This window comes from Protopterus annectens, chromosome 11.part0 (genome assembly GCF_019279795.1).
Source record: "Protopterus annectens isolate FY-2018-M chromosome 11.part0, PAN1.0, whole genome shotgun sequence".
Lineage (NCBI taxonomy): Eukaryota > Metazoa > Chordata > Ceratodontiformes > Protopteridae > Protopterus > Protopterus annectens.
In genome coordinates this window covers 583,015,354-583,087,442 of record NC_056745.1, presented here as the reverse complement: position 1 = coordinate 583,087,442, position 72,089 = coordinate 583,015,354, and positions in this window count along the sequence as shown.

The following is a 72,089-nucleotide window of genomic DNA, read 5'->3' as shown; positions in this document are numbered from 1 at the left end:
TATGAACCTATGAACATATATATATATATATATATATATATATATATATATATATATATATATATATATATATATATATATATACATATATATATGTATATATATATATATATATATATATATATATATATATATATAAATATATAATTGTGTATATATATATATATATATATATATATATATATATATATATATATAAATATATATATATTTATATGTATGTATATATATATATATATATATATATATATATATAGATATAGATATAGATATATTATATAGATATAGATATATATATATATATATATGTGTGTGTGTGTGTGTGTGTGTGTGTGTGTGTGTACATATATATATATATATATATATATATATATATATATAAACATGAATATATATATATATGAACATGAATATATATATATATATATATATATATATATATATATATATATATACATGAACTACAGAATGAACTGCACCCCACCTAAGCACCATGTTCAGTCATCATAGCCTCACCTCAGACTTTGTGCCCACTGAATGGCACACAGCGATGGTTATCCCACTCCACAATGGGGGAGCCACCACGGACACCGGGAACTACTGCCCCATTAGCCTAGTGAGCCTGGTCTGCAAGCCCATGGAACGTATCATCATGGAATTTATAAACAAAGACATTGGTAATCTCTGAACTCTGGACCCCACCCAGTTTGGATTTGTAAAAGGCAGATCATGTCTCCTAAACCTGATATACTTCTTTGAAGCAGTCACCAAAGCCGTAGACAAGGGTTAAGTGGTTTACACAGCCTATCTAGATCTCACCAAGGCTTTTGACATCATCCCCCACTCTGGAATTATAGATAAACTCACTAAACTAGATACAAATCCCTATGTCACAAGTTGGGTTGCCAACTGGCTCACTGACAGAACCCACACTGTAAAAGTTGCGGACTCCAAATCTGACCTCAAAGCAGTGACAAGTGGAGTACCACAGGGTTCAGTCCTGGGTCCTCTCCTGTTTGGTATCTACTTTTCTAAAGTACAGGCTAATACAGAAGGTCTTTGGCTAGCAAAGATCGCATATGATTGCAAACTAGGAGCCATAATTGAAACTCCTAATGATGTGGACATCCTACAAAAGGCCCTCACTGAGACAGATGACTGGTGTCAAAGCCAAGCCTTCAAGCTCAATGCCAAAAAGTGCATTGTCATCCCCTTTAGTAAAAACTCTGTACACATGAGCTACCACATAGGTGGTAGTCCACTTAACACCGAAAGTGTGATAAGAGACCTTGAGACACAGGTGGACAGTAGTCTCTCCTTTGATAATCACATCACCACAGTAGTCAGGAAATCCTTCTACATGGCACACCTCATCACAAAAGGTTTCTCATCCAGAAAAAAAGATGTCATTGTTCCCCTCTACTCATCACTCATTAGACCCATTATAGAGTACAATGCCCCTTTTGGTATCTACCTCACAAGACATCTACAACAACTGGAAAGGCCTCAGAAATACCTCACAAGGAAGATTACCAGCCTCAAACAGATGCCCTACGCAGACCATCTCAAAAAACTCCAGCTTTACTCTATCACATATCGCCTACTCAGAGGCGATCTCTGCCTAGCATACAAAGCTATGTCAAACCCAGAGCTGCCACTTAAAGAAATCCAAATCCCTCTGAGGTACAAGTTCTAGGGACTTAAACTTGTCATCAGAATAAACAGAACATGCTGGAGGGATAGATTCTTGTCCCTAAGACTTCCCATACGCTGGAACAATCTACCTATCTATATCAAACAAAGCTCCTCATTAGCACTCTTCCAGAAATATTTTGATGATTGGATGGGAAATAGGAAATTCACCCCTGGGATCACCTCTGTGCCTCTTCTTGACAGGGGCACAGGAAAATAATTTTCTTGGGTGGCAAAAGCCAGGGTACCTTTTTGGCTAGGCTTGTATAGGCCCTAGGGCCGATAGCCTAGTACCTACCTATGAATCTATGAACCTATACGACTAAGCCATGCCAGATATACATAAATCTGCTGTTTTCAGAATCTTATCATCCAGCCCCTTCATGCAACAGTACAGAGAATGTATACCAACATCTAGATGTATGTGTGTGTGCAAATATATTAACATCTAAACAGATACAACATATCTATATATGTTGATATATATATATATATATTTAGAAATATATACATAGATATATATATATATATATATATATATATAAATATATGAACAAATATACATGCAAATGCCTACATCGACACATATATATGTCTACACCTATACGTGCACATATACACAGCTAGGTACATATATGTACGCAGTTATATATCTATGTAAGTATATATAGACATAGTCATATATATATATAGATATATATATATATATATATATATATATATATATATATATATATATATGTATATATAAGCAGATATATATATATATATATATATATATATATATATATATATAATATATATGTGGCCATACATCTGTAGATAGCAATGGTAGATTAACAAAAACAAATATTTCCACATGGACCATTAATGGGTTTGAGAGGCCCCAAACAATATATGTCTTGTACGAAGAGGCATACCCCCCAAAGCCAAACATGTCCACCCTGCTATACACTACAAAGTGTTGCAGATCCCATAACCAGGACCTGACATGACATGGGCGCAAGATATTAACAGTACTACATCCCGCCTGCATGATGTCAGGCTGGTATTGGTAACATATCATGCAGTACAGTCTGGCTCCCATAGGAAATGTAAAATGTGGAAGCTATCAGCAACATCCCCAGGATACATATACACAAACACATATATGCAGATACAGATATACACACATATATATATATATATATATATATATATATATATATATATATATATACATGTGACTACATATACACACGCATATATATGTATAGTAAGATATATATGTAGAAGGTGCACAACATATGGAACAGCCACTATGCCTACAGTTCACACCTGGACACTGTATGGGCCACCCATACAAATGACAATCATTGCCTGCAACATATACCCACGGAGAGGTCATAGGACAAAAAAACACACACAGGTTTGCAGAAATGGTAAACCTTTATTTGTGTACTATTACAGTTCTATATACTATTGCTACTGTAATTGGGATTGTCTTCACAGACATGGTGTATGTGGGAGGTCACATCTGTTTTCCACGTGTGCCATTAGCTACTGACAGACATCCTAAGGACATCATAGTAAAGTACCGCTACTAGCACGTACTGCCTCTGTCGACTGCAGCAGAGATATTGGCCAATATGTGAGGACATTCTGACACACTCTGTACAGTCCAGAGGTATACACAGAACCCCTTAGTGCAAAACATGTGTACCATGCCTGACAGTATGGATGTTAACAGCCATGTAGATGGGTAAAACACATAACGACTGGTATGCATATGCCACCATAGTTTATGCATTCACACACCCCTGTCTGGCCTGACACATAATAACCACTGGTACAGAGATGCCATGGCCACATACTACCCACTAGATATTGACATATATCTGTACAGCATCCCACTGCTCTGTCTGACATACATGACTGTTAAGGGAAGCCCAGCAGCAGTACATCTGGCAAGTATCTTCACATGACATCTCACTGGGTAAGTACACTAAGCTGCTAGGCATGAAACAATGCACTGTGCAGGCTACAGGCAGACTGGCTCAACACTGGGCTACATCTCCTATGATGAAATGCACATGTACCTACATATATAGCAGGCTGTACAGGCATGTCACAGCATGGGGTAAGATACACCTGTGTGAAAGTGCATAACCACAACCAATGAGAACACAGCCACAGTCACATATGGCAAGCTAGCATGATATTATAGTATATGAATGGGTCTATATTAGAACATCGAAGTTTCAGAACTTCGAATGTTCTAATATCGACCCCTAGTAACTGAAAACTGATAACATCGAAAATTCAGAACAGCTAATTTTTTCCTAGGGAAAAAATTTGCTGTTCCAAAACACATACACACAACACAAACACACCAAACAAACATCAATCCACACACATACACCTAAAATCTTACATCTAACCCTACACTAAACTGTACGTGCAACACTATCCACCCACTTACCTTAACCCAAACCCTAACCCTAAAGTCCGCCACTATCGCACACACACCTCACCCGTGCCCTAACCCTAACTCACCTACCCCGCCCTAACCCTCACATCCAGACATTCGTACACTTACCTGACCAGCGCCCTAACCCTAACTCACCTAACCCGCCCTAACCCTCACATCCACACAATCGCACACTTATCTGAACCCGACCCATAACTTTCCACCACAGTGCTGAAAATAGTGAAGCGACAGGAACAGACAACCAAATTCTTTTCCTAGGAAAGAATTTGGTTTTCTAAAACTTCGTTATTTTCAGCTTTCGCTTATTAGGGGTCGATATTAGAGCATTCAAAGTTCTGAAACCTGGATGTTCTAATATAGACCCTATATGGACTATCTGTTCAGCACCATCCTCATATGTGCCACTCATATACTAACACTACATATACTGGCCCGCTACACAGTTTGGTCTGATGGCTGACTGTGGTATGGGACATATGTGTGCATGGCCCTACAAACATGTAAGCCAATACAGTAACATACAGTGGAGCAGCATGTAACATCAGATAGGACATGACCTAGGATGATAACAACTACCACAGTCTGTATACAGGCCAAGGTACATATTAACAATACACACACTGTTGACATTCACCATAAGTACACAGACATCAGTACTGTACAAACAACCACAGTATGTCCAGATTATGTCATCAAATATAATTCCTACTGTACATAACATGGGTAGCAGTCTTATATCTCACTGGCTTGTTATCAGATATGATGACACTATTTATGGTGTACAGCACATATGCACCTCTTAATGCATGACATATGTACAAAGGTTGACTGAGTTGTGGCTGGAAGCATATACACAGGGCCAATATTGACACATTGCTGTGATAACATCATACATTTACTGTTGTAACAGGGTTTGTTGCAACATATGTTCTATGAGGGATATGAAGTCAGTAACTGTCATGGCTTTCACCATCTACAGACTGCAATCCTCACACTACCTTATGCAGTTCACAGATACATGTTCTGTGGGTAACACATGACACCAAAGGCACCACACACTGCCCAGTCTGCAGATGACCCTACAGATGGGGAGTCCTCATAAACATACAACTGACAAGGCAGGTATTCATACATGTAGGACAGCCATATCCGCACACACCCTGTTAAACCAACATTACTCCGAATGCAGTATAGCAGCACTTACAGTCTGTAGTCAGGTCAGGCACATCCCCCTCCTGTGTGTTGGCCTGTTTCCACAGTGTATGTTGTCAGAGGTAAATCCCCACTCCATCTGAGATGCTGTTTGCCAAACAACAGAACGAGTTCCTGCTCACAGTGAATGAAAAGGACCAACACAAACATGATGTTCCTAGATATTGGAGTGTGTTTCCATGCAATTGATTATGGGAATGTTACCACAGCTGTTCCACATGCATTCAGCTAGGGGAGGGCTGCAATTTGTGCAGAGGCCATCAGCTGATCATGAGCATTACCTAAAATACACATGCTGCTGCTGCCCAAGAAAAGCAGGTATAGGTCTCCACATCCACCAATGAAGGAGTGAGAGAGGCAGACAGAGGCATTGACAAGTCAGGGAGGGATGGGAGAGTAAAACTTACACATGTTTGTGTCACACACCTACCAGCACAGGGTATCAAACCCCTGATATCTATGTAGTGCTATCACAGTCCTATGCACTTGTTGGATGCACCACATAGGTTACCTGTTGTGGAGTCTGCAGAACATATATGTGATGGTGAGTGACATCTGCAACAGGGATATGGTAGCTATATGGTAGGTGATGTACAGGTGCCTGTCCGCATGAATAGGTGCAAGCGTCAACACAGTCACACTCTCACAGGGATGCACACACATTGACACACTTGGCAGGGCCAGGGATACAGCTCATCCCTAGTGTGATTGCCACAGCACATTACTGTGCAGGTATCATATGCCTCATATGGAGGTTATATGGGCAAAGGGTATGAGGAGGTGTCTGACATCAGACAGCATGCTTCAGTATGCCACTGGGGGTTGTGGTGAGTGTGGATGTGATCATACACATCACACAACAACACACACAAACACACAGGGTGCCAGTACTAACATGCATGGGTGCATTTTTGCATGGGTATGTGATGGTCGACTGTGCCAGATGGCTATACAAGGCTAGGTGATGGGTATATCTTGGCATCAGGCCACATGACAGTGGTCTGCATTGGTTTGGCTATACAAGGCTAGGTGATGGGTATACCTTGGCATCAGGCCACATGACAGTGGTCTGCATTGTTTTGTGCATTTGCCCACACAGGTGGATACTGTATCCACCATCCAGTCACCTGGGTGGCTATTGCATGTGGCCAATGCTGTGCATTGCTTGCCATGTATGTGTTCCCTAGTCCATGGCATGGACGGTGTCTGGGATGTGCACACCTCCCACATGCATGTACAGTGATGTGTGGAACTGTACCTGGGGTGTTGGGCCCATGTTGTGTACACAGATTATCATCAGATGTGCCAGTCTTGGCCACTTGTGGCAGGAACTGGTAATGGAAAGCAGGTTAACCCTGCACTTACATTGATAGCATGCTAACAGCATTCTCTGGTGTCAGTGGCATCTGTCCATACAGGACATGTTTTCAGGCATGGTATGTCCTTTGTGGGTCACATGTGATGGCACCACAGGTGTTGCAGGTGTCCAGTGGGGAACATGCACTGTCTGCATTTATGTGCCTATTGGGCAGATGGACAGGGTCCATAATTACTATCAATCACCAATATGGGTTGAGAGTGTGCTCTGGGTAGTACTGGGGTTGCTAACTGTGAACCCACACACACACACACACACACACACACACACACACACACACGTCATGTCTGGGAGTTGAACCCCTACTTACTTAGTTTATTACAATACATGGGTATAGTATGCACCACAGAGATTACTGGAGTACTCCTTCCCCAGAGGTGTATTTCACATTGGATGACATCAGCAGGACTGCCAAAGTACGCCATTGGACATGCACTGAGTGTAACTAGCCACACAGACATTGGAACACATACAAAACATCCACAACTGACATGTGTGGGTATAGAACCCCTAACAGAAGTCTATATCACACAACAGCATGGAGCTGTTATAGTATGCACCACAGGGACTACTGAAGACCTCTTTCCCCAAAGGTGTATTTCACATTGGATAACATCAGCAGGGCTGCCAAAGTAGGCCATTGGACATGTACTGAGTGTGACTTGCCTAAAATGCATTGCTCCTTACACAGACATTGAAACACTCACAAAACATCCGCAACCCACTTGCATGGGTACAGAACCCCTAACAGAGGTCTATATCACACTACAGCAGCATGCAGTTATGGCACTGGCTATGGAGATTTCTGGGCTATGTTCTTCCCAGAGTTGTATTTCTAGGTGGATGACATCAGCAGCCTTGCCAGTGTAGAGCATACAAATTGCATGGAGTGTGACTACCCTAAAAAGCATTGCTCTATACACAGATACAACACAAACTTGCTATGTCTGGGAGTAGAACAGCTACCTATCTAATTGATCACAAAACAGCAGTGCGCAGTTACAGGACACACTATGGAAATTACTGGGTGATAATTTCCCAGAGTTGTATTTCTAGGTAGATGACATCAGCAGCCATGCCAAAGATGAGCATTTGAATTGTAGGGAGTGTGACTACCCTAAAAAGCATTGCTCTCTACACAGACAGACACACACACAAACACTTGCCATGTCTGTGAGTAGAACAGCAACCTATGTAATTTGTTACAATACAGCAGTACACTATTACAGGACACACTATGGAGATTACTGGGGAACAGTTTCCCAGAGGAATATGTCTAGGTGGATGACATCAGCAGCCTTGCCAAAGATGAGCATTTGAATTGTAGGGAGTGTGACTACCCTAAAAAGCATTGCTCTCTACATAGACAGACACCTGCCATATCTGGGATGAGAACAGCTACCTAACTAACTTATCACACTACAGCAGGTCACAGTTACAAGACATGCTACGGAGATTATTGGGCTACAGCTACCCAGAGGTGTATTTCTAGGTAGATGACATCAACAGCCTTGCCAAAGCTGAGCATCTGAATTGTAGGGAGTGTGACTACCCTAAAAACATTGCTCTCTACACAGGCAGACACACACCTGCCATGGCTGGGATTAGAATAGCTACCTACCTAACTTATCAAACTACAGCAGTACACAGTTACAGAACACACTATGGAGATTACTGGGCTACAGCTTCCCAGAGGTGTTTTTCTAGGTGGATGACATCAGCAGCCTTGCCAAAGATGAGCATTTGAATTGTAAGGAGTGTGACTACTCTAAAACCATTGCTCTCTACATAAACAGACAGACACACACACCTGCTATATCTGGGATTAGAACAGCTATCTACTTAATTGATCACACTACAGCAGTACACAGTTACAGAACTCGCTATGGAGATTACTGGGTTGTAGTTTCCCAGAGGTGTATTTCTAGATGGATGACATCAGCAGCCTTGCCAAAGATGAGCATTTGAATTGTAGGGAGTGTGACTACCCAAAAACGCATTGCTCTCTACACAGACAGACAGACACACAATTGCCATGTCTGGGAATTGAACTCCTACATAACTATTTTATCATATTACAGCAGTACACAGTTAAGGGAGATTACTGGTATACACCTCTCCCAAAGGTGTATTTCACAGTAGTTAACCTCAGCAGGCTTGTCATACTGGGGCTATGGGGAGGGCAGTGTGTGTGCATGGGCCATAACCCATTTATCTAGGGGTTGACATGCCACATGTGGGCACAACCTGGGTCATATTCCACAGGTATGTGTATACAGCTGCTAGATGACTACTTCCTTGAACAGTCATGTTGCACAGCTGGCACATGCACCACATACTCTGTAATGCTGACAGATACCGGTGGCTAGTATCTGCAGTGTGTGACATCAGACTCTTGTGTGGTTGTGGCCCTTTGGCTGTGTGCTGGGTGGGAGAGCCCTGGATGGCTCCTTGTCACAGTCACCCTCTTCCACACATCTATGTATGTCGACCTTTGGCTTATTATAGTGTGTTGTCCTTACATATATGCCTGTATTCCTATCAACTGTGTGTGCAAAGCATGTGTGGTGCATACTAAGGAGTGTCAGCACTAACATCTGTGGCTGACAGATATGTCTGGTCCACTGGTGTTTGCAGACATGGCCTTCATGTTTTTAAGTGTGTGAGCATGCCCAGTATGACCTTTCAGTATGTTGTTGGCTGACATTGCCTTCGTTACTCTAAGTGTGTGGGCATGCCCAGTATGGCTGTCTGTATTGAATGTGTGGATCGAGTCCAGGTAGTTTGTACTGCAGTGCTGACCTTTGTGTTGTACACCTACAGGTATCATGCTGTCTCTGCAGGGTATCCGTTGATCATTTGGCATGGACTGTTACTACATTTCTGCATAGGATGGGGGGTACACCTGACTATTTCTACATTTCTACACAGGATTGTGTGGAGGGCACACCTGACTGTTACTATATTCTACGTAGGATGGGGGGCACACCTGACTATTTATACATTTCTACACAGGATTGGGGCGGGTATACCTGACTGTTACTATATTTCTACGTGGGATGGGGGGCACACCTGACTATTTCTACATTTCTACACAGGATTGGGGGGCACACTTGACTGTTACTATATTTCTATGTAGGGTGGGGTGCACACCTGACTATTTCTACATTTCTACAAAGGATTGGGGGGCACACCTGACTGTTACTATCTTTCTATGTAGGGTTGGGGGGCACATCTGACTATTTCTACATTTCTACACAGGATTGGGGGGCACACCTGACTGTGACTACATTTCTGCGTCGGGTGGGGGGGCACACCTGACACTTGTACACATTTGCTAGGACTGTACTAATATGTCAGATACTCCATTTCAGTCTGTAGTCTTACCTACCATGCTGGCTAGATTTATACCAGTGTACTACAGGTCTTAGCTTTTAATTACCTACATATTAGGTTTCTGACTTCCTACCCTTCAGAACTGACATCCCACTGCCTGACCTGCTGTAGTCTGTCTGTGTAGGTCTGGGGAGGAGGCTACCCATAGGCCTCATTCAGAGGCCATGGCACAGCCTTTGTTTGTGTTTGTCTACACCTGTCCTGCTGGCTGTGATGTTTGTTGGGTATGTGACCCCCCCGACTGGAATGTGCGAGTCACTTACCTTGTGGGCATCCCAGTATTGAGGGTGGTGCTGCAGGGCTGCCTATGTCGGCTGCACATACTACACTCCCTACACATGGTTAGGCATTGGTAGTGTACTGTTTGGCATCCGTTTTACTATATGTGAGAGTCGGAGGGAGGTGTTATTCCCTGGGTCCCTCCTGTGTCAGTGTATATGCTATGAGTTGCCTTTTTGCCTAGGCCAGGGCATACTGGGCATGCCTTCTTCTGCCTATTGGGGCAGGCTCAGGTTGTTCCTCCACCAAGTCAGTCTGTGCAGGCCTTGGCAATGATGGGGGGCTGTGTGTCCCTGCCCCGTGCTGTTCCTACTGCAGCTGTTTCTGCAGGATCATATTGTGTAGCATGGCACATTCAAGGACAATTTGGGTACATGTAGCTGGTGAGTATGGCAAGGCTTCACCAGATGTGTCCAGGCACTGGAACCGTGATTTAAGCATCCCAAACACATGCTCTACTATAATTCTGGTCTGTGTGTGTGCCTCATCATGGAGTTCTTGTTCAGGTGTGTGTACATTTCTGATGGGTGTCAATAGCCACGGTTCCAGTGTGTATCCAATATCCCCCACTAGGTGACTGTGAGGGATGTCCCCATTGGCAAATTTCTGGTACAGCTGTGTCAGATGCCAGATGTGGAAATCGTGATAGCTTCCAGGGGAGAGAGCACACGCATACATTATTATGCCCTGGGCATCACACATGACCTGGCAGTTGATGGAGGGGAAGCCCTTGTGGTTGATGTAGACCCTACCCTGCTCAATGGGTGGTGCTTTGATGTGTATGTGCATGCAGTCTATAGCACCCACTATTTCAGGGTATTCTGCTATTTGGTGGAACAGTTGCATATTGCTGGACAGCGCCTCACGGATGTTGGGGAAATATACCTGCTCACCGACATGTGCTGACATGGCATCCAGGAACTGGTGGAGTACCCTGGATGCTGATGCCTGTGAAATCCCCATCATATCCCCAGATGGCCTTTGGAAGGTACCTGTAGCTAGTATTGTTTGGCCTACACATACCTTGGCATCCACTGGGATGGATTCCCCTCTATTAGGTCTGTGTGTCTGGCATGGCTGGCACAGCTCAACAATTTGTTGTAGGAGGTCCCTGTCCACCCTATAGCACTCCACTGTCTCCAGATCATGTTGCACCTGGTAGGTTACTCTGGGTCTGTACACTCTTCTCCGTCTCCTCATTGTGGGTTAGTTGACAGCATTCACATCCTCACCACCCTCAGCCTCTTCCACAAGTTGTATGATAGCTATTGCAGCCCCTATCATTTTGCCATTGTGAGTGTTAAAAGCTCCCCGCTTGTTTACAGCGGTGGTGTAGAGTGTGAGAAAAACCAGAGGGGAAGGTGTTTGCTTAGTTTATAGTAATGTTCTGGGCTGGACTGATCTGCTGCCTGTATAATTGGCTTATTTTGGTACATTTCACCTGCCAGCTAAGCTAGTCCTACTTGCTTACATTCATACTGCTGTTTACCCTTCCCATTGCCTTCCTGTTTATGCCCATGTATACACCGTGCAGAGTGCTTAAATGTGCACACTGCTGCTATTTCCTCTTTTAACCTCTGTTTTCTTCCTGTAAAACCTGGTGCGTGGCGCGCACACCTGCTTAGGCTTTGTAAAGAGTGCTAAGCAAGTTTAGACACACCCCCTACCTTAGCTGTGCTAAGCTAGGAGCAAACCCGAGCCACAGGGCTCCAATCTGCTTACAGTATGCCTGACACACACCCCCATGATGTCACCTAACTCCTAGGCTTGCAGCAAGCTATTCCTACTCTTACACTGTTGGGACCTGACTCACATGCTGGGGAAAACTGGGATTCACTATCCTTCCCCTCATTTGCATAGGATTGCCTGCTAATGCATAGTTACATGTCTCACACTGAGCCTACCCTTAGCAGCCACTACTCACTGGCCAGGTTGTCTTCTGCCTGCCATTGACTTGCATGGCAGAACAGTGATTTTTAGTTAGACTGCTTATTTTGGGTTTATTTTATTATTTTCCCCCAATCCCATTTGTGTGCTGCTGCCCTACATTTAAACAGCCAAGATTGGCTAAAAAAAAGTAGATTTTTGTATTTTTTTTATGTTTGCAATGCCAGTGGTCTTATACTTGGTCATTGGCATGCTTACTACATGATACACAGCCTTTATTTGGAGCTGTCATAGCTCTGTTTTGGATTTTGCAGAAATGTACTCAGTTACTAACTGACTACATTTCTGCAGATAGCACTAGTCTTACACGGACTGGTGCAAGCTTCCTTGATTGCAATATCACCTCATTTGCATGGATTTTACCAGCAAATGGGGTGATTTGCATACCAGGGCTTAGTCCGTGCAGGAGTAGTGCAGGAACGCTTGTGTATGCCTCTGCAGGCTGTAGCTGGTATTCTTATACATATTGCCTGCTTGAGCTCCTGCACCGATCTTGCACTCCGTGCAAGCTTTTGAAAATCCAGGAGCCTGTTTTATTGATTATCTGCAACTTTTCTGAGAAAGTAATTTGGATTTGTGAACAGTAGCTATTAGCTGCTAGTGACTGACTGGTATAATGTAGTGCTGGGTCTGTTTTACTTTTCTCTAGTAAGTCCAGGATTACTGTCCATAATGAAGAGCACTGTAATGGACTTCTACATTATATTTCTCAAGCTTCTGAAATAAATATAATTTTATTAGTTTTCTGCTTTGCAATTCTGGTTTCAAGCTGACCACTTCATTTTTGCCCTCGCACTAACTGTGCTCCTTATCTAACTTTTAGTTATGTACTTACCATAACTTTAGATGTATGGGATCCATCTCGCCTACATTCTGTACAGATGGGTTCGGAGCCGATCCTCAGCTCCGACTCGGCATGCTATACTATAGAATGAAGTCTCTTATTGGCTGAGCCTCCTCATATCCCAGGATGCCCCACTACTGCTTCCCCAGATCTTGTTTGTCCACACACATGCACACACACATAGACTGTTGTTATAAGATTGCCAGGTGTTTCAAGAGAGGATAAAACAGTTGTATTCGGACCGTTCAGTCTCTTCTGGCCTCCAAGGCAGGGGGAAGGAGGGTGGGTTATTAGGATAGTAGGCGAGATGGATCCCATACATCTAAAGTTATGGTAAGTACATAACTAAAAGATGTAATGTGATCCTATCTTGCCTACATTCTGTACAGATGGGACAGCGTCCCTAGCACCTAATTCCTGGGTGGCTCGTTGGAAAACAGTCCGGAGAACTGTGGAACCAAAGGAAGCTCGGCCCCTGGATGCCACATCCAATTTGTAGTGAGAAATAAAGGTGTGAAGAGAAGACCACGTAGCAGCTGCACAGATGTCTCTAATAGAGAGCTTGGAATGAAAAGCCGCCGAAGTGGACATAGCCCTGGTAGAATGAGCTTTCACAGGAATAGTAAGCTCTTCATTTGAAATGTGATAAATATGACTGATACAGTCTCTGATCCACTTGGCAATAGTGACTTTCGTGACGGCTTTGCCCAATTTATTGTCCGAAAAAGACACAAAAAGTTGATCTGATTTTCGTGCTTGTTGTGTCCTATCCAAATAGAAACGTAATTGTCTGTGCACATCTAAGGTGTGAAATGTATACTCAGCTCTGTCTGTATACTTAGGGAAAAAGACTGGTAATTCCAGAGATTGTTGCAAGCAAAATTTAGAACAAACCTTTGGTATAAAGGATGGGTTTGGTCTTAGAGAAACTCTATCCTTGTGAAATATCAGGTATGGTGGATTGATGCATAAGGCTTGAAGTTCTGAAACTCTCCTGGCTGATGTGATAGCAACTAGAAGGGCAGTCTTCCAAGAAAGAAATTTCAAGTCACAGGTTGCTGCCGGCTCAAAGGGGGGTGCGGTTAATGCGCCTAACACCACGTTAAGGTCCCACGGTGGTGCAGGATGCGATATAGGTGGCCTAAGAAGCCAAGCTCCTTTAATAAAGGCTTTGCACAACTTATTGTTCATTAAAGGTGGTTCGACGTTCTCATGAAAATTGGAAATAGCCGCCAACTGAACTTTGATGGTGGACACCGAACAACCCTGGTTGAACAGGGAGGTTAAGAATTTCAGAACCTCTGACACAGAAGCTGTCATAGGGTCTAATCCTCGGAGTTGAGCCCAAATAGCAAACCTCTTCCACTTACTGCTATACATCTTTTTTGTAGAAGACTTTTGGGCCGAGGACAAAATATGCATAACCTCAGGGTCAAAAGAATGGCTCCTAACTATGGTCGGAAGAGGAGTAGCCAAGCTGCTAGCTTCAATGAATGGAGGGACTGATGGAGCTGTCCTGACTGATGTATCAGAAGGTCCGGAACTTGGTCCAGGAACCAGGGACTGTCCAATGCATACTTGCGAAGAAAGGGGAGCCATACTTGATGAGGCCAGTATGGGGCGATTAGAATCATTTTGCTTCCCAAGCAAATCGCCTTCTAAACCACCTTGGGGATAAGGGGAACCGGAGGAAAGGCATATAGCAGACCCGGGGGCCAAACTTGGACTAGAGCATCCTTGGGGGTCTCCCCCAGAACTGGAATGAGAGAGAAGAACTGCTGGAATTTTGCATTGAGGGGAGTTGCAAAAAGATCGCAACATGGAATTCCCCATCTCGTGAAAATCTGTGTTACCACTTTGTGATTCAAGGACCATTCGTGTGGGGAGAGAATAGTCCTGCTCAGTCTGTCGGCTATCACATTGGATGTCCCCGGAATGTGTGTTGCCACTAGAAAGCGTTTGGTAGCAATCGCCCAATCCCATACCTTCATGGCCTCTCTGCAAAGGGGGTAAGATCTGGTCCCTCCTTGCTTGTTCAAGTACCGGACTACCGACATGTTGTCGGACTGAATGGCAATCGTCCCCTGGGGAAGGTGGTCATGTAGTGCTTGCAACGTTAGAAGCACCGCCCTCATTTCCAGGATATTGATGTGGAGAAGATTCTCGTCGGAGTGCCACGTGCCTTGGACCAACCTGTCCAGATAATGTCCCCCCCACCCTGTCTGGGAGGCGTCTATAGTCAACGTGGCTGAGGGGGATGGGGGACAAAGGGTCACCCCTGATCCAGGTTGGAGGAATGAAGCCACCAACAAAGATCCTGTTTGCACGTCTCTGTTACCAATATGTGGTGACTGAGGGGGAGGTCTTGATAAGACCACTGGGCTAAGAGGAGCCACTGGAGTATCCTCATATGTAACCTTGCAAAGGGAACGAGAAGAATGGTGGCTGACATGGAACCCAACAGCTGCAGAACCATTCTCGCTGGAGCTCGACATCTGAGGAGTAACGCCCGCACCTGAGACTGCAATGTTGCTATCCTTTCCGCAGGAAGATAGACTCGCATCTGCCTTGAGTCTATTTCTGCACCAATAAACAGAATACGCTGTGATGGCAGCAATACAGATTTTGTCCAGTTGAAGGTGATTCCTAAGGAGCTGCCTAGGGAGATAGTGGCTGCTAGAGTTCTTAAGAGTAGATGCCTTGAGGTGGCAGTTAGGAGCCAGTCATCTAGGTATGGAAACACCTGGATCCTAGACTTCTCAGGTGAGCAGTCACCACTGCCAAACATTTGGTGAACACCCTGGGGGCTGTTGTGAGACCGAACGGCAGTGCACGGAACTGGAAATGACTGTCCCCTAGGCTGAAGAGCAAGTGTCTCCTCGACGCCCGATTTACCAGAATGTGATAATAGGCATCCTTGAGATCTATGGAGCACATCCAAACACCCTTCTCCAGAAGCGGGAGAATGGTTTGCAAGGTGACCATCCGGAATTTGGACTTTTTCACTGATCGGTTTAATTTGCTGAGATCCAAAATGGGCCTCAAGTCCCCGGTCTTTTTTGGTAGCAAAAAGAATCTTGAGTAAGTCCCTGATCCGGTCTGATCTGCGGGGTCAGGTTGGATGACTCCTTTTTGAAGCAGCTTTGAAACTTCGATGGCTGCCATATCCCGTTGACTGGGTGGTGGGTCTGGGATTCTTTGGGACGGTGGGGGGGATTGAGAGAAGGGAATGGTGCAACCTCCGGCGATGATTCGGAGCACCCATTGGTCCTGGGTGATACTTTCCCAGGCCTTTAGGTGCCTCGAAAAATGACCCCCGACTTGCTCTGGAGCTGCACAGTCGGGCACTCCTTCAGGGATGCTGGAAGGAGGAGGAGCCATGAAAGGACTCATGGTCTCCAGTGTTGTGGGGGCCTCCGCGGCCTCTGGGACGGCGTCTCCCTGAAAAATTTCCCCTTCCTCTGCCTCTAGAAGGGGAATCGCTCTGCTGCGATGAGTAAGACTTTTGAGACTTATGGAACCACATTTTCCCCCCTCTTCGAGCCTTGGGATAAGGTCTGAAGGGAGTGGAAAACCGGTCCCCTACGGCAGTTAAAGTCTTGCCCTCCTGCTCGCAGCGAGTCAAAGTGTCCTTTACCTTGGGTCCAAAAAGGGAGGACCCATCGAAGGGGGCATCGGCAAAGGAAGACTTAAAGGCCTCCGCAAAATGACACAGGCGTAGCCAGGCTTGTCTCCGTTGAGCAACACCTGTGCCCACCGCTCTGCTCACTCCCTCGGCTGCATACGAAATGAGCCTCATGGACGAGTTGGATAGGGAGGACAGGGTAGCCAACTGGGAGTTAACCGTCTGGGCCAACTGCTCAGTTAAGTTACCAGAGAGGGTATCTGAAAGCTCCTTGACCAGATCCCTCTGCAGTCTCGTAAAATGCGTCAGGTAATTCAGAGACCTTAATGTAAATTTTGCTGAAGCAGGTGCGCTTCTGCGATCCATGCTCCTAGACACCTTATTAGGAGGATGGACGTTGAAGCCTCTGCCACATCTTGTTGGGTAGCAGATGCCACCACCAAGGCATCTACAGCCACACCTTTGGTAAGAAAGTCCTTATCCGGGGGTGCCAAAAGGAATTTATTGGGGCGAGCTGGCACCGGTTCAACAGAATCCGGATGTTCCCACGCCCTCCGAGAGATCAAATCTAGGAGCTCATCGAAGGACAGAGACACCCAGGAGGCGGAGGGTTGAGCCCCGAAGGGCTTGAGGAACACCGACTCCTCAGCAGAAGGGGGTTTGGACTGCTAGTCGCCTCGTTGTTTAAGGATTTCCAAGATGTCCGCAAAGGATACATCATCCGAGGACGACTTGGGGGAACCCTCCGCATCATCGAGGTCAGTGTCCGAGGTGAGAGACTCATCAGGGGAGTTGACGTGCTTCCTGTTGCACTGTTTCTTCCTAGGAGGTTCCTCCGTACGCTGGAGGACCTCCAGGAAGGAACCCGATGGGGAAACCTCAGGCCCCAGGGCTCCGCTGTCATGAGACAGGGGGACTGCAAAGGAACTAGTCTCCATGCCAAGGGAAGGTGGTGGTGAGAAGGTAGAAGTGGCCAGAGAGGATTTGGCCAAGGCACTCCTCATGGCCGTGAAGGCGGGACCCCCAGAGTCCTGGGAAGGTTCAACCCCCAAGGCCACAACAGCAGACGGAACTCCTGCGGCCGACGCACAGAGAGGGAGGCTAGGAACCGAAAGAATCGGTCCAGAAGCGTCACCACCGGGGCCAACAGAGGAGGTCCGTGTACCGAACACCGACCCGAAGGGCGGGGTTGGAGTTAGGGTCGGAGCTGACCCTACAACTTCCACCGACTCCACCAACACCGACTCCAATGGTTCTGAAGCTGTTGGAGGAGGAAACAAGATGGCAGGGTGGGAAATCGGCTCCGGAGCCGACTGGGCCGGAGCCGAGACCAACTTTTGAAAGACCGGAGACTGAAAAAGCCTTTGAAGCACCCTGTCTACATCCGAATCGGACATCCTCGATGACCGAGAAGAGACCGACCGGGTCCGAGTTGACTTCTCCACCGGCTCTGAAAGACTGGAGGACCAGCTCCGAATGGACTCGAGAAGTATCGGCGCCGAGGGAGGTTCCACCACTACTGCAATTTCCCTCGGAGCCGATGTGGACTTCGCACCGAAGGAAGAGTCTGGCGGGCAACCTTCATCGGCTCCGAAGGCAGTGGAGCCGATGAAGGTGACTCTCAACGCCCGAGCTCGGCTCTGAAGTCAGAGGAGTCGAGGCTGGAGACATCGAGGCAGACCTTTCCGCCCTCGGCTCCGAAGTCCGTGGAGCCGACGGAGAAGCCTGCCTAGACTTTTTTGCCATCAGATCCGACGGGCTGGTCGGAGCCGAAGATTTTTTCTTCCCCGACGGGGAAGAAGAAGAAGATAGGGCTTCCTCAAAAGAAGGGGTAATAAGCCCTTTCAAAATCAACTTATTTTTCCTCTCTTGGAGCATGCGAGAGGAAAAAGCGTGGCAAACGCTACAGGATTCCTGTAAGTGCTTCGGCCCCAAACAGTACACACAAAGCAAATGGTCGTCCGTAATGGACATTTTGTAAGAGCATTTTGAACATTTTTTGAATCCAGATGGCCTATGTTCTTTTGACATGGCTATCTACTTCCACTAAACTTTAAAGGAAGAGAAACTTCAATACTGACTAAAAATAAAAAACAGGTAGACTAAGGCAAGGTCCCTCTAAGTTAAACGGGAACACTTGCCACCAAGAAAAAAATACAATTAACCACAAAGTTGAAACAAATAGAAAACGCACAATGAGTTGCTGTTAGGCAGCCCTAACTAAAGCGCGAGGGCTAGGCAAAGGCCCCTCTAACTTAAACGGGATCCTTTTCCATTGACAAACACAATATTTTACCACAAACTTTGAGAAAAAAACAGTCACACAACAATAAATAGCTGTTAAAACAGCTTTTAGGTAATTTTAGCAAAATTTCTGACAGAAATTTAAATACTAGAGGCACTTAGCTCAGCCAAGTCTGAGACCACGTCTATGCTGTAGAAGCGGCAAACAAGATCTGGGGAAGCAGTAGTGGGGCATCCTGGGATATGAGGAGGCTCAGCCAATAAGAGACTTCGTTCTATAGTATAGCATGCTGAGTCGGAGCCGAGGATTGGCTCCGAACCCATCTGTACAGAATGTAGGCGAGATAGGATCACATTACATCTTGCCATTCCATCTCCTGTTTGTGCAGTAAGTTCTCTGTGTCCCTACATTCTTCATTTATGTTTCCTTTATTCTTAAATAAAACAACAAAAATGTGTATGTACTATCCTTGTTGAGATATCCATATAAAGCATTGTAACTGTCATTTTCCTTATATAATGCAAATTATCTGTAATCTGCAGTGAAAATCATCTGCCTTTCTTTCCTGCATTGAATGTAAGACATTATTGACACTTTAATATATTACATCAATAGAATTGCAGATGTACTGTTCTAAATGACCATACATTCTACATGTAGTGTTTAGCCTTCTACTTTCAATTGAATTCATTCCAATTTTTGCATGTGTTTTCTTTATGTAGTCCACCTCATCTACGACATTTTGGGATAGCCTCTTATTATACTTTTTCTGTGTTCTTATTTTGCAACTTTATATGCATCCTCTTTAGTTGTTAACGTAAAAAAATCTTGTCTTAAATGTTTCTATTGTTTTAATTACTTTGGATGTGCACTTTTATAATGTATAAAAGGTATTGCAACAATTTTCTTCAAAAAATCGAATTTATCATTTTTTCTTTCCTTTCCAATTCCAGATCCAAATATCAAATTGACCCTGGGATTAATGAAGCTTGCACCAGGTGCAGGCGTAGCATTGGCATTCCAACACCAAATATGGCCGGTGAGCGATCCAGGTACAAGCTGTTTCCACGTGCACTACCTGTGTATGCTACGCCCACACAGCTCCCGGCCCCTGTATGCTAATTACCCCAGTTGCAGCAGTGTAGCATGAAAATGAAGGTATTTACTGATCTAGGAAGTGGTGCAGGTGTAGTGTAAGCATGCAGAAATGTAAACCATAAAAAATGGTTTACATTTTTGCAAACATAAAATCGGAGCCATGACAGCTGGCCAAACACATGTATTCTATTATTAATATATACCAATGGCTAAATATATAGCCATTGGCATAAAAAAATGTACAAAATATAAAAAGAACATTTAATTTAATTTTTTGCACTATCGCGAAGTTTAAGCGCAGGGCAGTGGTGCGCAAACCGGATCGCAAGAAAAATAGAAAAATATAGAATAAAACTGCAATGTAACGCATATCATGATTTCCCCATAATAGTCAGTGGCAGGCATGTTACACCACACCATGGTGCAAGGGTTGCCAAGGGGCTGTGACAGTGTTTTGCGCGGTAGCTAGGAATTAGTAGGGAATGCCATGCAAATGAGTGAAGTAATAGTGAATCATAGATTCCCCACTGGTGTAAGGATGCACCTCACAGCATAGCATTATAACACAGAGGTGTGCCCTTGAAATAGAAATGACATCAAGAGAGGGGTGTGTCATCTTTGCTGTAAGCAGATTGGAGCATTGCTAATCCGGTGTCCCATAGCTAAGCAAAGCTGCAGGAAAGGGATGTTTTGAATTGGCTATAGCTTTGCTTAGCTGAGAGCACACAAGGTAACCGAGTATGCATGTGAACGGAGATTAAAACGCTCTTAAACTCAGTAAATGGGCTTGCGTGGCGTGCACCTGAGCTGAAACAGGAAGGATATAGGAAAATAATAAGGAAATGCTGCAGCAGGGAAATTAGAGTACAAATGACTAATTAACACCTAGGAACCTACAATGGGCCATTGACAACAGCTAACAAGGCTGCAAGCAGCTACATGCAGAACAGGAAAATGGAGGGGCTGTACTGCAAAGAAAACAGTAACGTGTCACAGCAGAACAAAGCAGATTTGCATTATATCAGCTACAAGACACATTTTGCAACACATGACTGGGTAGGGAAAGTACAAAACAAGAAAGACGGCAGGTGGAGGCATGCCAATAATGGGAGGGGATCCTGGTATAAAAGTGAATTAAAGAGCAACAGATTAATCAAGGCAGGCAAGCATAACTCCACTCTAAAGGCCCCACACTTGCAGTACTCACTGTAAAACCCATAATTAAGATACCATGCAGCTGGAATTGCTCATACACACCCAATTACATCAGCAGCATACATAGCACAATAGTATAAAGTGTGAAAGCACCTCACACACACTTTTGTATTCCCATACACTCTGCACCATTGGTGTATACAGATGGGGAACTTTTAATATGTACATGTTAGGGGCTGCCATAGCTTTGATCTACCAGCATGTGTTGGAGACTGAAGGTGGTGTGGAGGATGATGCTCACAACAACCCCAGACACCAGATAAGGAGACGAGTGTTCAGACCCAGTGTAACCTACCAGGGGCTACATGATGTGGAGATAGTAGAGCATTACAGGGTGGACAGGGACACCCTACAGCAACTTGTGGAGCTGTGCTCCAATGCCTCAGAGCCAGAACAAAGAGAAGGGAATTCATCCCAGTGGATACGAAGGTATGTGTAAGCCTGAGAATACTAGCTACAGATACCTTTCAAAGGCCAACTGGGGATATCATGGGGATCTCACAGGCATCAGCATCCAGGGTACTTTACCAGTTCCTGAATGCCATGTTACCACATGCCAATGAGCACATATACTTCCCCTGAATGCAGGAGGAGTTGGCCAGCAATATGCGTCTCTTCCACCGTGTGGCAGAATACCTGGAGGTACTGGGTGCAATAGACTGCACACACATACACATCAAGTCACCACCCGGTGAGCAGGGTAGGCACTACATAAACTGCAAAGGATACCCCTCCATCAACTGCCAGGTCATGTGCAATGCCCAGGGCATTATCATGGATGTGTGTCCTGGCAGCCCTGGAAGCTATCATGACTCCTACATCTGGCATGCCTCACAGCTGTATCAGGTATTTGCCAGGGGGGACATCCCATATGGCCACATGGTGAGGGATGCTGGCTATGCACTGGAACCGTGGGTGATGATTCCCATCAGAAATGCACACACACCCATGCAAGAATGCCATAATGAGGCACACACACAAACCAGAATCATCAAAGAGCATGTGTTTGAGATGCTTAAATCATGGTTCCATTGCTTGGACATATCTGGTGGAGCCTTGCAGTACTCTCCAGGCACGTGTGCCCATATCTTCATAGTATGTGCCATGCTACACAATATGATCCTGCGGAAACAGCTGCAGCAGGGACAGAATGGTGAAGGCCCTCACAGCCCACCACCATTGCCAAGGGCCTCACAGGCACAGAGGTACTCAGACCATGAACACCCTGAGCCAGCCCCAGTAGGCAGATGGAGACATGCCCATGCCTTGGTAAGGAGGGAACATATAGCACACACACACTGACAGTGTAGGTACCTAGAGACTGAAGCCATTCACCAACTGCACACACAGTAAAAATGGATGGCACACACACAAGACTATCTGTAAATTGTCATGTATAAGCAGTCTACTGTGTGCATCCGACATAGGCAGCCCTCAACTATTGCACACACAACTGCTGTTGGCACAAGGTAAGTCAACACCTGAACAGTAAATTAAGCTATCAGCATGTGCTGATACTGTATGTATAGATTCATAGTTTCATAGGTAGGTACTTGGCTAACTGCCTGAGGGCATTCATAAGCCTAGCCAAAATGTGTCATCTTTTGCCACCCCATTGATTAATTATTTGTCCCTCTGTGGAGCAGAGCCAACGGCGGGATCCCTGGGGTGTATCTACTGTTCCCCATCCACACTTCAAGGTTTCTCTTGAGGAGTGTTAGTGAGGAGCTCTCTATAATGTAATTAGGGATGTAGTTTCAAAGCATGGGGAGTTTCTGTGATAGGAATCTGTCCCTCCAGCATCTTCTAATTATTGTTGTGGCAAGGTTTAGCTCACTACAGCGTGTGGCTCACTGTGACATGGATTCCCATAGGTGGAGCATATCCATTAAGCCTGAGTTGGACATGGCTTTGTTGGCCAGCAGAGATCATCTCTGAGTAAACGAGATGCCACTGAGTAAAGCAGGAGTTTATTCAGTCTGGCTGCATAGGACATATGTTTGAGGCCAGTAATCCTCTTGGCGAGGTATGTTCATGGACCTTCCAGCTGTCGGAAGTGACTTCTGAGGTACATCCCAAATGGGTTATTATACTCTATGATGGGACTGATGAGTGATGAGTAAAGGGGCACTATAATCTCAGTATGTCTAGATACAAACCCTTTAGTAATCAGATGGCCTTTATAGAAGGATGTCCTAACTACTTTGGAGATATGATTGTCAAGGGAGAGATCACTATCTACCTTAGACCCCAGATACCCTATTACCTTGCCCATATTAAAGTGGCTGCCACTTACGTGTTAATATGTGGGTGTTTAGTTTTTCCAGAATAGAATGACCATGCAGTTTGTGGCACTTAGCTGTAGTCCATGACATTGACACCCTGTGTCGTTCTCTGTAAGGCCCCTTGAAGGATGTCTGTATCAGCTGGACTGTCAATTATGTCTCCCAGTTTGCAGTCATTGCCAAACATGGTCTGCCGTAATCCACCTGTGTTGGCCTGTACCTCTGAGAAGTATACACCAAACAGTAGGGGTCCCAGGACTGAGCCCTGTGGGACACCAGTTGTGACTGGATAAGAGTTGGACCTGGAGGCTGCTAGTCTTACCATGTGGGTTCTGTGTGTAAGCCTGTTGGCAACCCATCCTGTGATGTATGGGTTTATGTACAGGGTGGTGCGACTATCAATAATACCTGGGAGGGTAATGGTGTCAAAAGATTTGGTGAGGTCCAGGTAGTATGTGTGAACCACCTCTCCCCTCATTTAATGTCTTGGTGACTGTCTATAAGATATAGTAGGCATGATCTGCACTCATCCAAGCTGACCTGAGTTGGGTCAAGTGTTTGGAGGTTACCAATGTCTTTGTCAATGAGTGCCATGAGGATGCGCTCCATAGCTTTGCAGACCAGGCTAGTCAGGCTTATGGGGTGGTAGTTATCATGGTCAGTTGTGTTTCCACCTTGGTGGAGTGGAATAACCATTGCTATGCACCATTGTAGCCTGCTTAGAGGCTGAGGTTGAAAAGCTTAATTAGGTGGGTGATTAGTTTGTCTTGTAGTGTTTACACGATGCAGTCTGGGACACCATCTGCCTCCATTGACACTGTGTTTTGCCATCTGAGAGGGCCATTTCCACCTATGTGTCTCTGATGTCTGAAATCCTGTACTTTCCAGGTATTGTTATGGACTCTTTAGGGGGTGAGGTTTGCACTGAATGTATCTGCAAGGATGTTGGTGACATCAGTAGGGTCAGTATATTTTGTGCTATATTGCACCGGCGCAGTGCAAATCTGTGTGTTACCACTTACATCCTTGACATAGCCAAAGAAGGCTTTGTGGTAATCTTTCAAATCCCTGCCTATTTTCCTGTTGATATTAGCTTTGGATGATTTCATGAGAGACTTCTGTTTCTTAACAATACTGGTCACAAATGTCTGTCCTTCTTGGGTGTTGCTGTTTTTCTGGACTACTGTCCTACTTCTGTTGTATAGCCTGTTTATTGCAAGGGTCCACCAGACTGGTGTCCTTGTTTAGGAGGAGCGAGTCTTGGTTTACCAGTGATGGCACGATCCATATATCCTTGTAGGTGCTTATAGAGTGCATTTGTAAATCTTTCTGTATCTTGAGCAGTGTTTTCCCTTAGCATGGGGGCTGTGAAACCTCCCACCTCTGTCTTTAGTAGTGCAAATTTAGCTGTAGGAAAGGTATTCACTGTGGTTTCCTTGGGTCGGGGAGATGGTTGGGTGTGGAAATCATCAGTGAAAAGTCCATGGTCAGATCTAACCAGTGACTGGTTTACCTCTGCTGTGGTGCACCTGTCACCCATGTTGGTGATTACCACTTCTAGTATGTTTCCACCTCTCATTAGGGAGTTTACCATCTGACACAGGGCATATGAGGTGACAAATTCCAGGAAGCGTTGGGCCTGGAAGTGAGTACTCAAGTAAGTTTCCCAGTTAATGGTAGGGTAGTTGACACTGACCAATACCAGGGTGTTCGGTAGGACTGTCATGTTTTCCACTGTCTCCAGGTAGGAGGAGTGGTGGTCCTGGGTCATGGAGGGTGATCTGTAGCAGGCCACAGTTTGCATTGCAGTTGTGGCTGATGTTAGCTGCACATGGATGATCTCAAAGGTATCATGCTGCCCCACTAACCTGGAGGTGTAGGTATCCCTGATGAATATGGATACACCCCCTCCATGTCTGTGTCAGTCCATGTTCTGTGGCTGAAATGTGTGGTGTGGGTTGTAGTCCAGTAGTGCTGGTGTGCTCTCAGGAGCCTTGAAACATGTCTCTGTTACTGCACAGATGTCGACTTTGTCCATACAGAGGAGTGCTGTGAGTGTGTGCATGTTGTGATTACAACCCCTGGCATTGAGTAGCATAATCTTCAATAATTTTGCTATTGTGCTGTCTACAGAGGTGGGAATCACCTTGGAGACTTGCCTAAAAAAGGCACCATGGGGGTGCCAATAGCCTTGGCCAGTATTCCAAAGCATAAGGCTGACACATGCAAGCTGGTATGGTATTGATGCATGCATGTTACCCATTTGTGCTTGTTACTCATCTTTCCTGTAGGTAACCTACTAGTAAGAAATAGAAAGCCTTAAACTTATACAAGTCTTATAGCTTCCAAGATAGGCTTTTGGAGTGATTACGTATCAGTGTTCTGTATGTTCTTGCTGTACTTAACTGTTTTGTGACTACATGGTGATTTTTCACTGTATATTATGATCTGAAAGCTCGGTTTATTCACATATTATGTCTGTGATGGCCTGCACTTTAGAGGTGCACAGATAGGTAGTAGGCTATCTGCCCAAGGGCATTTAGAAGCATAGCTACAGTGTGTTGGCTTTCTCCGCACCATTGATGAAGAAAGTGAGCCTCTGTCAAGCATAGCCAATGAAGTGATTCCAGGCAGAGTTGCCAGAAGCTGTTGAGGACTGGGGTGGCTGAGGGTGATAGGGGCACTTTGTGATCTAAAGAGGGCATTTTAACGTGAAACATCAACACCATTCAATTTCCTCAACAGGTCTTGCAGCTATAAAACTGGAGGGGCTCCCCCACCCCCTGGCTGTATGTTTCTGGGACGCATGATCCCAGGGGTGTATATTCTGTTACCCATTCACACATCAAGGTTTCTCATGAAGTGTATCAGTGAAGGGCTATGCCTAATGTCATTTAATTTGTTATGTTTTTATTTCAAGAGTAAGTGAAGTTCAGTGGGTTTGGGTGCCTCTGCCCTTTGCTTAGCCTAGCTTGCACATAGAAATCATCTAAATAGGAAATAGGCAGAAGCAATGTTAATGTCAATAGTGTAATGGTTACAGCATTTGCATAGTACCTGTGCATTCCAGGTTCTAATCCCAATAAAGTCAGAGATGTTTTTCATGTTAAAAAGTATGCCTTAACCACAGCTTGCATATCTAGGTAGTCTTCTTCAGTATAATAAACATTTGAAACACCCATATATACCCATGTGTGCTGGAAGATAAAGTCAACAGAGAATGTTATGTAAGCACATAGTGAGATGTTACTTCACTGAAATGTATATATCCTGCGTAGTTAGCAGATGTGGCCGTGTATGCGAGCACAGGTTATAAGTTTTAACGTTTGTTTAACTGCTGCTTTAATGTCGCACAAACACTTTTAAATTTGTTTACAACCGCTTAAATGAGCCTTATTCTGGAGTAAAACACATTTTTAAAGCATCGCAGGTGCTGAACCATGCACACAATAGTTATGGGACTTACCACTAAGCCATCTGAGCTGTATACATGTTTCATGGTCTTTTTCTACACCTTATACTATAGGCATTCCACAGTACTGACCACAAATGGGACAGTCACTTTGTGTACATATGTACAGTACATTGTAATGTACTGTAGTTTGTGAATCAACATATACAAATCTACATATGTATAACTGTTACAAATTAATACTTAATATATATATATATATATATATATATATATATATATATATATATATATATATATATACATACATGTCAGTGATGTCTGCACATAGATAGAAATATATATATATTTATACAGTTACACCTATAGCCATATATATAAACATCTATGAACACACTTTGTGACAGAGAAGCAATCCAAAGGAATTGAAGTGTATACAAAACACATGCAGCTCTGCTATTATAACTATTAATATTAACTTAATTCACCATAGAAGGGATGGTTGTTGTGTATGTGGAGATTAGGGTGGGGGAAGGAATGATGGGCAATGAAATTATGCATCAAGGAGAGCCTGGGTTGGATGTTCAATAAGTGAACTGGGGGGGTATAAATGGAGTATGGGGACAATATAAAAAAGAAACAAAACAAGAACCATTATCATCCATAATACACACTGTCAGGTCACATTGCAACACTTAATTCCACAAACATATGAACATTAACATGTATCATACATATGTACATTAACTGACTGTCACATTTGTTTTCAGTAGTGAGGAATGCCCATAGTAAAATGTATATTCTAAACACCATAATATTTGTACATATCTCAAATGCCTTAGTGGTAAAGTCAGTGATTGTGGTGTTCATGGTCCTGGGTTCATGACCTGCAAGGGCTGTTTATTTTGAGGGCCAGATCAAGGGCTGTCAGATGCAGGTTGATTAAAGCACTTTTAAGCAGTTGAAAGCGGTTTTGCGCGGGTATGCACAATGGAAAAGCGGCACTTAAACACGGTTAAATGGATAAGTGCTTCACAGGTTTAACCTTTGCTTAACGTCGCGCAGACCACGGGCAAACCTGCTTACAACCGCTTAAATGTATGTTAATCACACTTTCCCTATCCGAGCCTTTTCTGAGAGGTAAAATAATAACCACTTCCAGGATTAGAACCTGCAACCATGTACACCATCCTCAGAGGAGTCTACCACTAAGCTACCTGAGATGTACCTATGCTACCTGTGTATTCAGACAGGTTAAAACACAAAAGGGAGGATTGTGTGGAAATAGGACAAACCGCCATGTACCCAATGAAAGGTGTATGCTATATATATATATATATATATATATATATATATATATATATATAGAGAGAGAGAGAGCGAGAGAGTGATAGCGAGAGATACATAGATACATGTCGATATGTAGAGATATACATATATATGTAGATATATAGATAGGCTAAAAACATGTACGCATCTATGGAGGTACATATAAACTTATGCAATAATATATATTATATATCTATATCTATATCTCTATACACACACACACACACACACACACACACACACACACACACATATATATATATATATATATATATATATATATATATATATATATATACATACACACACATACATACACACACATATATGTGTGTATACAGCATCTGAAGTGTTCAAATCTGAGTATAACATGGACCATCAGCAGAAACAAACGTTGATACCACAAGTACATATGAGGCAAAATTCTTCTATTGATATCCACAAAGTTTATTAGCGAGCGATACTTTTGTTAAAAAACAATAAACGTAAAACACACTTGGTGTTTTTCGTTCGAAACAGTGTCCGCACTTCTTCAGACAAACACTGACACTTCCAAATCCCTGTGTTTAAATAATTCATTATGACATCATTGCTTCATTTAATCAATTGAGTAAATTAAATAGTTTCACCACAGTTAAAGGTACAAGAACCAAATCTAATATACCAAATATTCCCCAACCGTTGTTTCGGATGTGTCTGCTTTCACTTCACATTATAAATAATGTTGAACCTTATAATAAAAAAATTAAAGTGTCCACATTTTATATATAATAATAAAACATCAAATCCAGATCTTCTCTAAATAAAACTTTCCTTTCTTGTTCAACTAGTCCGTATACAATCCATCTCTCATATCTAAAAGCTGTTACTGTAAGGATGACATTACTTCAACTAATACTAAAGTTGGCTTCAACCTAGTTAAAATTTGTTCCCGGTTATTAAAATATCAAATTAAAAAGGTCTGTTAAAAGCCCTCCCAATGAGGGGTACAACATTGACCTTTTTTGAAAGAACAATATAAATTAAAAATTGAAAAAAATATATATGTATATTGTATATTGTAGTCAAAACCTCTACTAAGACTAACTCCACCCAACATGTGATTTTTCCTTGTTGCCCATTCACTGTTGTTGTTTAGTGTTCATGTCCTCACCTAAGTATTGGGTTAGACTATAAGTTGTCTACTTAATAATAGTTTGTAGCCAAAACAAATGCTGGAAGAACTCATGAAAATCCTACTAACAAGACACTTGTCTATTCACCTTAATAAACTTCTAAGTTTTAATATACATGTAATTGAGCATACTTCATTCAGTCCTGGTTCTCTACAGGCCACCAAACGAAGTTGCCAACTTAGTTATTTCTTTTCTAATTCTAATCTCAACAAGTTTTTATTCACCAAGTTTAAAACGCTCATAGATACTTGGCTAATGGCCATAAATTTAAATGAGTGGCCAATGTTTAGTGCACAGTGTCTTGCAAGGGCATTCTCCTCTTTGTCCTTAGTGATGGCATAAATATGCTTGTAGACCCTATCCTTCAGACGTCTATCCGTCTTCCCTATGTAGAATGACGGGCACTGTTTACACTGGGCTAAATAAACTATTCTTTTACTATTACAATTATAGGTATCTCTAACATGGAAGGTCTCCTTCCTAATAGTGAAGGTGTCAGATGTCTCTATGTAGGTACAATACCTACATGTTCCATATTTTTTTGTCCCTCCCTTCCCTTTTTTCATTTTCAATTTCCTTTCTAATAATTGCTTCATGTTTGTGCCTCTCCTAAATGTAATGGTGGGACCATAGTTAAGAATTTCCGTCAGTTCTTTGTCCAGTGATATACAGTGCCAATACTTTCTAACTATTCTACAAATATCTGATGCTTCCGGGCAAAATGTAAATGTAAACACTGCAGTAAAATTCTTATTACTCACTACCATGTTGACAGAGGGTATTCCTAGGTCACTGTTAGTGGCCACATTTCCTACACAGGTCTCAGGATGATCTACCTGGTTAATTAAATCAGTCATAAATTTCGTTTTCAGTATTGCTTGGTAAGTACCTTTCCTCCTTTTTAATATAACTTCTTTGAAAATTCCTTCAAGGAATGAGGCTGGATAACCCCTACGAGAAAACATTATATACAAATTCTCGCATTCCTTTTCAAAATCTTCGTCTAATGTAATCATTTTTGCTGCCCTGACAAGTTGGCCTTTCACCACAGATTTCTTTTGGTGGCGGGGGTGTGAACTGGAAAAGTGAAGATAGGTATTAGAAAATGTGCTTTTCCTATGAATTTTTGATGTATACCCCTCTTGGTTCTTGCTTAGCTCAATGTCAAGGAAACAAATAGTAGTTTTCTGAAAGTTCATTGTGAACTTTAGAAAACTAGTAGTGGAATTTAGATACTCAACTAGTTCATCTGCTTGTTCTTCATGTTCTTTTAATAAAATAAAAATGTCATCCAGGTACCTTTTATACATATGTATGTTTGCGTACCAAGGGCTGTTTAAAATATGGGTAGTTTCCCAGTGGGCCATTACCAAGTTTGCAAAACTTTCACCCACTGGGGACCCCATTGCTACACCTATTTTTTGCAAAAATAGGTTGTCTTCGAGGGAAACAAAGTTGTTCTTTAATATGATGTCCAGTAACTGTTCCACCAGGTTACATTCATTACTCGTGGCCCCCTTTAAACCAATAAACCAATGACTGCAAATAGCCATGACAGAAATACACAGACATATTTCATGTAGCAAAACTTTATTACATTCCGATGTATTGCCAAAAGGATTCAAGGACTACGAATACCTGCATGCTATACAGGAAGCATGTAACAGTGTCTTAATGAATCAGCCTGCAATTACCATAGTATTAGTCCACTAAGGAATAGGTGTTCACATAGGGGAAAGAACCCCCACACACATATAGAATATGTATAAAAGCAGTTCCTACACACCTGCATCTGCTATGTACACCCACCAACATCTTCCCCACACCCAAACTTATTACAATACATACTATCATACCATAACCAATTATTCACCCACTGTTCAACATCTGCTCAAACCTTAACATACCTGGACAGAGACACACTAACATGGCCCTATGTGAAATAATTGCTGTTATACAATGGAACAGCTGCTGATGTTACAGGATTTGCTTGAACTATCCTTTTTCAGAAGGTTGAAAAGTAATTACACCAGGAAGTGTTACCAATTACTGATTATCAGCACAGTATGATACACATTTACACCAAGCTAAAGATATCTGGTGAGCACACTGTAAACCCTCTAACATTATATGCATAGCCATACAGCTGTAAGCTGGTCAAACATCCTATCCTGGCCAGACTGAAACATATGCAGAAATATTAGGTACAGACAAACCCTGCACAAGTAGTAATGTTCAGAAATATAACAGCAGTACTCACATGTAGACCAAATCTTCTAGGCATTACACACAATATATTTCTGTTTGCCTCCATACAGCTATTGCAATAGATTTCAAACAACACTTCTTCCTCACAAGTAAGGCAAAGGGACAACACCCAAGTGGAGTACTCAATTATACTCCACCGTTGCTATGGTATTGGCTAAGGAAGTAGCTGCCCAGCTGATGTGCATGTAATTAACTACTGTGGAACACCAATTGGTGATAAGGATAGCACATGTTACTGATCTCTAGCTATAAAAGGATGCCTTGTCACACATTCAAACCATCTGTATCTACCTGCAGAATAGTACAAAATACCCAACAGAAGATCGAAACACAAACCGAAAATGATAAATACACCAGTCAATAACACCTCCAATTACTAAGAAGGTATGTATAACATGTAGTATGTCTGTGTATGTAGTACCTGTTCTGTAAGAATTGCAGTGTAATCAATGCATATAGTGGAAATGGCTATCTTGTAGTGATGTATTGTTGAGCAGTAGTAATGCTAGTAGTATTCTATGTGTGTACCACTGTAGGTCACAAGGCAAACTCCTTATACACCACAAGGGATGATATATATGGGCTTGGAATTCACCAGTTCTTTTCCAGCCTCTGTCAGTGTCAGGGTTGGTCCAACAAGTATGCGCTAAAGCAGGGAATAGTATATGTTGATATATTGCAACAGTAGACATATGTATGGGTGTATTAGTGAGATGAACATGTCGAAGGTGGGCTTACTGTGCAAATATGATGTGCATTGTGGGATATTGTGCCAATAACTGTGTAATGTACAGTATTTTAGGCAGATCTGTATTCCATTTTACATAGCGTTTCTGTTATGTTATGCAAACATTAGCTATGTCTATTGGCGATTACAATACTCAGTAACAGGATACATATGACTTGTATTCATCTGACAGTTTAGCAGCATGATAGCAAAGAAAATTGGAAGAGCTAGGTAACTATCCATGCACATAAGGCATGTAATATCCACCTCACTAGTATCATTTGCAAGCAATTTACAGCTGTGCATGTGTACATGTTATGCAAATGTGTAGTGACCCTTGTTACAGGGCTGGCCCAAATTGCTATGTGCACACCTACATAGAGTGGATATTGAGAGTAGAGACACACTAGTTGAACTTTCAGGTTTGTGTAGCCTAACCTCTCATTGCCAACCTAACAGCCACTTGCAAATACTGTATGTAAGGTTGTGCACAGTACTGGAAATGAAACAGTTTGCATATCATCTGTAACTCTAGTGTAATATCTGCAGTAGGAGTGTAAGATGTAGGAGACCACTGTTCATGTGTAATAGCTGCTTCATAGGTGATGGCTTACACTATCTTATTATATCCTGATCATGTTGACAGTGGCAGCAAAGTCTATTGATACTTGACTCTGTTTGGGGAGTGGGTGTCCTTGCCCAACAGAGCTCATGGTTCTGGTGGATATGTGAGTATATACCCCGAAAAGGATACAGACCTGTTGACACTTGCATCATCTGTAATCAACTATCAGGATGTGATGTGCTCCTCAGAGGAGGACTGCTGCTAAAGGTAGCGACTATGTTTCTGTAATAGCTAGTGTTGTCACGTCCATAACACAAATATTTACTTGTGAGCATCACTGTCTAAAACATCTTCATTAGCAATACATAAACAAAATACAGTACTTGTAGTACTGAATGCTCATACAGGTATGTCCACTAGTCAGCTACTGGTGTTTACTAATGTCATCTTTGTGTATGTGGCCATCCTAGGGGAATGTAATCTCTATGCCATGTACACTGCCAAACCCACCTAACACCACACCCCACACATTGTTTGGGATGCAGCTACAGGGGTAAGCTGGAAGGCAGTCCAGTCTACATACACGACTGGACTGGACAGTCATGAAGTGTAGGTTAACACATGCATCACATCACCACAACCAACACATACCCTTACCAGAACATGGTAAGGACACCCACACATACCACCAGAAATCACACACATTCATAGAGGCTTCTAAGTATCTGGCCAAGCAAGAGACCTCCCAAGCCGGAACAGACAGACAACAAAATACAAATCCTGTATGACATAGTTTGCATAATTGTGCCACATCTCAGAACACGTGACCAGAAACATGCCCAACAGTACTCATTTGTGAATGCAAACCCTAGCACTATGATACAATCCTTTTTTCCCCTGTACTGCAGTATCATTCTGGCCAATCTGGCCAATCTATACACCAAGCTATACAAGGGTAAACATACTGTCAGCTGCCTGTCTGCCATGATTAGCCACATACCCACACACTTAGACCACCTTTTGAACTATACACATGGCTCTGACGTATTCCATGTTGTTGTGCAGGACCTGTGATGCAGTAGCCTGGACTGCATGGAAACACACATGTAGGAACTGTCAGGTCTTGTAGCCCATGCATGTATGTCTCAAGGCCTGGATAGCATTCTGCCATTGGCCAGAATGATACTGCAGTACAGGGGAAAAAAGGATTGTATTCCACAATTGTCTAATGTACTGGTGTAATTCAAAGGGTATCCAGTATCTCTCTCCCTGGGATAACATGGTTGACAGACCATGATGCTTTGCCAGACAGGGCCAGCACCTGTCACCCCTAGGAATCTGGATACTGGCCAGGGCTCATGCTTCCCCTATAGTGCCTTCATCATGTAAAGTTCCAGTGAAAGTACACTGCTGTAATAGGGACATCCAAGCAATAAACTGCGGGTCTCGCTACTCAATGATACATTTCAGAAACTTAATATGGACTCACGTATGTCAATCATTAACATGGAGAACATATCTGTGCAGTGTCTGAGATATAGCTCAATGCTCAGGAGAGCACCTCTGCATAACAATGGTTATAACACATACCTCACCTCTTGGCCATTATCCTTTATTGGAACACATAGGCCACAGGTGTGTCCATATTCCTGAAGGATATATACACCCCCACGCTAGTTGCACTTGCATAATGTCAGATGCAGTATGCTGAGCAACTACCTTTGTGCCAAAGTGGAATCCAAATTGCACCTTGTGACAGATAACCCACCATGCCTCAGAATTCCCAACTGTCATATTGTGCAGTAATGGGGAATATTAGGTTTGAGATGGAAAACCATATTAATGGCTATTCTCAACTATCCCATTATGAACTGGGAAGACTCATGTACTAACACCTGTGCTCAATTTATGTTGGATTTCATCAACCCCAAATGACCTGGATCACCATAGTCACACAAACAGGGCTAACAGTATGCTACCCATAGTCAATCTCCAAAGCCAATGTTATGCTTCTTAAGAGCAAAGTGGTGACTGTCATGGCACCCATGCAGATGGACAATGCATGTGCAAATGCTGAATCCTACACAAATGCACTTTAAGCACTCACATAAGTACAGTGATTGTGCCATTGAAACAGAATCAAGATTCAACAAAACACAAACAGGAAAGCAAACTGGTGGTACCCTGCCTTAAACTGTACCACATAAGGTAGTAACTGTTGCAAGAGTGAACACACATGAGTGGAGGTGATCCCTGGTCAGCCTCAGTAAGATGCAGATACACCACATAAAGCCACACAAAGCTACTGTGAAACTAATCAGCCACATATTATGTGGCCAACCACAGAGCATTCTATAGCTGTGTCATGAATCATAATGGCAACAACAAGACCTGCCATGCTTCACAGCACTATGGCATGAGAGGTACTGCACCTACAGAAATAGCACCTGTTCATCCAGATAGGGTCTTGGATAACCTAAACCCACACTCACCTCCCACCCCCAACAGGTACACATATCTATATATCCATGTACACTACAAAGCCACTGTAATAACAACTATGCAGGTACAAGCTGCACTCTCTAACACCATGCATACAGCTTGCATGGGACCTGTCAACATCCCAGGGTGTATCCTACACAAATGTCAGAACAATTTGCTCTCCACATACACATCATGCACAATCATAGCTTCATGTCAGACTGTGTACTCACTGAATGTTGCACAGCAACAGTTATCACACCCCACAAAGGGGGAGACACCACTGATAATATAGCAATAACCAACGCCTGAGTGTGGGTAATGCTGGATTTACCCACGGTTGGCGTGGTTTGGTCCCGAGGGTGAAGCCGAGGGACCAAACAAAGCCAACCGTGGTAAATCCAGCATTACCACACCCAGGCGTGAGTTATTATATACAATGACATTATTTAAGAAAAAAAATAATTACTTTTCTTAAATAATGGCATTGTATAATGCCTCTTTACTGCCCTTCCGCAGCTGTCTGGTATTCTGCAGTTCTGATGTACTGCGCATGCCTACGCGTACATCAGAGTTGTGGGCAAAAGCAACGGAGAACCAAGATCTCCGTTGCTTTTTATTAGTTAAGCTATGTTAAATGGGTTTAACATAGCGAGACAGCTTTAAAATAAGCAACGGAGATCTCCGTTGCTTATTGTAAAGCTGTCTCGCCATGTTAAACCCATTTAACAATAGCTTTTAACAGAGATCTTGCGATCTCCGTTGCTTTTTTAAAACTGTTCGCTATGTTAAATGGGTTTAACATAGCGAGACAGCTTTAAAATAAGCAACGGATATCTTCGTTGCTTATTTTAAAAGCTGTCTCGCTATGTTAAACCCATTTAATATAGAGACAGCTTTAAAAGCAACAGAGATCGCAAGATCTCCGTTTACACACTATTGTGTCGCTATGTTAAAGGAGTTTAACATAGCGAGACAGTTTAAAAAGCAACGGAGATCTCCGTTTTTTAAACCTGTGTCACTATGTTAAACTCTTTTAACATAGCGAGACAGTGTTTTATACTAACGGAAAAAGTAGGGGCGACCGGACCTTTTTCCGTTAGTATATTGAGGGATTTACAATGGGCACGCTGGTTGGGCTGGCCTATCAGCGTGCACGTTTTAGGGGAGGAATTGTATAATGGTAAATAGTGCACTACTACCCTGTTAAGTTTGGTCTGTAAGGCCATGAACCTTGATCAACTTATTTGATGTAGTCAGTACAGATGTAGATGACAGTAAGGTTGATTCACACAGCATATCATGACCTTGCCAGCATCATCCATACTGTGTTCCAGCTACTCTCAGTAAACTAGGTGTATATTCTTATGTCACAGGAGTGGTTGGCAACTGGACTGCTGGCAGAACCAACACTGCAGAAGGTGTCTGACTAATACATGCACATCAAACCAGTGCCAGCTACAGTAATACAGGGTTAATTCCTGGTACTCCCCCTCATTGTTATCTATACCACACAAACTAACACAGAAGGCATCTGCCTATTTAAGTTTGCAAATGACTATGAACTAGGAGCAGTAGTTGACTCAATGAGTGCTGTGGGCAACATACAGAAGGCCCTCTGTGGGTCAGATGTGTGGTGTGTGACGTATGGCCATAATCTGACAGCTAAGTATTGCATTGTCATCCCCTATGTTAAAAACCCTGCATCCATGAACTACCACCTAGGCAGTGGTCAACATAATGGAAACTATGTGTGTATGGGATGCAGCTGGACAGTAGTCTTTCCTTTGATAGTTACTTCACCACACCAGTCAGGTAGTCATAAGTGGCACCCCTAATCATGACAGGGTGCCATCCATGAATATAGAGATCATTGTTCAGCCATACTCAACACTTAGGTGACCCATAATAGATCACATATTTTCTTTAAGGGTTATTGGCTATGTTCAGATGGCCTACACTGGCCTTCCCAGTCCCTAGCTACACTATGTAGCATGATGCCTACCCTGAAGAAAGCCATGTCCAACACAGAGATGTAGGACATGCTACACTTACACATCCTGATTTCAAATAAACACATACTTCATGGACATACACCTTTCTAGTACAAGGATCACAACATGCCTGACAGATCCCAGTCCCATACACTTTACATACTCCTGCCATACTATGCATCCCTGTCCAGCAAAGCTGCACATTGCCCATCTTTGAGACATGGTGTGATGACCGCATGGCAAATATAGCAGTAACCCTGTGGATCAGTTCTGTGGCACTGCTTGAACTGGCCACTGTAACATAACTGTGTGTTGGCAACAGCTAGGTAACATTTCACCCTAGGCTCATAAATGGCCCAGGGCATATAGTCTACTAGTTTACTATGACCATACATGCTATAGTTGATATCCAACCCTCCAAATACCATCAAGCTAGCCATTGTCCCATGTGTTTCACATGTGAAACACAGGTAATACATGGCAGGATGCTAAACTGCTGTACAGTGTCATGTAGATGTATATGGCAAAACACATACATGTAAAACTTTCTGTGAGCAAGTCTGCAGGGTCACAGGTCATGTCCCTTAAGGCTGTGTATGACTATATATGTGATATATACACAGCATTAAGGTCTATTGCATTAATGTGAACACATTCAGACATGTGCTGATAGGTAAAGACACCAGTACAAGCAAACAGACATGCCCACATCAAGACAACATCCACATGGAGTATGAGCAATGTCATCACTTGACAAACACATATATGGTGATATCATCAGATCACCAGTACGTGTCAAATATGTGTGAGTTAAACATGTCAGTGGTGCTAGTGTCATGTAGATTTGCAAAGACATACTTGTAATCTTAATAAATGTGATATACATGTATGTTCAGCTGTACTTCTGTACTTCTCTTTGAGTTACTGTGACCTGTCTCCATCATTATGTCTTCCAGGTAGGCCAAGTGCCAGGCTGCCATCATACACCTGCTTGGAGGATGAGGTCCTCATTCCATACCTCCTCGACAACCATGTAACACTCTTCAGCCATGTGTCACAGGATGCACAGCAGTGGGATGCCCAGTGGGAGAAACTGCACAAGAGGGTAAATGATGTTGGTGGCTACAATCGCACATATCAGCAGGTGTGCCGACACTGCACCTACATCATTAGATGTTCGAAACAGCATGCAAATGCAGTCACCAGGGAACAAGATGCAACAGATGGGGGGGCACTCACCCAGCCCCACTCACATGTACTGAGGAGCTATTGGCCAACCTGAGGGACACCTGCAGAACTCCATCCACAAGCTTTAGCTGGTATTGTGGAGGTGGGTGTCTCACAGTCACTGAGCCTGGAGTTGCCTGGTAAGGCACTACTGCACATATAACACAACTATATTTCGTATAGTTACATGTGTTACTGTACAATATATAATGTAACATCATATGCAAGGCATGTATTGCACACATGCCACATACCATAGTTTGCTACTCTATGTATGCACAGATGTGCATACTCCATAGTATAGTCTATTGTACTGGCTTATGTGCTAACATGCACATTGCACCCTGTAGCTATCACACAGGTGTGGATAATGATCTTACTGCTGTGGCACTCCTATTTAGGTACCTCGGGTGTTTTGCAGTGACAGCAGCCTGTTGCAGGTGAGATTGTTATTATTTATCAGGCTCGATAATGCATAGATCATATTAATTGCATGCTATCTGCCATGTGGCCATTCAACACACGTACACATAATGTATGGTGGCCCTGTTAATATATACAGGTCAGACCTGCAATGCATCACAGTGGTTACCCATGTGGAATAACTGAAGACTATATAAAACACCTACACTAAACCTTACAAACTGTCATTGCCAGATGTGTGGACAGCTGTGAATACAATGGTGGAAGTGTGGCTCACTGTAGGGACATGTACTACAGATCAGCATTACACATGTGGGGAATACAAACAGTACTATACAGAGAGCATATGTGTGCACACATTCTAAATGTTTTGGAGCTGGAGTATGACCAGCCCATAGGATTCACCCTTGTGGATTATACCCTTGCTATGAATATCACACAATGTCATGTGCTATCTGACATGTCCATGACATTTAGTGGGCTGACTGCAACACTGCTTAACTAGTCTGCAAAACATGATAACTCACATCCCAAACATACTACCCTTTGTCTGCATAATCCTATCTTCAGTGGAGAATATGACATCTATGGGTGTATGTCATGTGGGACAACACTGATATGTGAAATAGATGCTCATCACAACCATTGGACAAAACATGTTTACACATGGCCATGAAGGATGGCTAGAGATATGAAGCAACACACACAGTAGAATTGATGTACATGTGTGTACACCCTGTTGTACATTGGCCCAACACAATACAACTATGGCTTTTGTGTAATGGTGATATTGCTGATGTGAAACACAAAACATCATACAGGCCTGTGCACATCTTGTGTAGGCATGACATCAAACCACCACATAACATCTCTTGAACATCATGAGTGTGTCATGACATGAAAGCATTCACCTATACAGTATCCAAATACATACATGTGTTGCACAACATACACATACAACCACATCAGGCCACAGATACAGTACATTCACCTTGCTGGTGTCAGGCATCACTGTCTTGCTTGCTCCTCATGTGTGTGAGGTACACAGATGGCATGTGGGACATGGAGTACTGCTAAGTTAGCCATGTCTGGGCATAGTTGCCAGGCATCAGCAATATGGTTGCAGATGTGCAGAGGTGTCATCTGTATACCCTTCAGTGACCTGCATCACACATTCCACATTAGGGTTTAGGGTGTATACACCTCAGTGACATGGGTCACATTCCACATTAGATATGTACTGTATCTGAACAAAGTCATGGCTATGAACTGTGTCTGTAACTCACACTGTATAGCAATAGTGAAGCCACATGATGCCCTGCAATGGCTATGCACATCAGCTCAATGTGCAGTATGTCACTGTATATCTTTAGGGCAGACTGACAACATTGCGTCAGCTGAAGGTCCATGTTAGTATAACATGACCTGCATTAGGACACCATTATCTCACTGCATATTTGAAAGGACACCATTGTGTTAAACATGTATGCATGTCATTCAACACGTCAGCAAAAGATATGTCATACTACATGTGATTGGCAAGGACATATGCCACACATCAGGCTGGTGTATCATCAACCAGTGCTGGTCTGTAGCACCACTGCAAAGTAGGGACAGCCATGTCAAACATGTGTGCACAGCCACATGCACGTTGTCTGTGGACTCAGCTCAGGGGTAAGCACAATAATGTTGAACAGAGATGCACTGCTTTGGGGGAGATATGCAAGCTAGGGCTCAGGCAAACATAGTATTCAAAAAATATGTAAAAAATAAACTCAACTTAAACAAACCAAAAGGTACAGGTCGGCAATCCACCAATGATTTAATGTTAGCACTTTCGTCTGCCAAAGTCGACAAACTTCTTCAGATAAAATAATAAGGAAATTACATCAGTTAAATAGAAAATGCTTTAAAACATTACTTCCTGTTTCATTAAAAGTTGCTTAAATAACCATTTTAAATATGTGAAAATAAAAAACATTAATTAATAATAAAAATAGAGAATGAAGGTGTGCTTCTCAACATATTAAAAGTTATTAACATATATCATCTATCTAAGGACTTTAAATTCAATAAGCATTTGACATTACAATTCTCGTTGAGACCAGGATAACAAAAGGTATTAAACCGTAGTTGCTAAACTAATTCCCTTTCTTCTAAAATTTATGACCATGGACCCCCCCCCCCCAGAATTCAAAAGGTAATTTTTCTAAAACAGTAAAAGAAAAATGATGTTGGACATGGTCTGAGGTGTGTCTGGCTAAAGCATTGTTGGAATTGTTTTTACATGTATTATAAATGTACTCATAAATGCACTGTTCCAGGTGCCTTTCGGTCTTACCCACATAGAAACAGTCACATTTTTCACATAAAGCCAGATAAACCACCCCTTTGGTTTCACAATTATACCTGCCTGAAATAGGTGCTGACCATTGATGTTTAAGTTCTTACCTGTCTTAATCTACCTGCAGAAGTTGCATCTTCCACACTTGTACATACCGGGACTAGTCACTAATTTTTTTGGGGGGGGCCTTTCCAAAAATGCTTTCAGATTATAGCCCCTTTTGAATGTGATGATTGGTCTGTCACCTAACGTATGACGAATAGAGAGGTCAGTTGAAATCAAATCCCAGTTTTTAGTCAGAAAGAACCCTGTTCAAAACACTTGCATTAGATGAAAAAGGGGTAATAAAAGTAGTGTTGAATTCGATAAGAAGGTGAGTGTCCCTGACCATATGTATCAAACCTGGAGATGTCTCAAAAACCTGATTTCCTTCCTTAAAGTGTCTATTCAAAATGGGTTTGAAAACTCCATTCTTCCTCTTAGAAACCACTTCTTGTATTGCACTGTCAACTAAATCAATGGGGTAAGACCTTTTTAGGAACATTTCCCTAAGAGTGTTACATTCAATCAAAAAGGAGGTGTCAAGGGAGGACATTCTTGCTGCTCGGACAACCTGTCCTTTTACTACTGCCTTCTTTTGGTGTAAAGGATGAGAACTTTCGCAATGCAGGAAACAGCTTGAATAAGTAGGTTTCCTGTATACACTGCCTAAGTGTCTTCTATTAAGGGTGTCTTTGGTTATCAAGACATCCAAAAAAGGTGTCCTGTGGTTGTTAAATTGAAAGGTAAAATTAAAAAATTCAGTAATAGAAGAAATGTGTTCGACAAATTCTCTGGCCATCACCTCACTACCGTCAAAAAGAATAAAAATGTCATCCAGGTAACGTGTGTACCATTTGACATGTTCACTAAATAAATCACCTTTAAACAAGAAATTCTTTTCCCAATAGGCTAGTAAGCAATTAACAAAACTCCCCCCACATGGGGAGCCCATAGCTACCGCCCAAATTCTGTTTGTAAAAGGTCTTCTTAAAAAGAAAGAAATTGTTGGACAAAACTGCATCCAAAAGTGTCTCAATCACATAAACATCATCATTATTTGCACCTTTTTCACTAAAAAATCTCTCACCCATTCTAGACCTAAATTTTGTGGAATTACTGTGTAAAGGTCTTTAATATCTATAGTAAGAAAATTTAAAGACTCTTTATAGGTGAATAAATTAAATTGTTCCAAAAAGTGCCAAGAGTCACGAAAAATTTGTGACTCTTTTTCTAAGAATTTCTTTAACTTATTATCTACGTATCTGGCACAAGCATAGGTCATGGAACCACGGCCACTAATAATCAGGCAGAGGTGTGAATTTTTAATGTTTTTGTGTATCTTAGGTAGTGCAAAGAAGGTAGGTGTCTTAGGGGCTGGCAATCACAAATAATTGTAAGTCTCTAAAGATATAACCCTTTCAATAAATAGGTCATTAAGTGAAGACCTGCTACGCTGGTAAGCTCCATTGATTTCATTTAAAGAAACTTCAGCACAGGTGTTTGCCTCCAGTAAAGATCTAACTCGGTCATTGTAGTTTGCCTCATCCATAAAGACCAGACCCCCTTCCTTATCAGGTTTAATGACTCTAATATTGTATGCCCTCAGTCTATCTAGAGATTGTCTCTCACTTTCTTTGATGTTACCCATCCTTTCCTGTGGCCTGTTTAGAGTGTGTCTTAAATCTAATTCACAAATCTTCTCAAACAGTGCCAAAGTGGGGTGTAGTGGGGGTTGAAAAGACTAGAAATCCTTGTCTCGTTATTCAAACAGCCATTTCCAAAAAACAATTTTAAATTCAATTTACATAAAAAAAGTTTAAAGTCTATGAGAGTTCTAGTCACATTTGCTGTTTTACTGGGAACAAAGGTTAAACCTTTGGCCAGAAAGTCTGCCAGTTCTTGGGTTACAATATAGTTGGAAAAATTGTAAATGTTAAGTCACCAGCTGAATTGGTGACAACTTTTACATCAATGTCAGAACTTTGAGTATGTTGTTCTGTCTGTTTAGTTACCTCCATCTGAAGTTTTTTACCCTCTATCGGCGGTTCTGACATTGGCCACCTCCCACTGACTTCCAGTTGTTCCTGTTCTGGTTGTGAAAACCCTGAAAGGTTGAAGAATTGGAAAAAAATTGTCCTTTTTCCTTTATTCGTTCACTTTGCCTGGGGGGAGTGTGGTGGGTCACTGAGGGTCCCTGGATGTCACTTGGTGTATCCCTTTCATCCCTGGTAGATTGGATGTCTATTTCATGGCTGGTGTTCAAATTGGGGGTTAAACCGTTTTGGGAGTGAGGAGGTGAAGGATATGCTGTACCTCTCTCATAATCCGGTTTGTCCCGGGCCAACTTTTTTAATTTGGTTTCTTTAAATTTAATTAAACTATAGTCAATGCTCTTGAAAATACGACTAAAGTTGTACTTATACCTTAAAAATCAGAATCAGATTTAATGGCTTTATCCAAAATGTCTAATTCTTTTGAAAGGTTGTTGATCTGGTTGTTATAGTCTTTAACTAGTAATTCTAGAAATTGACAGCCTTGTTCGTCGAACAAATGGAGTCATTCACAGTGAAAGGAAGAGTTGTTAATTAACCGTGTGGGGTGCCTCCATTGCCTCAGACCTTTAGGGATGTGTTTCCTCCATAAACACTCTCCCAGGTACGCTACCTCCAGCTGCAGTATTTTACATTTAAAACATTTTGTATCAAAAATCTTTAAACGATCAACAATGGAAATGCTGGGTTGTACAGTACCTGCCTCACTGTTTGAGGTGTTTGACGTGTTTCCTGGACCTCTGTTTGAGAAAAATCCACCAGTTTGCAAAGCATGTCTTTTAAAGAAGGAAAATCCAAATTTGTGTTTAAACTGTCATTCACTCTGGCCCTCCTGGTGTTGTGTGCATTGTTTTGAACCACAGGTAAGAGGTTCGAAGATTTTCCTGAGGATGCGGAAGGAACCACCTGTTGACAAAAAATGGGGGCGTCCGGACCATTCCTCCCAGGGTTCAGAAGTAATGTAGAAAGAAGTCCCCTGGTGTTGTTACCTGGACTGTTTGACCGATTAAAGTGGATGTTTTTTGACAATTCATTCATTCGATTAGTTGAACACATTATTAATTGTATTCACTCAACATACCCTTCTGTTCATGTCCTCCTCACACATAGGGGCAGTGGCCAACACAAAGCATCTGTGGCAGATGTACAAAGGTCAGTGATGGTCTGTTAACATGTGGGGTACGTTGCACAAAACATGGCAGTGCGGTGCAACGGTGCACAGTGTATGCATTGTGTTGCAGGTTTGGGGCATAACCTACTAACACAAATGGTGCAACACAGGGATGTATGCTAACTACTACTATAATTGTGTAAGGTGCATGCCTTCTGCAATAACACATGCATGCTGTTGTGTGCTACTCAGGGATGTATGATAACTACCACTATAAATGTCTAAGCTGAATGCCTTCTGCCATATCACATGCATGTTGCATGCCATTGGGTGCCATAGCTTGTGTCTCTGTCTGTGTCTGTCTGACTGTCTGTGTCTGTCTGTGTCTGTCTGTCTGTGTGTCCTTGTCTGTCTGTCTGTGTCTGTGTCTGTCTGTGTCTGTCTGTCTGTGTCTGTCTGTGTCTGTGTGTGTATGTGTGTGTCTGTGGGATTCACTTCATAACACTAAAAGCTCAAAACACTGAAACTCAAAAAACTGAAACTTCAAAATCTTGAAAACTCAAAACACTGAAACGCAAACCACTGAAAACACATAGCATACATATACTGAGTTTAAACAACATAAATCATAGCACTTTCCACCAAGTGTAAGAAGGGGGCAACCCCCCCAACACCCACATACTTATATATATCAACTCCAAGATTGCACTTCACTACACTAAGTGCAGTCTTGGAGTTGATATATTTAAGTAGCAGGGGGAGTGGGGGTCGCAGGGGGTTGCCCCCCTTCTTACATTTGGTGGAAAGTGCTATGACTTATGTTGTTTAAACTCAATATATGTATGATATGTGTTTTCAGTGTTTCGAGTTTCAGTGCTTTGAGTTTTCAGTGTTTTGAAGTTTCAGTGTTTTGGTCTTCTATATTATGAAGTTTTCTCATTTTCAGTATTTTGAGTTTTCAGTGTTATGAAGTGAATCCGTGTATGTGTGTGTCTGTGTGTCTACTGTGCTGTATAACTTGTAATGTGCAGTTCTTTTCTGATCCTCACAGATGTTGATGTAGGTGTGTTGCCCTCCTGCAGTCCACCTGATGTTAGTGTCCTCACAGACTCTAGCAGTGATGATGAAAGTATGATTGAGGCACAGGCAGGGTTGTCAGGGGCTGCAACTGTGCAATTGGTTGCCATTCCACCTGCATCCCCCTCATCCCTGCACATAGATCTCATGTCTACACATACCCCATCACCAGTGGCCATAGAACAAGGACAGTTGGTGGGTGGTAGCATGGAACAGGGAAGTGTGGAGACTATGGAAGGTGTGCCTGCACACCATGATCCCAGCCAACTGACTGGTGATGTCCCACACAGGCATGTGCCCAGTGCTGCTCATAGGAGGACCTCTGGCCAACATGCCCCTGCCAGACATAGCACATCAGCTGGTGTCACCAGATGCATGCTTCAGGCTGTAATGGAGGCACAGACATGTGCTGAATGGCATAACAGAGAAGGTCTGAGGCTTCTGAGGGCTGCTGTCCATTCTTTAACTGACAACATTCAGGCAATTGCAAATGCTCACCATCATCTTGCAGATGTTTTGGATAGATGATTGGGTGACATGGTGGGAGTCCTTGACCGTGGCATGTCAATCCTCGAACATGGAATGTCTGTGCTGGAACATCTGGTGGGAGTGAGGAGTTGGACACGTGGACATAGGCTAGCTACATCACCTGTTGAAGGTCTACGTGAACATGCTACTTCACATGCCCACTCCCATAGTGGTGGTAGCAGCAGCAGTGCAGCTGGTGCTGTGCTGTCCACACCAGGACACAGCAGGCCACATGCACATGGTCCTGGATGGTCCCAACAGGGACACGGTTCCAGTGGACATGTGTCATCAGGCAGTTCCCAATCTGGACCTCTGCCTGGTAGTGCCCATGCAACCCCTGGCAGGCGCAGGTCATGTGGCCATGCCCAGACACCGTGAGCTGTGAAACCTGCCCTGTACAGTCTGCAGCTGTCAATAATACCCCTGTAGGCCAGCCACATGCCAGACCTTCTGTGCATACATACACACACACACACACACACACACACACACACACACACACACACACACACACACACACCGGAAACAAATGTAGGGCACCTCAACACACACACACATGCATAACATCCACACAGGCCCAATGAGATCAAAGGCCCTAACCCACACACATGATGTCATCCAATGATGCAGACTAGGCCTCTGGCAAACATTATCACCCTGTGCATATGATGATGCCTGTGCCGCATCCCTGTCATCCATACCATCGGTGCAGGGACATGCTCATATGGCCTGATGCACAGGGTGAACATACCAGGAAGACAATTGTAGATTACATTTGTTGAGTGGTGTTGACAGGCAGCAGACATACCATGTACTACAGTTTTAGAATGCATTTTGTATTTTCAACAGTATGTATCATGTGCAACAACAGTAACTGCATGTTAATCTTGATGTTCTGCCTTCCTCTTTCAGGTGTAATTGCATGTGCCGGGGGATGTCAGTGTTTGTGGTTAGTTTCCTATATGTAAATGTAGACTCTTCACAGGTCTGTATGACAATACCTGCATGCACTTTGAAGCTTCCACATCACAGTTATAATCTCCCAAGTTTCAAACAAGTTTACTGATCTAATGATCCAAGAGCATGATAGCTGTGTAGTCAGCTACTGTATCCATAGTGGGTGACATCACAGGTATAGTTACCTGGAGTGTGGAGGAGGTACAAGAGTGGTTTAGCAGGTGACAAAGGTAAAGGCCAGTGGAAAAGGTGGCTTCTCTTTGGGAAGCAGTAATACCCACTCTCATGATAGGATGCATACACATGGATTCACAGACACAGTAACACACCCACAGGAATTCATAGACACAGTAACACACGCACAGTTGCCAGTGTTGGGATGAGAACCTCTGTCTATGTGCAAATCACCATTACAGTACTACACAATTACAAGATGCCCCACAGAGATTACACATGCATAGGTAGTCTAAAGTCTGAATGGCCTATGATCGAGTACATCAACAGGGATACTAGATTGCGATGTATGTATGTGGGGAAGGGGGTTCATCAGTAGGCTATGTAACAACTAGCCTCACCCCAGGGTGTACATGTTTGCAGGCAGTTAGAATGCCCTTCTAAGATTGATGACATCAACAGGGATACAAGATTGCATTGAGTGGGTGGGGGGAGGGGGGCTTATTTCACTATGGTAAAATACAGCCTCACTCCGGGGACCGAACAGCCATACATATAGACAAACACACACACACACACACACACACACACACACCCACACACACACACACACACACACACACACACACACACACACACACACACTGTGGCAAACACAAAGATATACACCTATGTCACACACATACAGACACTTGACATACGTGTGATTCAAATGCCTGCCTATGTCTTGCTTTCTACACTTCATTCTGTACAGATGTCTACAACAGTTTACAGCAGAGTGAAAAACATTTGGGATGTATTGTCCACCATACGTGACGTATATGGACACACACACCCACATGTGCCAGTACTGTAAATCAAACACCTGCCTATCTCATGATAGGTATTACAGAACGACAGCACTATCGCACATGCTACAAAGCATACTGACTCTTTCCTTTGCCAGCTGTGCCGATATATGCACAACATATGCACAGGGGAGGTGTTACTGTACCAGGTGTCAAGAGGTTTGCCTTCAGTGTCACCCTTACTGCATTCTACATTGTGTGTCCTCCCCTTCATTTAACAAAACCATAGCTTAGCAGTTACACAGGTTATTGCAGGAATGGTTGTAACACATCTGTGAGCTGTCCACAGTAATCATTCATCTGCAAAGTAGCCCCACCACTTAGTAGTTATGTCCAAACATCTGTCCATATCTAAAGTACAGCCTACTGTACTTTGAGCATATCACCATATACAGTTGGCAATGCTGAGGCTGCATTGCAACTGCATGATGTACTAAGACAACAGTCACCATCAATCATCAGACACTGCACACGCATGGAATCTAAACACACATCAATACATGTACACATATGCAGTCTCCATTAGTAAGTGGAATAGCAGGTCAAGAGGATACATTTCACACCTTCCCCACACCATGTGTGAAACCTAGCTGAGCATTACACCATAATGGATGTTGTATTCATGTGCTGGTAGGACACACAACCACCTTCACTGAGTAGCCAAGTATACATTTATGCCAACAGCACACCAGCAAGACACACACACAGCAATATTCCATGTCATGATCCCACAAACTGTTAGTTGACAGTTCCACTGTGAAGCCAGGGCACTTAGTGGTCAACAGTGAGCAAATCATACTTGCCACACACACACATCATATTTGCCACACACACCTCATGATTACTTGAAGAGTGCCAGCAATGTGCTCTGTTTGAGCTAGGCATTACACTTATTCAAGCATGTGTGAGGTCTGTGGCTTGTAAACATCTCACGCCAGCATGTTCTGGCTATTGTGGTAATAAGGTTAATGTCCAGACAGCACACAACATGCATGGCTTGCAAATGTTGACATGGGGTATATGTAGGAGCTGTGGGCACACATAGCTGTATATGTCATGGACATATCACCTGAAACTACTCAGGAATATACAGAGCAAAGCTGTATTCCCCTGAGTCTGTCAATACAGGCTATGTGTGTAGGTCCTATGATCCTGTTATTTGGGTATGTTTGTAGGCATTGCATTAGGTGGACATGTCTAATGACATTCATGCCCCATGAGTTGTTGTATGATATGATAGGTGTCATGGGTGACCAGTAGAGAGGGAATATTACCTCTGTCAACATAGATATCAAACCATATGTACTGTTAGCATTCAGCAGCCATGGACCTATCTTCCATGTGCACGTGTGTAATGAATGTAGCCACCTGTATGTACAAAAAACAACAGCAGCAATGGTATTCTCATTTATGCTGTATGAGTGTGGGATGTACATATCCAGGGCAGGTACATCTAGGTCATATCCATCCATGAGGGTGTTGTTTACTGGTGTACAGCAACAGTGAACTGTGTTAATGCTGACAACATCTGAGGGACCATGGCATATGTACAACTGACCTGGTTACAAACAGCGGTATTATTGCATTGCATAACACATTATGCAACTGTGTCAGTACAAGGGTACTTTGCACAGCTGATGTAGGTCTAGGTATAGTCCACCAGTCAAAGGTTATCTGGTGTTCTACCATACTATTTCATACCACATGTATGGATGTGTGTTGGTAGTCTGATGACATGGTGGTGGATGTATATGAGGATACTACATAAAATGCAGTTTTGCCACTGTCACCTGTACCTGACACATCGGTGATGAATTATGTTGGAGAAGTGGTCTTTACTTGTGAGTAGCCTTTATGAATATGTGGACACCACCAATGGAGTGGACCATGCCAGTGTCATGGCCAACATGTCTGGATCTGAGTTAGATGGTGGTAGTGCTACTGTGCACCACAGAGCCTTCAGCCAGGTGTCCCTCACTGCACAGATGTCAGTATTCCCCATTGTAGGGTCTACATTGAGCAAATGGATTACGAAAGCCACACATCTAGCAGTGGTTAGCATAAGCATCCAGTGCAATTGTCTTGTAGGTGTCAGGGTGTTAGCTCTGTGTTTAGGACTTGTGCCTTGGAATGTCACTATGGGGGTAAATGCGACCTAGGTATTATCTACACTCCCTTGAATCATGGATGCATGTGCTCTGTGACAAAGGAATGTCTTCTTTCAGTCATGACATCCCAGAATGACAGAAATGATGTCCCCTGCGCGTAAGGAGTTGCACGGCAACAGGAAATATCAAATAAAAGAAATAAGCCAGCAACTGGTGGACAATTCGATATGGTAGTTTATTAATAAGCTACCAGAAATGCATAAAACTCACAAACATATCGGTTTCGGCCCAAATTTAGTATGGCCTTCTTCAGTGTATAGATTTAGAGTCTACTATGCAATTCTTTAAATACACATCAGGAAAAGCTGATTGGTTGAATATAAATATAAAATACCAAGCTCATTAATATTAATCAATTGCAAACATACATGCAAAATCAGATACAAAAATATGTCAATCAAATATTGCATATCAAGATATCATATCAAAACTGAATAAGTTGGACATGTAATGCATGTAATATAATATGATATGATATGTTAGACCAAATGTATTTATAAATATTCATTCAAACCTGGACTAAATAGTGCACCAAGTTTGGTAATCCATTTCTTTTCTTTCATGTCAAGTTTTCTATGCCAACCACATTTATTGGTTCTGTCACCAATAATTTTATCAATAACTGTAAAATGAAATTTGGCCTTATTATGTACAAGTGTGTGTTTGTATAATGCTTGGATGATTTTTACATCTAATGTCACTCAAATGTTCGGACACCCTTAGTTTAACTGATCGAGAGGTTTGCCCAACATAAAATGAGTGACAGGTGCAGCTTGCCATATAGATGGCCCAATCAGTATTGCAATTGGCAAAGAATTGAATATCAAAGACTTTGCTACTGTTTCTGTTTGTGAATTCTTTGGTTTTAATCATGTGTTTACAATTCACACAGTGACCACAAGGAAAAGAGCCAATGAGTTTATCCCCCAAGATAGTTGTTTGATAAGCCTGTGTTAAGGAAGATTCAAAATGATGCTTGTAATGATTAAAGTACCCTGCCAAGTTCTTTCCTTTGCGAAAGGAAAATGAACATTTGTTGGGAATGATTGTCTTAATTTTAGCATCTGCATCTAGTATATTCCAATTGTCCCTTATAATTTGAATAAAATTCCTAGTGTTTCTTCCATATGTGGTTGTAAATCGCACTGTGTTGGTCTTGACTGGTTTCTTTTTATATTTCAAAAGATCTGATCTGTGTAAGCCTGAGGCATACCTATGTGCCATTGTAACATATCCTGATTTGTAACCCCTATCCTGGAATCTATTACACAAATCCTGAGCATGGTGACCAAAGCTGATATTATCAGAACAATTGTCTGATTCTAATAAATTGAGACTTTGGAATATTTCTGGATATGTTTTGGATGAAAGCTGGAGGCATGGAGTATAGTGTTATATTGGGGGAATTTTCTAAATACTTCTGTTTTTAAAGTATTATCCATGTTTCTTGTGATCAAAACATCCAAAAATGTTATAGATTTTTGATCATGTGTAATGGTAAATTGTATTCCCCACTTATTATCATTCAAATAATCCATAAATTCTTGAAGAGATGAAACATCTGATCTCCATACCATCCAGCAATCATCCAAATATCTTCGCCAGATGTCAATGTCAGGTAGAAACCAATTATGAGTGTCATCATATATCATAATTTCTTCCATATAAGCCATAAATAGATCAGCATTTATAAATACATTTGGTCTAACATATCATATCATATTATATTACATGCATTACATGTCCAACTTATTCAGTTTTGATATGATATCTTGATATGCAATATTTGATTGACATATTTTTGTATCTGATTTTGCATGTATGTTTGCAATTGATTAATATTAATGAGCTTGGTATTTTATATTTATATTCAACCAATCAGCTTTTCCTGATGTGTATTTAAAGAATTGCATAGTGGACTCTAAATCTATACACTGAAGAAGGCCATACTAAATTTGGGCCGAAACCAGTATGTTTGTGAGTTTTATGCATTTCTGGTAGCTTATTAATAAACTACCATATCGAATTGTCCACCAGTTGCTGGCTTATTTCTTTTATTTGATATTTCCTGTTGCCGTGCAACTCCTTACACGCAGGGGACATCATTTCAGTTACACGGATATTTATTTCCTGCTGGGGGAATGATGGTGGACTGTGTCGCATTCGATTAGGTTGGTGTAAAATACTAAATGCTCTACTTTGTGAATTCTAATGTTAGACCTATGGACTTATTATGCCACACACGCTTGAATAACTGGTTTCTGAATCCGGATGACAACAATAATTAACAATTCAAATTCTACGAAGCTGGTGATGTACAATTTGCAACTAACTCTATAAAGGTTGCTAAATGCGATGTGGTAATGTGGTGTGCTATTACTTGTCGACCATTCTCTGAGGGGCTTGCACATATTAGATGGTGAGTCGGTATTTTTTTGCATCAAACATCTTTATCTATGGTGCGCAATTGGCATATATAAAGAAAAGAAAAAGAACGACCTAATTCTTTTTTTACAACTATTTGTGCTTGGGACAATTGTCGCATTGAACATTGAGACTGTTACCATCTTAGCAGGATAAATAATTGCGACGAGGAACCGTGACAAGTACTTTCAATAAGTTCAAGTACATTTAATTTTCACTTTTACAAAGTGACGGTTGTTGTGATGTGATACGGTGTGTTATTACTTGTTGGCCATTTTTAAGGGGCCTGCACACATCAGGTGGTGAGTCGGTACGTTTCTGCATCGAACATTTTATTCATGGTGTGAAATTGGTTTATATAAAAGAAAAGAACGACTCAAATCTTTTTTTCAGGACTGTTTGTGCTTGGGGTAACGGTCGCATTGAATATTGAGACTATAAAGTTCTCAGCAAGATAATTAATTGCGACGAGTATTCTCAATAATCTTAAGCACATTCATTTTCACTTTTACAAAGCGACGAGTACTGATCTCACTTATTTCTGTGACTGTTTTTTGTCTTTAATATATGTGTAACAGCTTATGTTTATTCTGGATAATTTTCAGGAGATCGGGTTGTGTCTTACACAACAGTAAATGTCTATGTAAAACTTCAGGGAATTGTGATTTATATTAGACTTTGGATTTTGGATTGTTAACAGACATTACATTGCTTTGAAACATGAACAGTTTATAATAGTCATTAAGCATATTATATTTTTCTCTTCTTCTTTGGGTGACATCAAAAGGAAGAAGTTAATATAGGAAGCAGTCTCATAACAGATAAAGGAGCATATTGTTTCAAAATATTTAGGTGTTGATACAAACTTTTTCTCCTTTTTTTGGAATTATGGTTCATGCTTAAGGAAGACAAGCATTTATTATAATCTATTCTTATATTCCTGTGATGTCAGTATTGAGATAAAACAACAAATCGAGCTATTTTATTAAACACAGAATAGTTTCTGTTAAATATTATCTGTGCATTCATGGTTAACCAAATGGGCTTGAATTTTTGGGATTCAGCCATATAAAGGACTCTTTGAAGTTTAATGTTAGTATGAGTGCATCACAATATTGACAATTGATATACTCAAGCTTTTGATTGTTACACTCAACAAACAACAGGAATTTATTTAGTATAGATAATTTAGTCATTCTTTATATAACTGTAGTACCATAACTCATCATCGGTACATCCTTCATAACATTGGTAATAATTTTTGAAATAAATACTGCCTATATTGAATGAATAATAAGTAACATTCTTGTATTCTAGATCTATGTATTTCCATCTAAAGTGGATGTCTCTATTGTAGATCCTTTTAGAGCATACATAATTTTGGAATACTTGTTTTAGGTAAAATTAAGAACAGAATGATTTCAGGTTTATTCTAAATCTTGGTCCAACTAAGACACAACTACAATTCAGAAGATATCTTTTGAATTGATATTTTTGACTAGAATATTATCTAACTAATTTCAAACTATATAATTTAGTATTGGGTGTGTGGGACCATTTTGGCATATAATATTGTATATCACTTTTTGAAATCAGGGCCTTCAATTTATATGTATTGTGGCTCCTTAAGATTACCAGAGTCATATATTACATTGTTTTATCAAAACACATTTTGAATTGTCAATCTAGTAGTTGTCATTTTCGGTTGATACCAATTTTCATGTTCATTCCAGAACAGAATAACTATAATATTTTCACATTTAGTAACATTACAGGATACATATATGGGCTTAACAAACTTCTTAACCCTTGTGACCACTAAACTAATAAATTAAAAATTTTTTCAAGCTCAGGATTTGTGTGCCAAACATTTGATATAATTCTTCTTATTTTTATGTTACAATTTAAATACCATTATTGTTCTGTATATGACGTGGTTAGAGGTGCAATCAGCACTACTAATATATTGCCATTATTGTCAGATTGTCATTAGAAATATATACAGGACGTGGTTATATATATATATTTTTTGAATTAGAGGAATTATTATGGATCTAAATAAAATATTTTTAGATCTATCAGCAGATAAGGATGACCTTGCACCATTTGGTATTGGCAAGAATTTGGTGAATTCTGAAAATAGTAATTCTTTAAACCCAAAACAAAAATGTGAAAAACATTTTGCTGATCTTAATAAAAATATGAAAAATCTAAGATCCTGTGTTTGGCATCACAAACTACTAAAAGCTTATTTGACTAAGGGCATTTGCCCAAGGGGTCTCAGGGTTAAAATTCAACCACTGGTGGCAGACCCAGATGATAGTCTTACTAGTGAATGGTCTTCCATTCAGCAGGAATGCTCCATGAAGTTTGTAAGCTCATTATCAGATTATTACACTAGAATTATTGATAAAGAAACCAGTCAAGTGTTAAAATCTATTGAGGAATGCAATAGTTACCAACATGAACCCTTCTTTCCAGATTTACTATCAAAACTTAGCATTGAACTATTAAACTTTGACAACATTTTGAAGGAAAGAAAGGTCAAAAAATTTTTACGTGACATTTCTGACTATGAGAAGGGTCAACCTTTCAAAAATGTAAGACATGTCAGATTTCAGGAAGGACAATATAAAAATAAATATACACCTAATCCAAAAAGGAAACGTCCGCGTTCCATACTTAAGGGACGAGGCAGTAATAATGAATCAACCGATTATGACAACTCATCAGGCACAGATACGGAGACACAGTCCACCATAGATTCCCCCACTCCCAAAAGGAAAAACTATATATCCCCTTTAGGGCACATGGAGGGAGGAGGGGAGGGAGGAAGCACAAGAAAAATTACAAGTTTACAAAATCTGATGGAAATACTGACCAACAAATAAATAATGTATACAATATTTCAAATACTGTACTCACAGATGGCCAAATCTCATTGTTAAATAAAGGGTTATCATTCATTCCAGGCTTTTTTGTGTCTGAGGACAATTTCACACAAGATCTATTTTCATTTTGTAGACTAATTAATCTGAAATTATTTTTTCAGGATAGCAAAGATGTTGAACAGTCACAGACAGAGTCATTTAAATATCATACTTCACTGTTTACACCACCTATGCATCCAACTGTGAACTTATTCTTACATAGTGTACTTTATGAATTACATTTCCAGTACAATCACTGTTTACCAATGGCGAATAATATTACTGATGCTGAAAGGTCTTGTTTGGAACAACTAGTAAAGAACAAGGATCTGGTCATTATCAATGCAGACAAGGGAGGGGCAGTGGTAGTATTAGATTGGATTCAGTATGATATGGAAGCACATAAACAATTAAATGATGTGCGATATTATACAAAAATGCCACTGGACCCTACTCCTATATTTAAAAAAGAAATAGATGATTTCTTACATTTTGCTTATGATAATGACATTATATCAATGAAAACATTAAACCATTTAACAATCCCTGACCCCATTAAACCATACATCTATTTTCTACCAAAAATACACAAAGATCTTTTGTATCCACCTGGGAGGCCCATTGTATCAGGTATGGGTTCATTGACTGAGCCATTATCTGATTTTCTAACCATGCATTTGAAACCTTTACTAAAACTAGTAAGGTCAAGAATACAGGACACCGCTGAATTCCTGGGCATTGTCAATGACATGCAGCTAGATTCAGATTGGATACTTTGTACATTAGATGTATGCTCCTTATATACCAACATTCCACATTGGGCTGGACTAGATGCTATTGAATTCTGGCTTTACCGATCAAACATGTACCAACCAGGATTCAATACCCTATTATTGAACCTAACTGAGCATGTGTTGACCAAAAATGTCTTTTTCTATAATGATGAATGCTTTCTGCAGATCAGAGGAACAGCAATGGGGGCTTCTTTTGCCCCCATTTATGCTGATCTATTTATGGCTTATATGGAAGAAATTATGATATATGATGACACTCATAATTGGTTTCTACCTGACATTGACATCTGGCGAAGATATTTGGATGATTGCTGGATGGTATGGAGATCAGATGTTTCATCTCTTCAAGAATTTATGGATTATTTGAATGATAATAAGTGGGGAATACAATTTACCATTACACATGATCAAAAATCTATAACATTTTTGGATGTTTTGATCACAAGAAACATGGATAATACTTTAAAAACAGAAGTATTTAGAAAATTCCCCCAATATAACACTATACTCCATGCCTCCAGCTTTCATCCAAAACATATCGCCAGAAATATTCCAAAGTCTCAATTTATTAGAATCAGACGCAATTGTTCTGATAATATCAGCTTTGGTCACCATGCTCAGGATTTGTGTAATAGATTCCAGGATAGGGGTTACAAATCAGGATATGTTACAATGGCACATAGGTATGCCTCAGGCTTACACAGATCAGATCTTTTGAAATATAAAAAGAAACCAGTCAAGACCAACACAGTGCGATTTACAACCACATATGGAAGAAACACTAGGAATTTTATTCAAATTATAAGGGACAATTGGAATATACTAGATGCAGATGCTAAAATTAAGACAATCATTCCCAACAAATGTTCATTTTCCTCTCGCAAAGGAAAGAACTTGGCAGGGTACTTTAATCATTACAAGCATCATTTTGAATCTTCCTTAACACAGGCTTATCAAACAACTATCTTGGGGGATAAACTCATTGGCTCTTTTCCTTGTGGTCACTGTGTGAATTGTAAACACATGATTAAAACCAAAGAATTCACAAGCAGAAACAGTAGCAAAGTCTTTGATATTCAATTCTTTGCCAATTGCAATACTGATTGGGCCATCTATATGGCAAGCTGCACCTGTCACTCATTTTATGTTGGGCAAACCTCTCGATCAGTTAAACTAAGGGTGTCCGAACATTTGAGTGACATTAGATGTAAAAAATCATCCAACGCATTATACAAACACACACTTGTACATAATAAGGCCAAATTTCATTTTACAGTTATTGATAAAATTATTGGTGACAGAACCAATAAATGTGGTTGGCATAGAAAACTTGACATGAAAGAAAAGAAATGGATTACCAAACTTGGTGCACTATTTAGTCCAGGTTTGAATGAATATTTATAAATACATTTGGTCTAACATATCATATCATATTATATTACATGCATTACATGTCCAACTTATTCAGTTTTGATATGATATCTTGATATGCAATATTTGATTGACATATTTTTGTATCTGATTTTGCATGTATGTTTGCAATTGATTAATATTAATGAGCTTGGTATTTTATATTTATATTCAACCAATCAGCTTTTCCTGATGTGTATTTAAAGAATTGCATAGTGGACTCTAAATCTATACACTGAAGAAGGCCATACTAAATTTGGGCCGAAACCGGTATGTTTGTGAGTTTTATGCATTTCTGGTAGCTTATTAATAAACTACCATATCGAATTGTCCACCAGTTGCTGGCTTATTTCTTTTATCCCAGAATGACAGACACTGGACAACATCATGATTACAACAGGACATTGGCTCAATATTTTTGTCAAGCAGTTGCCATTCATATCATGACATCATTGCGAGTGGCAGTATTGTGCTTGGTATCAAATGCTACATCTAAGGTGATGGACAGCAGCAGACATTGTGTAGATGACCAATGCCAGATATGCTTAATGGAGTGGTCCTGCTAATAATGTCAGCTACTAACACAGCCGGGAGAGTTCATCTTGACACCTGCACCTCAGTATCATTAGACAATGGGGCTCACATATTATGCTTGCACATGCCACTGTTCCAAGTACAATGCCACTGTCCATAACCTGATATCAGTGTATGCCTGTCAGGGCAGCAATGTGTGTGACACATGCTCTAGTTAGCATCCACCTGTGTGTCCCAGTTAACCTATTGTCTGTCACATCCACACATGCATGATTGTATATACTTCACATATATATGGCAGTACTTCATGTACATGTATGCATGAGTATCACACAGCACAAACGCAGATATATCATTTACGGGCCACATACAGATATCTGGTAGTAAACATGTATGATGTGCATATATACTAACAGTAAGATGTACATAGCTGTAAACCTGTGTGTTTACAATAGGAGTCCATTACAACGTGTTCTGTACATCTAAGTGTATGAGCATGCACACTGTGGCCTTCTGTGGTTAGAATTGGAGTGCATCCCAAACACCCCTGTGCTACTAAGTGTATGAGAGTACCCACTGCCACCTTGTGTAATTTGAGTCAGTGCATCCAAACACGCCCTTTGCTTCCAAGTGTATGAGCATGCCCAGTGTAATCTTGTGTAGTTGTAGTCATAGTGCATCCCAAAAGGCCCTGTGCTACTAAGTGTATAAGCATAGATAGAAACAACTCTGATCCAAAACAATACCAAAACAGCAAAATCTTCAGAAGTCAGGAATCGAAAAGCAGGAACCAAAGTCAAATCCAAAAGCAAATTCTTTATTCTCCAGCGCCTCGGTGTAACCACCTTTCAAGAGTATACCTCTTATAAGTGTATAAGCATGCCCACTGTGTCCTTGCGTAATTTGAGTCAATGCATCTAAACAAGTCCTGTGATTCTATGTGTATGAGCATAACCACTGTAACCCTGTATAGTGATAGTAGTTGTCCATTCCACAGATGGACATACTCCAGTTCAGAGCTTGTTGTGCTGCAACTATACCTCTCAGGCCTACCTATGTCTTACCTGCAGATGATGTATCTTGTTTGTGCATACAGATTGTACTGGACTCCTACTTTAAACACACAGGTTTACAGCTATGTACATCTTAACTGTCAGTATCCCTGTTGGTGTCCACAATCTTAGAAAGGCATTCTGACTGCCTTGAAATGTGTAATCTCTGTGTCTTGTCTCATAACCGCGTAGTACTGTAATAGTGATCTGTAGATAAGCAGGAGTTCTGATCCCACCACTGGCAACTATGTGTGTCAGGAAATGGTTGACTGTGGTTGTGGGTGTGTATTTGTGTCTGCATCCTGTCATGACAGCGGGTTTTACTGCTTTCCAAAGAGAAACCACCTTTTGAACTGGCCTTTATTCTTGTCATCTGCTAAACTACCCCCCCCTCCCCACTGCAAGTAATCAGTCCTGTGATGTTACCCAGCTCAGAAGCAGAATCAGAGTAAGTGTAATTGTATGGGTTTTGTGGCACATACCCCAACTGCATACCGCTCTGCTAGTTACCTTTACATAGGCAAGACTTGTAAGCACAATACTGGCAAGTGTGTGTGTTTGTGTGTGTGTGATTAGCTTGTAGCCAGACATACACATGTGTTATGTCTTTTAACATGCTGCAAACCATGGTAGTCATCTATGGTGAGTGATGTCTACAAATGATTACATAGTTAGGAATAGAAATGAATAGACAGTCAAGAATGACTACTGTTGGGTATGTTATTTTCCTGTGCCACTGTCGAGCAGTGACACAAATGTGGTCCCCAGGGTGTATTTTCATAGCCATCATTCCCCCACCCAAACTCCACAATCCTCAGGGTACATTTCCTTAGCCATCATTCCCCACCCCAAACTCCACATACACGACAATCATCCCTTCTCTGATGAACTGATTAAGATTTAAATGTTATAAAACAAGAGTTGCCTCTGTTTTGTGTACACGTCAATTCCTTTGGATCCCTTCTGTGTCACAAAGGGTGTTCAGACATGTTTATATATATGTCTATAGCTGTGTCTGTGTATATGCATATATATATGTATATATATATGTATATATATATGTATATATATATGTATATATATATATATATATATATATATATATATATATATATATATATATATATATGTGTGTGTGTGTGTGTGTGTGTGTGTGTGTGTGTATACACATCCCATAAGTGCATATATGTATTTAGTATTTAGTTATAACAGTTGTACATATGTAGACTTGTCTCTGTTGTTGCACAGAGTACAGTACATTCAAGTGTACTGTACATATGTAAACAAAGTGACTGTCCCATTTCTTTTCAGTACTGTAGAATACCTGTGGTAAAATGTGTATTATAAAAACCGCAAAGTATGTGTACAATAGAGATGGCTTAGTGGTAAGTCCAGTGACCTTGGTGTGTATGGTCCCAGAGTTCAAGAGCGGCAAGGGTTGTTAATAATGTCATTTAGGACTGAATAAGGCGGGTGTAAATATGTTTTTATAACAGTAAGCAGTGGGTATACACAGATAAAAGACATGTACAACTTGCAGGCCACTTGAAATACCCTTCTTTGGCAATCCTGCTGATGTCACCCACCTAGACATACACCTCTGGGACTGCTGTAATCCAGTAATCTCTGTAGCGTGTTCTATAACTGTGTAATGCTGTAGTGTGATAAACTAGTTTGGTAGGTGTTCTAATCCCAGACTTGCCAACTGTGTTTGCCAGAGAAGGGAATAATGCTTTTTAGAGTATGCACACTCCTTACAATTTACATACTCAAGTTTGGCAAGGGTGCTGATGTCACCCACCTAGAAATACACCTCTGGGACTACCATACCCCAGTAATTTCTGTAGTGCATCCTGTAACTGCATAATGTTGTAGTGTGATAAACTAGTTTGGTAGCGATTCTAATCCCAGACTTGCCAACTGTGTGTGTTTGCCTGCCTTTGAAGGGAACAATGCTTCTTAGAGTATACACACTCCTTACAATTCACATACTCAACATTGGCAAGGGTGTTGATGTCACCCACCTAGAAATACACCTCTGGGACTGCCATAAACCAGTAATTTCTGTAGCGCTTCCTGTAACTGCGTAATGCTGTAGTGTGATAAACTAGTTTGGTAGGTATTCTAATCCCAGACTGACCAAGTGTGTCTGTGTGTGTGTGTCTGTCTGCTTGCCTGAGAAAGGAACAATGCTTTTTACAGTATGCACACTCCTTACAATTCACATACTCGACTTTGTCAAGGGTGCTGATGTCACCCACCTAGAAATACACCTCTAGGACTGCCATAACCCAATAATTTCTGTAGCGCATCCTTTAACTACATAATGTTGTAGTGTGATAAACTAGGTTGGTAGGTTTTCTAATCCCAGACTTGCCAAGTGTGAGTGTGTGTGTGTGTGTGTGTGTGTGTGTGTGTGTGTGTGTGTGTGTGTGTGTGTGTCTGTCTGCCTGAGAAGGGAACAGTGCTTTTTAGAGTATGCACACTCCTTACAATTCACATACTCAACTTTGGTAAGGGTGCTGATGTCACCCACCTAGAAATACACCTCTAGGACTGCTGTAACCCTGTAATCTCTATAGTGCATCGTGTAACTGCGTACTGCTGGAGTGTGATTTAGAAGTGTGGTAGGGCTCCATCCACAACCATGGCAGTTATGTGTATTCTGTGTGTTTCAATGTCTGTGTATGGAGCAATGCATTATAGCCTACTCACTCACAGACATTTGCAATGCCCTATGTTGGTGATCCTGCTGATGTCATTCCTTGTCAAATACATCTATGGGGAATGAGCTCCCTAGTAATCCTCGTGGTGCATCCTATACTATCTCAATGCAGTTGTGTGATATAGATCTTGGTGATGGGTTCTATACCCACACATGTCAGTTGTGGATGGTGTGTCTCACTGTCTGTTTTGTGAGTAATGCATTTTGGGCTACTCATTTGCAGGAAATTTAAATTGCCCAACTTTGGTAACCCTGCTGATGTAATTTCTTGTGAAATACACCTTTGGGGATGGGGTAGCCGAATAATTGCCATAGCGTGTGCTATAACTGCGTAATGCTGTAGTGTGATAAATTAGTTAGGTAGAAGTTCTATTCCAAGATGTGGCAGATGTGTGTGTGACAGTCAGAGCCTGTGTGGAGGGGGTTGTGAGTGCTAGCTACTGGACATGTTGAGGAGTAGTTTTCCTATACGGTGGCCATATTATATGTCACAATGTCCACCTTACAAGGATTACAGATTTCAATCAGCCAAGAGACTGTGTTGGCAAGCCATACCCCTACATCTGGCAAAAGGCCTGGTGAACAATGTAACCACACCTACTATTACCTAGAATATGGTCTGAACCCATGTGTCATACACAAACACACACCTAGAAAATCCCACTATGTTGCTATTACCCTGCACATTGTTGACAGATAGTAGGCATGGTGTAAATGCAGTGGGCTGAAGAGGGCATGGCACCCTGTCCACCAGTACAATAGGCACATAATTGCGGACAATGCACCTTCGCTATGTTCCCCACTGGACACTTCTAACATATGTGGTGCCATCAAATGTGATCCACAAAGGACATACAATGCCTTACACACATGCCCGGTATGGACAGATGCCACTGACACCAGGGAATACCTGTATCATGCTATCAATGCAGGTGCAGGATCAACCTGCTGTCTATAAGCAGGTCCTGCCACACCAGGCCAGGCTTGGCACATCTGATGATAACAGTCTGTGTACACAACATGTGCCAGGCAAACCAGGTACACTTAAACATGTCACTGTATATTAATGTGGGACGTGCACATCTCACGCAATGTCCATGTCAATGACTATCAAACACAGGCATGGCATGCATTGCAAAGCAATGGCCACACACAATGGTAACCAGGATGACAGGACAGTTAATACAATACCCATCTGTGGGGACTGAGGTGGCCTGATGCCAGGGATTAACCCTCACCCAGCCTTGTACAGCCAACTACTACAAACCCATGAAGCAATGCACACATGCATGTCAGTACTGGCACCTTGTGCCTGGGTGTTGGGTATGATTTTCCCAACCACAGTCACACCCAGTATAAATCCCATTGGCATACTGAATGATGTCAGACACGTTCACATGCCCTAGCCCATAGAACCTCAGGATAACCCCTGCGGTGCATGTGATATCTGTGCATTACTCTAGTGTGGCAAACTAAGTAGTTAGGAAGTGTATTTGTGAGCCTGCCAAAGTGTGCCAATGTGTCTGAGTCCCTTAGAGAGTGTGGTTGTGTTGACAATGACATCTGTTCATGTTGACAGCCATGTGTGCTACACCTAATTTATGTCGACTAAATCTCTGTTGCAGATGTCACTCACCAGCACACATATATGTTCTTACAGCACACCAACATGCCAGCTATGTAGCACATGGAGTAACTGCATGCACTTGTAATAGTAATGGCTAGTCAGTCAGGGTTTTGAACCCCTGTGTTGTTAGGTGTGTGACAGATGATGCTTAGGTTTTAGTCTCCCAGCCCTTCTGTGATGTACTTTGCCTCTATCTGTCCCTCACACACACTCTCTGTTGGATGTGGAGATGTACACCTGCTCAGCAGCAACTTGTGTTTTGTAAGTAATGGTCATGATGAGGTGATGGCCTTTGCACCTTTTGCAGTCCTCCTCTAGCTGATTGCATGTGGAACAGCTGTGGTGACATTCCCATAGCCAATTACATGGAAACACAGTACAATATCTAGGAACATCATGTTGGTGTTTGCCCATAACAGCCTCTGTGAGTGGAACCTGGATCTGGTGTTTGGTAAACAGCATCACAGATGAAATCTGGATATTCCTCAAATGACATACACAGTGGAAAATAGCCTAAAGATGGGAGGGTGATGTGCCAGACATGACTACAGCATGTAAGTGTAGCTATGCTTCATTCAGACTACTGCCGGTTTAACAAGTTGTGTGTGGTAATGGCTAATCTGCATGTTTTAATAACTGTGAGGAAACCCCCAACTGTAAGGTCATTTGTGGACTGGTCAGTGTGTAGATCCATTTGTTTCTTGTGTAACTCACAAAACACACATCTGTGAACTGCAGAAGCATAGTGTGAGGATTGCAGTCAGTACATGGTGACAGTGATGAGAGTTACTGCCATTGCATCCCTGATTGGACATACATCACATGAAACAGTAGTATGACAGTCACTGTCTGAGGTTATCACAGTGACATGCCAATAGTTGGCCACTGTTCATAGCTGCAGTCACAAGTCATCTATGCTTTGGACAGATGTCATGCAGTATATATGCATGTATTGTGCTCCCTCTGCAAATGTATGACATCTGTTGTTTTGGGTTGATGGTAATTTCTATGCATGCTGTTATAAGTAATCCTAAATGCTGTTGACTATTACTAAGCCTTATCTGTGTTAAAACTGCAACAGCATAGGCTGTATGGGATTGGAGGTCCCGGCGGAACCCCCTGCCCCACTTCAGCTGGCCATGGCACCGGGCACCAGCACATCTGGGGCCCAGCCTTGGACCTTCACCTCTGTTGGCTCTGCACCACCTTCTGTTGGAACCGCCACTGAGGATGGGGCCTGAACCCCCCCGGGAGCAGGTCCAGACAGGAACTTGTCAGCCATCGTACATTCCAGGCTGTGGTGCGTAGGGGGCTGAATAATGGGTTTTGAGGCCAGCTACACCAGCTTGAGGGCAGAGTGTCACATTTAGAGGGTGAACCTGCCCCTCCTAGACAGCCCCCAGCACAGACACCTTTGTGGCTGTGATGGTGCAGTGGTGTCTGCCCATGGGTGGGGACCTCCGTCCCACTGTTTCCATTTGGGGGTTCATGGGCATGTGACTGCCAAACACCCCTCCCCGTCCAAGGTGTATCCCCCCACATGTGTCATATACTGCCCCTGTATGCTGTATTGTCTATCATCCTACCCAACCTATCCTGCACGAGCATACCTACTCTCCTTCCCCAACATCCCACTCTCACCTTACAAAAATGGAAACAAAAGGCCAATCTGTTCCCAGAACAACTTTTACCCCATACATAGCTGTCCATTTCACACACATGTCCACTGGACACATGTAACCTTTGTAACGTGCATCACAACATACTACTGTTGTCCTCACCGCTCTCTCAGACACACGATCCTGGTATGTACATAACTTCTAAAGGTTCCAGGTACACATGATGCAGACTACCCCATTGTACACACGACATTACCGGTCTCTCTATGGTTACCCCATTTAACTTTTTAATGATGATGATGTTGCACACAGCACCTTGCAAGAGTACTGTTCTCACATAATGATTGGATAGGACCTGTATTGTTACTGTAAATGAAATGTTCAAAGTAATGTATTTAATGTTTCTGTGTATTAATGACACGTCTGTCTGAGGGAGTCTTGATATTACATAGGACAACACCACTACATAATACAGCAGTTGCTGGTGTTTCCCTTTTCATTGTTTTTTACTGCTTTGTTGTCACATGGTATGTTCTTGATATATATATCTATATCTATGTATGTATATATATCTGGACATAAACACACACAAAGTACATCTACATAATGGAATACATTTCCTATACTGTTGAATAACTGCGCTGGATGCTATGTTTGTGATAACATCCAATGTCTGTATATCTGCCATGGCTTAGTGGTAAAATCACATTGGCTGTGGTGTGTAGGGCCCTGGTTTCAAGCCTTGCATAGGCCGTTTACTTTGTTGCTGCGCAGAACAAGGGCCACTGGATACGTTGTGATTAAGGCACTTTAAGCAGTTGTGAGCGGGTGTGCATGTGTTTTCATGACAGTAAGCAGTGGTTACTTTTGGTTACAGTTCCTTACATTCAGTTACCTTCTTGATGGTTTAAACTGTGTAGGCAGTGCTTACCCCCATGCAAACAGGCCGTAACCTGCTCACTGCTGCTTAAAAGTGCTTACTCCCGCTTAGCTCTGCGCTAATTTCTTTAAAAGAAAAGAAAAAAGGGGTGATAGGAAAGTGGTGAAAAAGGGGCACAAAGAGGGAAAAACAGTAGGCAAGGTAGCTAGGGTTGTGCAAGAAGGGTGTAGGGAAGGTCCATAGCTTTCCATTTCCTCTACAGCAATGGCTGTGTGCATATGCAATACATTTCGCGGAACATTAGGACACTCACAACCCTGAGAGAGGGGTGAGGACAACAATAGTATGTTGTGATGCCAATTAGAAACGTTTACATGTGTCCAGTGTTCACGTGTGTGAAATGGACAGCTATGTATGGGGCGTGCTTTTTTTTTGTGGGAACAGATTGCCCTTATTTTCTTTTACTTTTAGGTGAGAGTGGGATATTGGGGAAGGAGAGTAGGTATGATCAGGGAGGATAGATTGGGTAGGATGACAGACAAGACAAACAAGATGTGTACAGGGGTGGTATATGACATATGTGGGAGGGGCACCTTGGTCGGGGAGGGGAGTTTGGAAGTTGCAAGCCCATGAGCCCACAAATGGATACAGTGGGACTGAGGTCCCCACCCATGGGCAGGTGGCTGTGCTGGGGGCTGTGTAGGAGGGGCAGGCTCACCCTCTAATTGTGCTACTCAGCCCTCAAGCTGGCATAGGTGATCTCGAATCTCCCTGTCGAGCTCCCTACGCACCACGGCCCAGACAGTACCATGGGTGACAGGTTCCTGTCTGCTCCTGCTCAAAGGGGGGCTGAGCCCCATCGACTGTGGCAGTTCCACCCAAAGGTGGTGCAGGGCCATTGGAAGAGGAGGTCCCAGGCTGGGCCCCAGATGTGCTGGTGCCCGGTGCCATGGCCAGCTGAGGTGGGACAGGTGGGTCCACTGGGACTGGCCTTCCCATACAAGCTATGTAGTAGCATGTTTAAGGCAGAATATGGGTTAGTAATAGTCAACAGCATTCACAATTATGAATAACAGCATTCATAGGTATTCCCATTACCCAGGGCACCAGATATAAAATAGTTGCAGAGCAGGCAGAACACATGCATATATGGGTACACAGTGGCCATTACAACAACATGCAGGTTTCATTGATGGCAACAGGACACCAATATGGGGTTATTTTAACATGGCACATGCATAGAAACAGATGTGAATATTTATAAACCAATAGGACATATGTCCCAACAAAGGTTAGGAGTGCAGACATACCAAATGAGTTGTGTACATCGGTTATTTTTGCACATATGGTAGGGGTGAGAGAGAGAGTTCAATTAACAACTAATAAATCCTTGTAGTTTACACAACATTCATAGTCACTGCAGTGGTCTGTCCCTTACATGTATTATTACACTACCCAATGGCGTTATATTGTACAATGGTATGTTTGTAGATTAGTATGTACGGGACCTGTGTCTTACGTACAGGCTTGACAAGATGCAGGTGTTAATGCAACATGTTTTGAGACTGCTGTCATACACTTTGGGTGAGATGCTGGGATGACAGGTATGTTTGCATGTACATTCTCTGACTATGTACAGGTCTGACTATCAGTTATGTGTCATTAACAGCTGCTTACATTTCTTGGATCATCACACTAATCTGACAGGGGAACAGGGCAAAAGGCAGGTGATGTGAGCCATTTATCAGGACATACTGGGCAGATTGGAACAGTTGAGGGGTATGAATATGCATACCACTTTCTATTTGAGCATTCTAGCAAACTCTGTACAGTTGTTAAGGGTATATATGCATACACCTTTCTCTCTGAGCATTCTAACTAACTGTGTGCAGTTGTGTGGAATGATTATGCATACAACTTACAGGCGCTCCTGGAATCCAAAGCCCTGCTGTGTGTGATAAAAGCATTACAGTTAAGATCACTGTACACTATGCTATCAGGCAATTGTTGTGAGGCTTTGCAATGTATTTAGTGTAATATGACTGACCTGTTTGCACTTCCAACATTGTTATACAGCACGTCATACACATTTTAGCTGCATACAACAGTGTGAGTAACACGTCTTACTACAACAGTACTATTTAATAACTGCAACAGTACAACAACATATGACTGCAGATTAAACAGAAGCAATGCAGGTGTTACACCTTTATTTGCAGCATATTACACAAGTCTGTATATTGGCACACTTTCTGAGGCTTTTACATTTATTTATTATGACAGTACAAGCAGGCTATTTACTAACCTGCCATGCGACGCATCCTTTGCAGCCTAGCATCACAGGCTTGTGGTTCGCAGCATGCTCATCTGCAGCTGTCAGAGAAGTACAGTGGTATTAAGCCATACCTATCTACAGTATACACAAGCTAGGCAATTATTAACTACATAGTGGAAGGAGTACTTACTCAGTTCTGGGGCATTCTGTATCTGCCTTGCTTCCTGGATCCACTGTTCCAGTACATCCCCCCTTCGCCGCTTCAGGTCTGCATGGTGGTGCCTGACCTGCTCACCAATCCGGTGGATACCTGTGTCACTAGTGAGGTCACGAGCGAGACTGTCCCAGGCCTCCATTTTGTACTGTGAACCCTGGTACTGGCCCTGCAGTAGTCTCCTGTCATGGTGCTTTACCAGGAGTCATACCATGAATTTGGACTCCTGGTTTCCCCAGCTCTGCACTCTAAAGTGAGTGCCTTCTCCTACTCCAGCCATTCTGCCTGCAGGGGGATGCTACAACCAGTTATGAGCCATATTGCCGCCTCTTCGGTTTAAGTAGGGCTGGATTCCCGCACTTTTCTGTAATTGGCCGGTTTCAAAAAGGCTAAGCTATGTCTTATTCATTACAGGTTATATATGTGTCTGGTATCCGTGATTCATGTGTACATACACTGTATGGGGTCCTGGGGACATCATAACTTTATTACAGTGGCACCTCAACTCTGTGTTTACTGCAGTACTCCATTTCACATATTTATGGTCTGTGGCAGGTTATAGAACATTACACTGTACATAGATTCAGTTCACATGTTTGTTTGATTTCCCTGTGGTGAGGATTAGTTTGCTGATACCTCCTTTATATGTATTGCTATCATGACGTAGTGGTTAACTACTGTGACTGTGATGTACAGGGTCCTGAGTTTTAGCCTTGCAGAGGCTGTTTATTTTGTTGCTGGCCAGAACACGAGCTGTTGGGTAAAGAGTGATTAAGGCACTTTAAAGCAGTTGTGAGTGGGTGTGCATGGGTTTGCGTTGAGCTAAGCAATGCTAACCTCCAGTTACAGTTTCTTACACTCAGTTAGCCTCTACATTGCTTCACCAGTGTGGTACTCGTATACCGACGGCCAAACAGGCTTACACCCGCTTGCTCCCGCACTTGCAAATGCACTGCTTTGGTGTTTGCATCAGACACTCACACCCCTGGGTGGGGTGAGGACTACAATAATATCTTATGATGCCTATTACATTGGCTTACATGCCTACAGTGGGGTTTACGACCATGTGTTTGTAGGTGTTGTGTAGTGGGTTATGCAATGACAGATATGGTCATACCGTACTTAGCCATTTAAACTGGACCATGCTGTGATGGGACCCATATCAGGAATGGCTGCCCATTAGGCGTAAGCATGCCAGTCGACTGTACAGAATCCATGGCCTGTCCAGTGTTTGCTTCATACTATTGGTGTGTTCCTCTTACAATCTGCACCTGTCTGGCAAATACCTGGGAATTGACACCATTAAATACAGACAAGTAATTGGGTTTAGGACCCAACATCCTTCACCTGCGTCATGCTAATGCATACCTATTATTCTATCAGCTTTCTAAGGTTGTAAGTGGAATATGTGCTTTCTGTCCCTATTTGTCCCCACAACGGTTTATGTTCTGTCCAGTGGTTTTGCTCTTAGGGGTTGAGAGGAATGGGCATAAGCTCTTCCCATTTTGGAATATTACTTAAATCCCCGGAGCGGTCCTAATACAACTGCTCCAGCCAACACCTGCACACCTAGGCCCATAATTGCATATCCATAGTTCCCCCACCTGCCACTCCTCTACAGCACTCATCCTTACTGTGGGTGCGGGTGGGGTCTAACCACACCACCACACACTGTCCACGCTCCACATGTCAGGACCCATGTCGTACGTTGTGTCGACCCATGGGTTATCAGGCTTGTACAACCTACTGGTCCATGTACGTATACAGCCTGGTTGGATGAATCATTACAGGGACTGACTCTGATGATCATTAATTTTTGGGGTGTTCCACAAGGGACATTGATGTCTTTGTTTCAAGATTAGACCTGGCAGGTCTCTCCCACTGGTAGTATCCTGCCTGTGGTCTGGGAAGCAGTGGTGTGTTTACTTGTATCGTGTGTTTGTATGTTTCACCTGTCTAGGTGGGGGTGTTTGATGCTACATGTTGCACGTTTGTTAATTGGACCCCTCACCCCCATTTGCACGGCCTCTGAACATATGTAATTCGTAACTGCTGTATCATATCCTAGCTATTTACATGTGTATATTTACACACACACACACACACACACACACACACATATATATATATATATATATATATATATATATATATATATATATATATATATATATATCTACATTACTATATACAGATATATCTGTATGTGTATGCATACATGTATATATTTATATATTGCTGTCTATGTATATCTAACAACATATAGGTGTACAGATGTCTGCATATGTATATATTTATATGTGGGTATGTATATGTATTCTGTCTCTGTATGTATACATTTGTACTACAGAGAGGGAGAGGTATATCTCCATGTAGCTATGGGTAGATATACACACACAGTTCTCTACATATTTACATCTACATCTGTTTATTCCATTCTTTGCCATGTAGATTAGACTTTGCTGCAGTGGGACTCGTAGCAAGTGTGGCTGCACGTTGGGCGACGCCTCTCCCTGGGGCTGTCCATATGGACCCACATCAGCCAACACCGCACACCTAAACCCATAAATAGCTACCCATAGTTGCTCCACCCGCACCTCCTCTTCAGCACCCATCCTTCCTCTGGGTGCAGGTCGGGTCTGAACAGACCACTACACGCTGCCCACTCTCCACTTCACGGGACCCATGTCGTACGTTGTCTCGACCCATGGGTCATCAGGCTTTCCCACCCTTGTATTCTGGGTATGTATCCACCCCAGCCAGAATGGTCATCATATCACCATCCTTTGGTTATATGTCAATTTTTGGGGTGTCCCGCAACGGACGCTCATGTCTGTGTTCCAAGATTAGATTTTACGGGTGCCCTCTGTAGCTCCCCGGTTCTATCCTGCCTGTGGTCTGGGGAGCAGTGGACTATTTACATTGTTTGTGGGTTTGTGTATATATTTCCTCTGTCTGGCTGGGAGGGGTCATGCTACATGTTACATGTTTCTTGCTTGGGCCCCTCACTTCCATTGG